This window comes from Physeter macrocephalus, chromosome 8 (assembly GCF_002837175.3).
Source record: "Physeter macrocephalus isolate SW-GA chromosome 8, ASM283717v5, whole genome shotgun sequence".
NCBI lineage: Eukaryota > Metazoa > Chordata > Mammalia > Artiodactyla > Physeteridae > Physeter > Physeter macrocephalus.
In genome coordinates this window covers 78,053,717-78,125,652 of record NC_041221.1, presented here as the reverse complement: position 1 = coordinate 78,125,652, position 71,936 = coordinate 78,053,717, and the positions used below count along the sequence as shown (strand labels likewise).

The following is a 71,936-nucleotide window of genomic DNA, read 5'->3' as shown; positions in this document are numbered from 1 at the left end:
CAAAAAAAAAAAAAAAAAAAAAAAAAAAAGAGTAAAGTACCTGGAAGGGGTAAGAAGGGTGTCTGGTTCTACCTCTTACTTGCTGTGTGACCTTGGGCAAGTTACCTAACTTCTCTGTGCCTTGCTTTCCTCATGTATTAAATGAGCATGATAAAGTACACTGTAGACTTAAATGAGAGAATGCATGTACACGCCTGATCTATAACAGCTCAATAAACATGAGCTATCATTTTTACAGGTCTTCTGGTCCACTCTCCCAGAAATCCCTTTTACCACAGCCTTGGCAGTTGAACATCTGATCACTGCTTGTGTGCTTTCTGAGACAGGAAGCTCAGGGCTTCTTAGGGAATGCCCGTTGTATAACAACCCCCAAATCTCAGTGGCTTAATCCAACGTATGTTCACTTATTGCTCATGTCCCAGTCCAGTGTGAACACATCGGGTGCTCTATCCCACCCCAAGCCCTGTGGATCCATATACCTTCTATCTGGTAGCTCTGCCATCTCCCAGGACCTTCCCAGAATCCTCTACTGAGTTCTCTGTTTTCAGCTAGCTAAGAGGAAAAAAAGAGAGAGAGAGAACATCAGGTGCATCACATCTGCACATTGCCATTTGCCAGAACCCTGGCACACGGCCCCAATCTAATTGTAAAGGAAGCTGGAACATGAAATGTTCTTCTGCATCCAGGAAGAGAAAATAGCCAGTGAACATCTAAACAATCTCCGTCATGCTCTGCATTCGTATAAAGGCAATTCTGCAGACTCAGAATGTCTGCCTGTTGGTCCCAGTCTTCCCCGTCAGTGCAACAGGCACAGGACAGCAGGAAGACACAAGATGGGGCACAAGTAGGTGTGGATTTTAATCTCAGTTCCAATACTTGCTAGTTTTGGACCTTGAGCAAATTGCTTCACCTCTTTGTATCTCAGTTTACTCATTTGAAAGACAAAAATAGTAATTACCTCCCTGGATTGTTGTAAGATGGAATAAGATAATACATGTGTTGGCACACTGCCTAATATCTGATACACAACCTAGAATTAATGCTCGTATCTCCCCTGGTCCTCTTCTACATGAATGCTTTCCAGGAATTTTAAAATGACTATAATTATTTCTGTAAGTTTTCTCTTCTCCCAGTTTCCTCAGCTATTTTCATTGTTTTTATGTTGTGTCATTACCAGCCCCTTCACTCTCTGGATGGCTGTTCCATAGACATACCTCAGTTTGTCAAGGGACCAAATATGCTGCCTGCCTTAATTAGGTTTCCCTGAAAACAGACCCTGAGATACGACTTGGGTGCAGATAATTTGGGGGGGAAGTTATCTTAGGAAACAGAAGTGGGGCAAATGGGGAAGGGAGAAAAGTCAACAAATGAGTGGGTTACAGCTGTGGGCAACTGGGGTTCAATCCCACAGGGGCTCTGAGGAATATGTAGAAGACACCTTAGAACCGTCCACATTCTATGTCCTGCAGGATGGGAAGGCTGGGGCATTTATTTATGAAATCCTGCTCTCATTGGTTTAGAGTTTCCCCCAACCCAGGGGTATTACTTGCCTTAAAGTATGGGTTGTGCCTATATATAGCTGAGCAGACTTTGCAGATTCCTAGACAGCACAAGCGAGAGACACTGTGACATGAGCCTGGATGGACGCTGGCAAAGTGCATGGCCATGTTCACCAAAGCTATGCTGAAATCTGGTGGCTGAAGGATGTGGCTCAGTACATCACAAGCTCTGCTATGATGCCTCTAGCAAAAATGTCTGGAAGAATCCACCCCACGTGTTCATAAAGGTTGTGCCTGAGTGTAGGGATTACAGTGATCATTATTTTATCTTTTTAATTTGTTTTGTTTGTTTCCCCAAGGAACACGTGATGGCCAAGAATAAATACTATGAGCCAAGGCAGGGTCCGACCAGTGTAGAAAAGAAAATATAATAGCTCATTAAAAGTAGACTGAGGGGGCTTCCCTGGTGGCGCAGTGGTTGAAAGTCTGCCTGCCGATGCAGGGGACGTGGGTTCGTGCCCCAGTCCGGGAAGATCCCACATGCCGCGGAGCGGCCAGGCCCGTGAGCCATGGCCGCTGAGCCTGCGCGTCCAGAGCCTGTGCTCCGCAACGGGAGAGGCCACAACCGTGAGAGGCCCACGTACCGCGAAAAAAAAAAAAAAAAAAAAAAGTAGACTGAGGGTAAAGAGAGAAGTAGAACTGCTTACATACATACATGATATCACCTTGTGCACAGAAAATCCCAAGGAATCCACATACAAGATGACTAGAACTAATAATGAGTTTAGCAATATTGTAGGATACAAGATCAATATTTAAAAGTCAATTGTATTTCTATACTAACAATGACAAATCCGAAAATAAAAAATGTTTTAATTCTACTCACAAAGCATAAACAGAATAAACTATTTAGAAATAAATTTAATAAAAGAAGTGTAAGACTTATACACTAAAAATTATAAAACATTACTAAGAGAAAGTAATGAAGATTCATATAAACAAAGAAACAATATTTATGGATAGGAAGGCTCAATATCATCAAGATGGAAATTCTCCCCATATTGATCTGTATATTCAACACAATCCCTATCAAAATCCCAGCAGGCTTTTTTTTGATAGAAATTGACACACTGATCCTAAAAATTATATAATAATTTGTATATAATAATAATTTATTATATATAAAATATATATAATAATTTATTATTATAATCAAAATAATTTTGCAGTAGAAGAACAAAGTTAGAAGACTTATATTACCTGATTTCAAAATTTACTATAAAGCCACGTGCAAGAAATACATATAGATCAATGAATGAAGTTTGAGAGTCCAGATATAAACACTTGCATTATGGTCAACTGATTTTTGATAAAGGTGCCAAAATAATTCAATGGGGGAATGAATTAGTCTTTGTTCAGCAAATGGTGACTATTGCATATCCCCTACATATAAAAACATAAACTTAGGCCCTTATCTCACATCATATATAAGAAATGAACTTGAGTGTATCACAGGCCTAAATATAAGAGCTAAAACCATAAAACTTCTAGGAAAAAAATAGGAGAAAATCTTGGTAACTTTGGGTTGAACAAAGAGTCCTTAGATACGACGACAAAACCATGACACTTAAAAGAAAAAATGATAAATTGGACTTCATCAAAATTAAACTTTGCACTCTAAAAGGTCACTAAGCAAAAATTTTTAAAAATAAGCTACAGACTAGGAGAAAATATACAGAATTATAGATCTTATAAAGGACTTGTATATAGAAGAAATAAAAAAAAAACTCTTACAACTCATTAATAAGACCACCCAATTTAAAAACGGGCAAAAGATTTAAATAGATATTTCACTAAAGATGGTACATAAATGTCTAAAAAGCATGTGGAAAGATGCCCGAATCATTAGTCATTAGGGAAATGCAAATTAAAACTACAATGAGATTCTACTATATACCTACTGGAACAGCTAGAATGTAAAAGAGAGACAACACCAAATGTTTGTGAGGATGTAGAAGAACTGGAATCTTCATACATTGTTGATAAGAATGTAAAATAGTTCAACCACAGTAGAAGACAGTTTGACTGTTTCTTTAAAAGCCAGACACACATTTACCATACAACCTAGTGATTCCACTCCTAGGAATCTACCCAAGAGAAATAAAAACATATGTCTAGATGAATGGATAAAGAAGATGTGGCACATATATACAATGGAATATTACTCAGCCATAAAAAAAACAAAATTGAGCTACTTGTAGTGAGGTGGATGGACCTAGAGTCTGTCATACAGAGTGAAGTAAGTCAGAAAGAGAAAAAAAAATACCGCATGCTAACACATATATAGGGAATCTAAAAAAAAAAAAAAAACAAAAAAAAATGGTTCTGATGAATGTAGGGGCAGGACAGGAATAAAGACGCATAGAGAATGGACTTGAGGACACGGGGAGGGGGAAGGGTAAGCTGGGACGAAGTGAGAGAGTGGCATGGACATATATACACTACCAAATGTAAAACTGATAGCTAGTGGGAAGCAGCTGCATAGCACAGGGAGATCAGCTTAGTGCTCTGTGACCACCTAGAGGGGTGGGATAGGGAGGGTGGGAGGGAGGGAGATGCAAGAGGGAGGAGATATGGGGATATATGTATACATATAGCTGATTCACTTTGTTACACAGCAGAAACGAACACAACATTGTAAAGCAATTATACTCCAATAAAGATGTTAAATAAAAAACAAAAAAACAAAAAGAAACATATGTCTGCACGAAGACTTGTAGGTATATGTTTACAGTAGCATTATTTATAACATTCAAAAACTGAAAACAACCCAAATATCTGTTATCTGATAAATGTATAAACACAATGTTATACAACCATGTAAGAGAATGCTCCACTCAACAGCCATGGTGAACTTTTTTTTTTTTTTTTTTTTTTTTTGTGGTATGCGGGCCTCCCTCTGCTGTGGCCTCTCCCGTTGCGGAGCACAGGCTCCGGACGCGCAGGCTCAGCGGCCATGGCTCACGGGCCCAGCCGCTCCACGGCATGTGGGATCTTCCCAGACCGGGGCGCGAACCCGGTTTCCCTGCATCGGCAGGCGGACGCGCAACCACTGCGCCACCAGGGAAGCCCCATGGTGAACTTTTGAAAGTGCAAATTAGACTTGGGATTTTAAGGTTAAATGTAAAAAAGAGTTGTTCCAACACTGTTAACAGTTTAGAAATATTTAAGACTATAAGTTTATATGATGTTATATTTTGGTACCTGTATAAGTCATTTTGGAGCTGACACACCTTGTTTCTGATCTGCTTACTCACCTCACTGGTGTGAAGCAGCATCCGGGCTTGCAATTGCTCTCCTTCCCTGGATTCCTTTTCCGTTTGTCTGACTCCTGGGCCAGGTGTATGTGTTTAGCCCCATGACGAAAAAATACATTTACTCCCTCCCAATTTCCCCAAGAATCTCATACCTTTATAGCATCTGCTCAAAGTCTAGAATCTCATTATCTAAATCAGGTCCAGGCAGGAATGAGTCTCCTTAAGTATAGTTACTCTCAGTCTACAAAACTAGACAAGCCATCTGACGCCCAACCATCCAACACGCAGTAGAGGAACAGGTATGTAAAATAGTTATAGACATTCTATTTTAAATGGGGCGGGATATATGAAAGGTGAAAAGGAGTTACCAATCCAAAGAAATTTTGAAATTCAGCCTAGCAAACTCTTACCAGAGTTCCTTAATTAGATTCTAGGGCCTGGGAATAAACCACAGTAACTCTTGGTTCTGCCCTCTGAGTCATGTTACCTTTTTCATGAAAGGTAGCACATTTGCAGCTGAGTACTTTTATCATCCTGCTTCCTGCTAGTAGTTTGGAGATCTAACAGCCTCCTTTATTTTGTACTGTTTCTGTCCCTTTCCGTTTAAGTTGGCAGCGCTTTTGCCAAAATAAATTTCTTAAATACTTTGTGGGTCTCCTGTCAATTTCCCTTACATGTGAGTAACATCCACAGTTCTTTTGAGACAGGCAACTCCTTTAGCTAGGGTAAAGATGTTGAGATGGTTAAGGGACAACTCAGACAGGCCTTATTATTTGAGAAGTTGTATGAGGCACACCTTTTATCTCTAGAGAGGGTCCATCATGTGGCTGGATACTATTCTGATCCTTAGAGCTTCCTGAGGTTTTAACAAAACCTAGTACAATTACCACTTGGCATTTTCCTAGGCCAGGGTTTATCTCTATGCCACATGCTTGAAAGTCATTTCTTACTTTTAACACCTTTTGCCATTTGGAGAGACTGAGAATTTTCAAAATCATCAAGTCCCAGTTTCATTTTGTTTAACACTTCTTCCCCTCATTTTTTCTTTCTCCTCTCGCATTTTACTATGTAGCAAGAAAAAACCAGGTGGCACCTTCAACACTTTGCTTGGAAATCTTAGCTAGATAAACAAGTTCATCACTTACCTGTTCTGCTTTACATATAATTTCAGGGGACAATTTTGCTAAGCTTTCTGTTACTACCTAACAAGGAAATCTCTTCCTCCAGTTTCCACATTTCTTACTTCCTTTTGAGCCCTCACTGGCAGCATCCTCCAAGTTTGAATTTTCACTAACAGTCTGTTCAAGGCAACTTAGGCTTTCTCTATCATGCTCCTCAAAATCCTTCTAGCCTCTAAGCAGTTTCAAAGTCAATCCCACTTGTTTTAGGTATTTGTTATAGCAACACTCCACTTTCAGGTACCAAAATGTAACCTTGTGTTTTTAAGTCTAATTGATTGGATCTGCTAGAATTTTAAGTACATGGGAAGATTTTGTATGTTTTTAAGATACTTCAAAACCCAGCACTTCCAACCTGAGCTACTCAGAGAGGATTTTTTTTTTTTTTTTTTGCTTTTGAGTTTGACAAAATTACTATATCACCAGGAAGGTAAAGAAATATGCATTTTTAAACATACTCTATCCTCAGGAGAGTATAAGAATACTCATAAGAGTAAGTATAGTGATAGACGAGAAATAAAGTTAAGTATATAAGTACTTTATAACAGTTTAAGTTTAAATATAATAGTAAGTGTTGTAATCATTGTGATGATTCATATGTATGTTTCTGCTTTTAAAGGCATTTGTAGCATTTAAAAGATTCCTATATAGGATACTCATTATTTTAGAAGAAATTCAATTAGCTTATAAATTAATATTTAAATGTCTGGAAAATGTTATATTTGTTAAATTCGTAAGTTTTCATTTTTTTTAGTTGTGTAAGGAGCGTTCAGATTTTCAGAGGAATACTGTTTAATCTATTTATACAATTAGTAAATCCAGCGTTCAAGTACCAACAGCAGCGATTGTGCCTCTGGACGTACAGAGACCCCTCGGACATTAAAGAATTTAATCAGATGTAAGCGTTCCTGAAAGATTCATGGCGGAGACACAGAAGACAGAATTAGGGAGGCAAGAGCCAGGTTTCAGTTCGTATCAGTTGCTATTTAAAGAGCCGGGATGGCGGCTCTGGAATGCTGCTGTCCTGACGCCCTCTAGTGGTTCAGACTGCGAAACCCACCTTTCCTGAGAACCAGGAGAAAAATGCTTATTGCTGTCAGCTCGCTCTCCAAGAAGTTTCTCTTGATTAGCGAGACTTAAGAAAAAAAGAAAAAAAAAAAAAAAGATCCAGAAATTCTTCTGTCAACGTTCTTGTGAGATACTCAACCAGTCTTTACACAAACACTTCCTGCATCACTAGGCGCCTCAATCCTCTTTGAATACCTCTAATTATTATAAAACGCTTCCTTCTCAGTTGACACTCCACCCCTGCGACCTGTACCACTGGCTCTGCGTTTCCCTCTGGAGCTGCACGGCACAATTCCAGTCTCTCTTGCACTTGACAGCACCTCAAATATTTGAAAATGACTTCTTGTCCTCCCCGGCCCGAGCTTATCTTCTCCAGACCAACACACGTGGTTCCCTCTACTGCTCCTCATTTGACCCAGCTTCCAGTTTCTGTCCCAGTTGCTCTCTTCTGGAGGCATTGCAACAGCCCCTGAAAACACACCGATGGCAAAAATGGCCTCCACCCCGAGAGGTGGCCCATCTGCCCACAGTGCGGAGGGGCTGTCGCCGCCCTCCCAGTGCACACTCTAACTCCAAGGGTTGTCTTGTCCAACCATGTCAAATGATGGATGGATGGAAGGCTACGATCTCCCACGTCTGGACTTTCCCACTAGCCTTGCTTTACTCTCTTTGCAGCCTTGAAGCATTTTCTGTATTTGGACAGAACTTATCAGTTTCCTAAATAATACTGTATGCAAACCACCTGGACAGGTGACCAGGTCTGGGTGAAGCTGGCCCGCCACTGAGCAGAGAGCTCTTGAGAAATCTCAAGAATGACTTCTTCCCTTGTGAGAATGAAGCCTAGTAACTTGAGACTGGATTCTAACCTTCATGTTGGGGACATCTGACCAGACTACATCCCTTCCACTGTAGCTGAAGCTCATTTTCTCTCTTATCTCCCTCTATAGAAACAGAGAGGATTTTTTTTTTTTTTTTTGCTTTTGAGTTTGACAAAATTACTATATCACCAGGAAGGTAAAGAAATATGCATTTTTAAACATACTCTATCCTCAGGAGAGTATAAGAATACTCATAAGAGTAAGTATAGTGATAGACGAGAAATAAAGTTAAGTATATAAGTACTTTATAACAGTTTAAGTTTAAATATAATAGTAAGTGTTGTAATCATTGTGATGATTCATATGTATGTTTCTGCTTTTAAAGGCATTTGTAGCATTTAAAAGATTCCTATATAGGATACTCATTATTTTAGAAGAAATTCAATTAGCTTATAAATTAATATTTAAATGTCTGGAAAATGTTATATTTGTTAAATTCGTAAGTTTTCATTTTTTTTAGTTGTGTAAGGAGCGTTCAGATTTTCAGAGGAATACTGTTTAATCTATTTATACAATTAGTAAATCCAGCGTTCAAGTACCAACAGCAGCGATTGTGCCTCTGGACGTACAGAGACCCCTCGGACATTAAAGAATTTAATCAGATGTAAGCATTCCTGAAAGATTCATGGCGGAGACACAGAAGACAGAATTAGGGAGGCAAGAGCCAGGTTTCAGTTCGTATCAGTTGCTATTTAAAGAGCCGGGATGGCGGCTCTGGAATGCTGCTGTCCTGACGCCCTCTAGTGGTTCAGACTGCGAAACCCACCTTTCCTGAGAACCAGGAGAAAAATGCTTATTGCTGTCAGCTCGCTCTCCAAGAAGTTTCTCTTGATTAGCGAGACTTAAGAAAAAAAGAAAAAAAAAAAAAAAGATCCAGAAATTCTTCTGTCAACGTTCTTGTGAGATACTCAACCAGTCTTTACACAAACACTTCCTGCATCACTAGGCGCCTCAATCCTCTTTGAATACCTCTAATTATTATAAAACGCTTCCTTCTCAGTTGACACTCCACCCCTGCGACCTGTACCACTGGCTCTGCGTTTCCCTCTGGAGCTGCACGGCACAATTCCAGTCTCTCTTGCACTTGACAGCACCTCAAATATTTGAAAATGACTTCTTGTCCTCCCCGGCCCGAGCTTATCTTCTCCAGACCAACACACGTGGTTCCCTCTACTGCTCCTCATTTGACCCAGCTTCCAGTTTCTGTCCCAGTTGCTCTCTTCTGGAGGCATTGCAACAGCCCCTGAAAACACACCGATGGCAAAAATGGCCTCCACCCCGAGAGGTGGCCCATCTGCCCACAGTGCGGAGGGGCTGTCGCCGCCCTCCCAGTGCACACTCTAACTCCAAGGGTTGTCTTGTCCAACCATGTCAAATGATGGATGGATGGAAGGCTACGATCTCCCACGTCTGGACTTTCCCACTAGCCTTGCTTTACTCTCTTTGCAGCCTTGAAGCATTTTCTGTATTTGGACAGAACTTATCAGTTTCCTAAATAATACTGTATGCAAACCACCTGGACAGGTGACCAGGTCTGGGTGAAGCTGGCCCGCCACTGAGCAGAGAGCTCTTGAGAAATCTCAAGAATGACTTCTTCCCTTGTGAGAATGAAGCCTAGTAACTTGAGACTGGATTCTAACCTTCATGTTGGGGACATCTGACCAGACTACATCCCTTCCACTGTAGCTGAAGCTCATTTTCTCTCTTATCTCCCTCTATAGAAACAGAGAAGAAAGACTTGGTGTCAATAATGTAACATCCCTCTATAGTTTGAAGACGAATATTCAGTCTACTCACACCTCTCTTCTCTGAACTAATGTAGACTTTTCCCTGAAGGGCTATTTTTCAAAACGCTTTCATCATTTACTTTGTCTCCCCTGGCTCCTTTCCAACTTCTCCATAACATCCTACCCTTATGGGGCCAAGGACTGAACAGTATGTTTTAATGACTGATATTGGCTATAGATTAAGAATTACATCTGTGAAAATATTTCCATTATAACATAGCTCATTGTACAAAGATTTATATACCTAAGGAGTTCCTGGCTGGCATATAACAAGTTATGTTTCAGTTATTTGAAAGTTGGGCACATTTTCCCACAGAAACAGGGGTTCCCAGCCCAGCCAAAAAAAAAGCCAATTTAGGTCACAGAGCAATAATGATATCAGGGTGAATTTAGGCAATAAGAATTCTCTGATCTTAAGCTTAAGAGATGCAGAAAGATGAAATCAGAATTTCTGTCTCAATTTCTCAGCGGAGGCTGCTCTTCGGGAACATTTTGAAATGGGTGACGCTTAACTTTGGATATCTTCCCACATTCTTTTCTGGCCCTCTCCCAACTCTTCGGGTCCTTATCCCAGTCTCCTAGTTCCCAATATTCTAGTGTTGTCAGAAGTCTCCTTGGGTGCTGCCTCACTCAGATCTCCCTACATTCTGCAATTCTCCATGCTTCAATACACCTGAGCCCCTCTTGCCCATGACCCAGCATCCATCCCCCTAGTAAAGCCAAGTTCAGGTGGGGTTAGAATGACAGGTATCTCAGCAAATCAACTGCCATTAATGAATTCTCAATGATGCCTCTGTTTTTAAATGGATATCTTAGATAGTCAAAAGATTCTTATCTGTGCAATTTCAGGCAGTGTCAGAAAATTTAAAAATACAGGTTATATGAGGGACGATTTTGGTGAATATGGAAGCCTTATAGTAGATACGTTCATTCCGCCTAATGGGAGTGTATCCCAAATGGTACCTCCTTTCCACAGATTCCCTCCCTCCTCTATTTCTGAATCACAGACGTATGCTCCATATTGTTTTTCAAATTGTTTTTCAAGATTTTTCAAATTGTTTTTGAGAAATTGCTGTTCTCCTAAGAAATTGAGTGAAAGCAACGATGCCAAAAAAAAAAAAAAAAGCACATACTGTAGGATTCCATTTATATAAAATTCTAGAAAAAGCAAACTAATCTATAGTGACAGAAAGCAAATCAGTGGTTGCCCAAGTTCAAGGCAGGAAGGAGAAATGAATTACAAAAGGGCCTGAGGAAACTGTTGGAGGTTATGGAAATGTTCACTGTCTTCATGTGGTAAAGGTTTCATGGGTGCATACATCTGTCAAAATTTAACACACTTTATTACACTTTAAATATGTGTAGTTTATTGTACATCATTTATACCTCAATAAAGTTGTAAAAAACGAAAAATGAAAAAAGACTAACATACACACACATACATTTTTTCTTCTCAGAATTGACACTTATGAATAGTTTATCATATTTGCCTCAGTAGTGCTTATATAAATTAAATAAAACAGATAATAGTTAAGTCCCCAACCACTGTTCTATTTCTTCACCCCAAACCCCAGAAGCAACTATCATGAATTTAGTGTATATCCCAACCATCTGTGGTCATTTTACATGCATATATATGTATTCTTAAATAATACATATTATTGATGTGTTTTAAAATTCATGTCAATGACAACATGTACATTTTATTCCACAAAATTTCTTCTTTATTACACTGTCATGAGTTGACATTACATAAAGATTATTTTACACATGGATATATTATGTTACATATAGGTACAACCCATTCCTTCTAATGGCTGTTATAACAATTCATATCATAATAGAATAGAATATTATGATAATGCACATCACAATATACTAGGATATTATGATAAAAGTCATATCACAGGATAATACGAATATATTTTATTTATCCATTTCCCCTTTGATAGGCATTTCCGTTGTTTTCAATTTTCACAATTACAAGCAATATTACAATAAGCTGCAAAGTTTTCAAAACAAACCTTATGGTATTGGCAGTAGGAGTTACTGGGTAGTGGCCGCCAATTAAGTGGACAGGTGGGTTTGTTGAGTCAGATGCTGGTAAGGAGGAGTGTCCTGCTTCAAGGATCCGTGGTCTGTACAGAAATAGCCAAAGTCGGATATGACCCTGTCTCCAAATTGCAGCTGAACAAAGTGGCTCTGTGTTGCATCCTGCAGAGCTGGAGATGATTCAGAGGACTTTAGTGGCCCACAGAGTTTAAATCTGAGCTGGACACAGAGGGGATCCAAAGCAGAGGACCTTCCATGACACAGGTACAGCAAATGCCTTTAGCAACAAGCCATGAGCAATTCAACTCTATCCACTGCTGTTTAAATTCTTGAGGGTTTTAATGTTAAATGAGCATCAGAAAATGTATAGTCACTCTTCGAGATTACTGCGTGATATGTATGTAGTAAACCTGCCTTGTTTGTAGTATTATTCAGATCCTTCTTTATGTTTAATTTTTACTTTCTTGATTTAGTAAAGTCTCAATGTACCATGTTAAAGTCTCCACTATGATTGTATTTCTAACACATTTTGCTTTGTATATTTTGATGCACTGAAATTCAGCATATACAGATTCCCAAATGTTATGTCTTTCTTGTGAATTTTACCTTTCATTAGTATAAAATTATATCTCAAAAGTGTGAAGAGAATCTCCAGCATTTCAGTGGGCTGAGTTGATGCAGAAGAGTTCCCCTTCGGCTACTACTACTGAGAAACACTGGACCAACAGTCGTGTATATATAAGCCACTGGCGGAAAGAAAGGGAAGTCTCCCTATTCTAGAAACAAAGAGGGAACCTAGAGGCTGAGCAGTAAGTAGGGGCTAATGCCACTGTAGCCTGTGCAGGGTTTGGACCAGCTAGGGATTTTAACACCCTTGCAGGCCAGTAAGATGTTGTCTCTGGTGTGAGCAAGGAAGCAATGGGTGGGCACTGAGCAATCTGCAAAATCTGAGTTCCTGAGCGCTAGGCTACTGGCAAAAACAGGATCAGATAAGTTCCTGCGTCCTCAGGCTATAGGTGAAAAAAAAATTCATCCACAAAAACTTGAAACTATACTTGTGTCATACATTGACATGAGTTCTGCATTCTCACTGTGAGACAGAAATACCAGGCTGAGAAGGAACATAAAAGCAAGTTGAGAACTGGTGATGTCTCTAGGAATCTAGCAGAAGCAAACTTGCAGCCACAGTGAAGGGACAATCTAACAACCCCAGGCACACAGTTCTTCCCCAAGGGAAAAAACCCTGCTGAAAATAAGCTCATAATAAAAATTACAAATCATAGGAGGACGTCACCCAGGGCCAGATCATGAAATTAACAGGAGAAATGATGCCCCACGAAGTAGAGAAAACAGATCAACCTATAGATGGCTATAAAATAAGTATGTTTTAGATGACTTACAAGATGAAAGAAGGAATAGAGAGTACAAAGGAAAACAGGAAATCACGGAAAAAGAAAAGGTAGATTTGGAAAAGGACCAAATAGTTCTTTTAGAAATGAAACCTATATCCACTGAAAGTCAAAACTAAATAGATATATTTAATACTTGCATAGAAAATAAGGAAACTGGAACTAAGGACATGTCTCAGAATGTAGCACAGAGATAAAAAGGGGGGAAAAAAAAGTTTAAGAATCACCAAGGACAGAATCATAAATAACAGAAAATATACCCATTAGGAGTTATGGAAGAGGGAAATAGGAAATGGGGAGGAAGCAACCACTGAAGTGATAATGACTGAGAATTTTTACCAAATTGACAAAAGACGGTGTACAGAGAAGTACACTGCATCAGAATATATTGCTATGTAACAAACCAACCCCAAACCTGGTGGATTAAAAACACCACTGTTTATTTAAATCATAGTTCTGTGGATGAACAAGTTGGGCTTGGCTCTGCTGAGAGGTTACCCACGCGTCTGTGGTCAGCAGGAAGTGGCCTCACTCACTTTAGCCGAATGAGAAATAAAGGGGAAGAGAACTGGCTGAGCCCCTGAGGGCTCCCTGCAAAGAGCGCATTCTGTTTCCCTTGGCAACTATTGGGCGGCAGACAAGTCAGCCTCACACTGCCCAAAGGCCTCTGTGTTCTGATTTAATGTTTTGCAGCTGGGTTTTCAAATGGGCTGTTGTGTAGCATGTTCTGCCCTTTTACACAGATTGTGACAGACGTCGACTTACTGGGAACAACTTGGTTTCAGGAGGGAAGTTGGAGTCATTTTCATTAATGACTTGACATTTCTTTGCCTCTGTTGCAAGCTTGGGGTAACTAATTGTTAGTTTTACCTACGACCACTTCACCCTCTGAATTCAGTTCAAAGTATCTAAATAAAAAAAGAATCACTTGGGTCAGTGTTAAAAATTTGCTCTGCTAGGACTGCGGTACTAAGACTTTTTTGGGGGGGCGTGGATTATGGTTAATGTTTAAAAGAATCAACAAGAATTATATTTACACAGTCCTGCAGATTGATGACTGGGCAGAGTAGGAAAGGGGGCTGGATTGTGGGAAATAAAAGCAGGTAGAAAAGTTGAAAATAATTGATTAATTGATAACTGATTAATTCAAAGGAAAAAACAAGAAGGTTTTCCTACTTGGGGTTTCCTAAGCCATGAATCCCTAATTCCTCTCAGCCAAGAAGTAGAAGCTAGAAAGAATGTTTTTCTTAAATAAGTTCCACACCAGAGTCTTTGATAAACAAACTCATAGGAAATAAGGAAATCTTGTTAATCATCACAATAGACTAGAATTGACAGCACTCCGTTTACCTGTTCTGGAAACACCCTGTTCTGGAAAGGGCTCTCAGGCAGATAATCCTCACCCATTTGTCCTACTCAAAAGATACATGCTATTGGGCAAAGAAAAAAAAAACTGAGAGCAAGAGGGAAAAGTGTCACTTGTCCTAGGAAACTCCTAACTTAATCCATTTAGGGCCTGAAAGCAGGGACAGAGGGTGAAGGGTTAGGGAGGGGTGAGGGTAAGAAATCATTGTGGTGCCTCAGGCTGAGAGGGGCTGAGGAGATGGCATCCTTAGGCCCCAACTTTCCAAGGATGGTAACTATTTCAGATATTCAGACTCCACGTCCTCATGAGCGCCCTTGGACTTGTCGTAACAGATGTTTAGATGTACGGTTTTGAGACTTTGGTCACTATCAACATGGGCAGCCTAAGGTGCCAGGGAAGTGGAGGGAGTTTCTCCTGCTCCCTGGGCGTCCATTCTTATTTGTAATGATTCTCGGGTGGGCAACACATCTGTGCCTTTGCTCTGGTTAGTCTGTGGATGTGGTGTCCCCCCTTGGCCATCTCAGACTCTGAAGTCTCCCCTTTGCTTTAACAATGACCAATCTCTAGCCATACCACCCCACATCCACCACTCTATTTTACTCCTGCAGGGGAAAATAATAATGCCCCAATTGAACAAGATATACAAAATGTGAGGGCAAAGTAGATAGACTCATAGCTAGAGCAAGAGTGTGACTTTCTGAGGTTTTGGTAAAGTGGTCTTTTCTATAGAGGGCACTCGCTGACTCTGGAATTTGACCACTGGTGTTCCTTACTTTGTGTTAAGACACTGAGGACCAGGAAGCGGTCTTCTCTAAGGTAGTGGCATCCAGACAGGTCTGACACGGCCACTAGAAGAGCCTGGACAGAAATTCAAATAAGCTGCTTCCATCTTGACTCTGCCTCGGCCAGCCCATGAGCGCTAGAGCTTCTCATATCTGTTCCTTCTTCCGCATCTGATTGAGTCCACCCTCAACCCAGTTACAGTTCCCATCCCATTTTTGAGCAAACCATTTGGAAGAGTGCTCTTTCCCACCTCGATCACGCTTCCTGCTCTTGGCATTCGATCCAGCTGCATCGATGTACACCTGCAGTGCTGGTGCTCCAAGTTCTCCTAGGCCAGGCTCTCCTGGCATAACCTACACAAGCTAGTTAGGAGTTAGGCATTTACTCTTTTAACATGAAAAAAGCCTGGGGAAGAATTTCAGTTTTAAGGCGGTACAGAAAAGAGATTTGTTTCTCCTTTCGCCTCTCAGCAACAAGGAAGATGAGAAACAGAAACAGACATGTAGCACTGATGAAACCAGTAGGCCCTTCTCTTCTCAAATCACAATACGTGAAGACAGAAAGTGACTGGAAGATTCTGGCCTGAGCAGAGTAGAGAAAGGTGGAACTTAAGAACCTGCAGAGCATGAGCTCACCGAGAAGCAAACTGATTTTGCAGTGCACAGCCCCCTGAAAAGCTGAGGCTTTGAGGCACTAATTGGAGTGAGACAACTGATGAAAATAGGGAGATTTGTTCAGAATCCATTTAATGAGCATTTGGTCCTCACCCACAAGCCAAACAAAGTGATTAAAAAAAAAAAAAAAGAAAAAACTTCCCTACATATATTTTTTCGGGAAAAAAATTGAACCAGAAAGCTTTTAGGATGTTAGATTCCAGAGTAAAAATACTGAATGATACAAATGTCCTCATCTCAGACTCAAAAATCCCAGCAGCTAGACTTAGATCCTTTAATAATGAGACTGGAAAATTCTTCTTTCCAGACATTAATAGTCCCAGAGAGACGTCCAACAGACACTGACATTTGAGTTTCCGCCACTGAAATAGCCAGCTTAATGCCATATACACTGCAATGGAGCCAAGGGGTGACAAGCCCCTCCCAAGCTCACAGACTGTCCATTAAGCTGGTTAGTGCCTAATTCTTAAATAAGTAAGAGGAAGTAGAACAATGCCAGGAATAAATGAATAGTTCAAAGACAAAAAAGCTAGAAACAACACCCTTAGATAAGAAGAGAAGGTGCATTCAGAAAATAAAAAAAGGTACTAAAGAAAACAAATAACTAGAAAATAAGAATGAACTCTTGGAAATTAAGAATAAGAAACCTGAAATTTTGAAAACTGATAGAAAAGTCTGATGATAAAGTTGAGGAAGTCTCCCAGAAAACAGAACAAAAAGAAAAAAGATGTGGACAATAGAAAAGATAGGAAATTTAGAAGCTTGATCCTGAAGGTCCAATATCCAACTTAATAGGAGTTCCAGAAAGAGAAATTTGGAGAGAAGATTTGAAAAGAAGAAATAAAATTTCCTCTAACTGAAAGTCTCGAGTTCCTCAATGCAGAGGATCCCCCAAGTGTCCAGCACAGTGAATAAAAACTACACCAAGTCATAGTACGTCAATTGCTATAGCCAAAAGCACTATGGGACAGGTCCTCTGAGCAGCTATAGGAAGGAGATTAGATGTACAAGAGATTTACTGGGGTAAATGTCTGTGAAGGATAAAGGGATAGAGAACAAGAGTAGATGGAAACAACCTTCAGATCACAACGCAGGTCTGATACCTGTGAAAGGAGAGGGGAAAGAGAGACTTGAGTAGGAAAAGCTTCAGACCTCAGAACAGTTCTGAAAAGGTATCAGCCAGGCCAAAGAGGAGTCTCTGAGCCACAAACTGTTCATGAGAGGAACAGGTAGGCATAGCCTAGCTCTAGTACCCTCACCTTATTCAGTTATTAGCCGGAAGCTGTCTAAGGGAAGTATGGCCTCTTTGTTCCCATGGTATTGGATCCAGAGGTGTGGCAGCTGGGCTATCAGTCAACTATGATATACATGGCAGATTATCTTTAAGGGACATCTAAGCAGTTCACGTCTATGACTACTACAGTCCATTTCTTGCCCTATACAGATCAAGTTCTCCATGGTTTCTACAGGCCTCTCTTCTGGAGGAGAAACTTAGAAGAGAGAAGTTATGGGAAGAACTGCAGCCCCTGATGCTGCCATTTGTCTTGAGGTCACAAATAGTACTCATTCTCTCCCACCTGCACTATCCGATTTAAATTCCTCTCCCCATCAGCTATCAGTTCTGCAGCTTTTGGTGGCTTACTTGGGGGGGGGTGACCCAAACTTTCATTCTACAGGCATCTTAGTAATCACATTCTTTTCAAGCAGAATGTGCTGCCCATATATGTTCGGAGATTGAGCAAGGGTGGAGAAGAGATGCCCATGAGGATCACTGGGGATCCAAACACGTTTCCTCCTTTCCCCCCAGTGTGTAAAAGCAGCTCCACCTGCCCCTGCGGATCAAAGTCAATTATCTCTGCCTAGACGATGACTCCCTTTTTCACCTGCTGGTCATTGGTTATAAGGCATCCAAAATGCCCTGGTGGCAGCCATAGCATATAGTTCAATGGGACTCTTGCTGTGTCTCCTGTCAAGAGTGCACTACATTTGGGTAGCAGGACCTCAGAGCCCAGAATGGCAGAGACAAGAAACACAAATTTCCCCAGTGGGTCATTGGGATTGATGATACAGGGTACCACTCCTGCTTCCACCACTTGGTTCCCAGACCCACACAGTCTTCCTGTTGAGGATGCATACCACACGGAGGACCTGATTTAATGTATACAGTGCTTCCTGAAGGATAGCACCCTATCCTTTCAAGGTATAATTATCTCCAAGCTGGAGATACAGCTGTGCCTTAGTAACCATTCCAGTACTTTATGAAGCTTGCTCCTTCTAGATGATGCCATATGTGACATGGCCAGTGGATCCCGTGGTCATGAGCTTACTCTCACACCTCCTTTGGTATGAACTGGATCCAGTGGTTGACATTATGTTGTATGTGATTTCATGACTAAGATCTAGCATTCTGTAAGTCCTCAGATAGTGGTGCTTGCTGAAGCTCTGTGAGCAACAATGGCAAACCAATAGCCAGAACAGGTATCTAACCCGATGGGATGAACTGCTGAGCCTTCCAGGACAGAGGGGGGCCAAATGTAGTTGACTTGCTACAACGTAGCCAGTTGGAGATGAAAAAGTTATTTTCCAACTCAACAATTCCTGGACTCCCTCTATTCCATCTACATTTTCCTTGAAAACTGGCTGGTTCACTTATGAACTCATCTTTTTCTTGTAGTCCTATTATCGGCAAATAAATACAACTAGCTCACACTTTCAGCATTTTCTCTGGAGATCTCTCAGCATAAATCCAAATATTTTTAGGTGAATATTCCAATTTTCAAGTTACCAATGATTTATAAAACATTTCATCCCTACATAACACAGGTCTACATTTTCTTTCCAGCCTATTAGGCTTCTTTTGCCCACCATCCAGTCCCCAAACCAATGCCACTTATTTTTTGTTCTCCTTGTGTCTATATCCTACTACTGATACCAATTCCTAATACCAATTAGATACCAATTTCTGACACCAAAAGCTACTGCCACAAAATGTTATATGACAAACATTAAAAAACTCAGTGGCTTAGAATAACAGCAATTTATTATCATTGATCTGTGAGTCAGCTGAGGGTTGGCAGATCTCAGCTAGGCTCAGCTGGGCAGCTCTGATGACTTAGGTTGAACTTGGCCAGGACTGATTGGCTTTGTTCCAGGTATTACTCATTCTTCTCCTAGAACCAGTGGGCTAGTCATCAGCACGTTCTGCTGCTTCCGATGACAAAGCATGGGAGAGCAAGCTCAACCACTTAAGTGCTTTTCAAGCTTCTGCTTGCAACATGTCTGCTAATATCCCATTAGCCAAAGTAAGCCACATGGCCAAGCCTAGAATCAAACAGGAGGGAAACACACTCCACTCACCTAAATGGGAGGGGAAGGGAGAACAGTGAATATTTTTGAGCAATAATCTAATCTAATCACTTATGCTATTGTGGATTTTTAGACCACCTCCAAAGAGGAAAATCTTCAGGTACAAAGGATTGGGAATTCGAATGCCAGAACTTCTCAGAGTAATACCAGAAGCTAGAAGATAATGGAATGCCTTCCAAATTCTGAGTAAAATGATTTTCAACCTACAAGTCTGGATCCATCCAAACTATCAGTCAATTATAAGGCTAGAATAAAGACATTTTGAGACATTCAGAGTCTCAGTTAATCTACCTCGCATACAGCTTTCCTCAGGAAGCTACTGGAGAATAAAATCCACCAAAAAGAGGGACTAAACCAAGAAAGAGGAAGATGAGGAATATAGGAAATAGGAAACCCAACATAGGAGAGAGGTGAAGGAAATGTCCAGCATGATGGCACATGGAAGCTCCATCCTGTTGCACACAGAGCTACAAGAGCAATCTGGGGCGGACGGACAGAGGCCTCCATGTGCAGTGTGTGGAATTTCATTGTGTGAAAAATATATAAAATGCTATTGTGGAGAATGGGAACACTCAAGTATACATAAAACAAAAAACTAAGAAATGAAAAAAATGACATATTATCAACTTTAGGAAAGTAAAACAGATGCATATGGAAAGAAATATAATCATAGTTCACTACGGTTCAGCTGTAAACAATATTTCATATTAATTTAGTCATAAAAATTATACTATAACTATATTGGGAGTATGGGAAGAAGAAAGTAAAATCCTCACCTGCCGTAATAGAAAGTTACCAGATATTATCCAACATTGATAAATCTGGAGAAAGCAATATAATACATATTACTTAGCAGTAGTGAAGAAATATGCTGACTCTGGAAAGTGGAATTAGAAAGTATGAAGCACGAGACATGGAATTGCTATTTTTTTGTTGCAAGTCTTCTATCAGTATTTGACTCTTTTGTAAAAATGTATGCATATATTTTTCTGATAAATTTTTTAAAGGCCTAGGGAAAAGTAATACAATAAGCCCATATAACACTTTGGTGAGAGCAAATTTCATCCAATTTGTCATTTACTGAGTAATCATTTATGCTTGGTTTCAGGCATCAGAATAAAGATTAACACTGCACAGTGTTTAGTGATTACAAAACAGGTTTGCATATATTTAGTCTTGTGACTTAATTCTCACAACTCTATGAGGTTGACACAGAAGTAAATTTACCATGATGCTAATGAATCTTAAGCTTCAAGACCCGTTGATGAATGAACCCCTTCCTAACTCCGGGAAGGGGCCCTAGCAATATATTCACACACACACAAAAGGCCTTTTGTTAAGGCGATGGTTTCTTTATACTCCAACTTCCAAAGCATCATACTTCCCCTTATATGGCCATGGGCATTATTCCTAACTAAATATACATTTTGTACCCACCCAATTTGTATTCATAATTTTGTGTTCTTTTGTTTAAAAAGGGTTCCCCCCAAGAGTATAAACTTCAAGGCCCATAAAACCTGAATTCATCCCTGGATAAGTACTATGTATCCCATTTTACAAATTGATGAATGAGGTTAAGTGGCTTTGCCCAAGTTTGCACATCTAAATTCAGATATTTGAATGTCCAAATCCATTTTCTTTCTACTAGTCCACAATGCGTATCTAGATGGTGAAAGAAAGGTTAAGAGGCATCAGCTCCTTTACTGGGAAAATCAGTCCTGGAACATGGATGGAAACGGGGCAAACCTGAGCCATCGGGATTTATGTGGTGGTGTTCTGGGTAACAGGTGGTAGTGAAAGATACAAAAGGGAAGTTCACTGAAGACAAATCATGATGACACAACATTTTCTCTTCAGCCAGCTCAGCCTAGTGCTTGGAGAGCAATTACACCAAAATGCCACCTGTGAGACACAATCTGCTTGGCGTAGGAAGAGGTGATCTCCTTCTTCCAAATATCTCTTATTTCAACGTGGCCTCTGGGAACAGATCTTGGTATCTCCATAATGTATCTCTACCTGGTGGGAGGAGCCTGAGGCAGGTTGAAATCAGAGGTTAGGAAATCAAAGACGCGCAGAATTGGAAGAGACACTTGGGGGAATTTAGCTCAACTCAATAAGAAGAGGCAGATGGGGCTTCCCTGGTGGCGCAGTGGTTAAGAATCTATCTGCCAATGCAGGGGACATGGGTTCGAGCCCTGGTCCGGGAAGATCCCACATGCCACGGAGCAACTAAGCCCACGTGCCACAACTACTGAAGCCAGCGCGCCTAGAGCCCATGCTCTGCAACAAGAGAAGCCACCGCAATGAGAAGCCTGCGCACCGCAACGAAGAGTAGCCCCCACTCGCCGCAACTAGAGAAAGCCCCTGAGCAGCAATGAAGACCCAACGCAGCCAAAAATAAATAAATAAATTTTTTTTTAAAAAAGAAGAGGCGGAGCATAATGAGAGGCAGCCCATGGGGTGGTTAAGAGTATGACTTTGAGCAAGGTATTTAATCTCTATGCCTCAGTGTCTTCATTTGCAAACTAGTCCAAAATTAGTCCATACTCCCTCATCTACAATTCAGAATCCATAAATCTAAAATTACTTCAAAACCTATTTCATGGGAAGAGCTAACCTGACTCATTTGGCAGCAAAATCTAACCCAATTCATGTAAAGGTATGTATTCCATTTAACGTAAAACTCATATGCCTCACCACAGAAATATTAACGTATTTGACAGTGCCATGGGAGTGTTTTCTAACACGAGGTAGATGTGCCATGCATCTTTCTAAAATCCAAAGAATTTTAAAACACATCTGGTCTTAAGTCTTTAGGATAAAAGCCTGTGGATCTTAAGTGTGTATCTCAGAAGGCTGTTGTGAGGATTAAATTAGTAATACAGGAAAGGTGCTCAGAATAGTACGTGGCACAAAATAAGTGCTCTAGACAGGTTTTCTGTTACTACTGGGAACCCCCTCTATAAGTATATTCCTAAGACATGTTATCTGGCATTTATCTGACTCCTAGGGAGGAGAATACAATTCCTTATGAGACAATCTTGTTTAAGTGCTGGATATTTCTAATCTAATCTAATCTTATAATTTCTAAGATTATAAAGATCTTATAAAGCTGAAATTTGCCTTCTTCTAACTTCCCCCCACTGGTCACAGTTAGCTTTCAATACAGCTTTTGCAGATAGCTATTGCATCTCCCCTGGGTCTTCTTTTCTCCATGGTTAATTATTCTTCATATATTGCTCCCAAACCAGCCTTTTAGCTCTCCCCTTGATACTCTCCAGTTTGCCAATATATCCTTTCAAATGCAGTGCCCCAAATAAAACCCAGAGGTCCATATGGGCTCGGAACAGCATACAATACAGTCCATATTTTTTCTGTGCTCCAGGTTGTGAAAAACAACTGCATCTCAATGTGAAAACAGAAGTGAGATGGGAGGAGATTTGGAAAAACACAATCAAAGTAATCACAGGGTTTCGTTAGAAAAACATACTAAAAAAAAAAAAATTCAATTTCAAAACAATGTTTTCTGATTTCCCTGAACTAAGACAGAAAACAGTGAGCAGCCTAGGCCAATCGAAATGCAAGAGTCAAACACTGTAGAAGATTGGTGATTTACGCCAATTCATTTACTGTGAAATCCTACAGACAGTAATGCTGGAGCCCACGTGAAGGTCACCGACCGTATCCCACAGTCCAAGAAAAACCAATGACATTTCAACAGAAGGAAAAGGAGAACAGAGCTAAATAAAACTCTGACAAGTATCAGCACCAATGCACAGAGAATTACTGAGAAACAGGAGGACACTGCTCCCTCTGGTTGGCACAGCTAGACCCTTCCTCATCTCTGGCCTTGACCACTCTGGTTACAGAGAACCTAAGCAAATAAACCCACTGGAAGGGAAGAGATCCGTTTCCAGGGTAGGCAAGCTGTGATGCGAATAGTGAGAAAAACATTCTTCTCTGGCAGTGGCCATCTTGGCTACCTGCAAAGTAAGCCTAGAATTCTAGATTCCTTTGGAGTCTTGGTAAAGATCCCCTGAGAGCTGGCTGCCAGGTACATGGGGATTCATTATTCTATTCTTTCTATTTTGTGTATGTTAAAAATTTTCCATAATAAAATGCTTTGAAACATCCTCAAACATTTGTAACTTTTTAAAAGAATGGTGACAGTGTAATAATTGAATCTGTTCTCCTTTTCCCTATACTGAAGATATTTTTTAAATCAGAAGGTACCTTCATTAATAAACTGGTCAGGAAAATGTTAGTAATTTTTATGTGAATATATTAGCTCATATAGCAGGTTACATGTCTAATAATTGAACAGGGAAATAATCTATTCAGACAGTTTTTTTTTTGTTTGTTTGTTTAATTTATTTTTGGCTGTGTTGGGTCTTCATTGCTGCGCACAGGCTTTCTCTAGTTGCGGCGAGCGGGGGCTCCTCTTGGTTGCGGTGTGCAGGTTCTCACTTCGGTGGCTTCTCTTGTTGTGCAGCACGGGCTCTAGGCGCGTGGGCTTCAGAAGTTGTGGCTCGTGGGCTCCAGTAGTTGTGGCTCGTGGGCTCAGTAGTTGTGGCTCACAGGCTCTGGAGCACAGGCTCAGTAGTTGTGGCACACGGGCTTAGCTGCTCCGTGGCATGTGGGATCTTCCTGGACCAGGGCTCGAACCCGTGTCCCCTGCATTGGCAGGCAGATTCTTAACCACTGCGCCACCAGGGAAGTCCCTCAGACAGAGTTTTGATACTGAAAACTATCTTCAAAGTTATGTTGGTAAATGAAATAGCCATCAGGTTCATATCTGACTGAAGGCAAGGATGTCAGTAACTTTGGGAATCTCCAGCCTGCTTTCGCCTTTAATCCACTGAGAAATGGATTCGTGATCATGGTCCTCAGACTCAGACCAAACCCACTATCAGAACCACACAGATTAAAGAGTAGTCAGGAAATTGGTAAGGTGAATAGACTTTGACCTAGGTCTGGTCAAATGCATGTAGGAACTGACCTCCAATTTACTTGGGCTCAAGTAAATGCTTGGAATGGGCTGACAATGTTTTGTATACTAATACTTGGCTAGAGGCAGAGCCTCCAGTGTACCAGAGTCCTGAGCACCATTCTCATCCTGGCCCTGCCATTTACCCCAGTCACTGCTATGGGCAACCAGTTCCACACAGGTGTCATCTGACAGCACCTCAGCCCACACCCACACTACGGATCTCTAGATTTTGCTCCAGGGTTTCTCTGACACCAAGATCTGTGATGCCTGTTGAAAGCTTCCTGGCAGTCACACATGCACAATTCAGAGGTGTTCAGCAATTACTACTTTTGAAGCTCCCCTTGGATAGGATGTTGTAGGTAGATAGAAATAAGGACCCCATTGTGGTGGAAGTGCAGATCCAGTAGTAACACAGTTAAGGCTCTCACCTGTGGTGGACTGGGATAAGCTACAGGTAGAAGGAGAAGCTTTGGGTTATGCAGCTGCTGTGCACCTGAACGATATGGAAGCAATGATAATGATAAGAAATGGGGAATTCAATGGCTTTTGCAAACTGCTTTGCAAATCTTGAAAAGAGGAAATTGATGGAGTCAGGTTAACCAAGAATCAACTCAAGCACACTATGAACTCTAGAAGGTCTCCATGGCTATGTTAACACTTTATCTCCTAGAGGTGCAGGGAATATTGTCTTGAATATTAAACCGATAACTGAGTCAGAAGGTGACAAAGTCAAAAGGCGACAGAACACAAAGCCTCAACAGGTCTCCTATTTCAGTTAGGGTCCTTAAAGGAAAAGTTTAAGATCTTAAGAACTGGGATAGGGTAGACAAGTCTGAAAATATTGTCACTAGATATATTTTAATCCTCTAGGAAAGCAGAACCAGCCTTCCCCCCCGGCCCCGCTAGAAGAGAACAGCCTCACCTGGCCAGGACACCCTGCAAAGACCCTACCTGAACCTTGCCTTGCACGATGATGCTTGTCCTCCTCAAGATCCTCTCCCACCTTCACTCTCTGCCTCCAGGATAACTAGAGCCAGGGCTTGGCTCAAGCAGGAGGGGAAATATATCCCAGCTCCAGTCGGAAATAGTTTTACTGAATGAATGGAAGGCCATGGTTAATGCATTCAGCCAGGAACCCGGTTATGCTAGTGGGATTGGGCCTCGAGGATGTCGGACCAGGTAGGGTGAATGGAAAGCAGAGAATTAATTGACATGACAGCGCTCTCCTTTGATTTAAACTGTCCTGGCAAGGAAACTATCCACGGCAAAGATAGCTTCTTGAGGCTTGGACAAAATAAGGGCCTACAATAAATAAAGTTCAGTTGCTGGAACTTTCCTGACATAGCTCTGAGAAAGGAGTGAGAAAGCTCAAGATAAGGAGAAATATTAGAGTAGACTTATTTTTTCTTGATTATTCATTTATGACAGATCGCAGAAAGTGTTCATTAGGAATTAACAGAGGCAAAATGTAATTTAAATTTCTACAAGCATCTAAGTTTTTTTTTAAAGTTTGTAGGGGGCTTCCCTGGTGGCGCAATTGTTGAGAGTCCGCCTGCCGATGCAGGGGACACGGGTTCGTGCCCCGGTCCGGGAAGATCCCACATGCCACGGAGCAGCTGCGCCCGTGAGCCATGGCCGCTGAGCCTGTGCATCCGGAGCCTGTGTCCCGGCAACGGGAGAGGCCACAGCAGTGAGAGGCCCACGTACCGCAAAAAAAAAAAAAAAAAAAAGTTTGTAGGAAATACACATAGATTCCATTTTACATAACTGAATTCCATCAAGCTCTCTGATTTTTGTCATCATCACTGGATGACCTATACTGGCCAATAAGGTATGGTTTATACTTGAACAGTGGTGACAATTTTAAAAAATTTTATCGTGGTAAAATATACATACATACAATTTACCATTTTAACAACTTTTAAGCCTACTACTCAGTGGCATTAAGTACATTCACATTGTTGTGCAACCATCACCACTATCCATCTCCAGAACACTTTCTGTGTTCCTGATTAGACTGGCATTGAGACAAAGATTCAAGAGGATTCCTACAAAGACTTCTTGAGTTCTTTTAGTATAACTCTCTCCTCTCAGGTACTCTGCCTCTAAAATTATAGTTACCTTGGCCTTCTTGAACTACAATCTCTATCTACCCAATTCAGTGAGACTGTCACATTCCATATAGTTTCCTCTGCCTAAAGCACAGCCTTGGAGCTACCTACAAGCCAAAAGCCTATGCAATGGTAGGTCCTGTCCCATTCGTTTCCCTCTTCCCAGGGATCACAATCTTGTTTGACTCTTGTCCAGTGTTTGAAAACAATTATTTCCTATATTTTGCTTCGTTTTCTACTTGCTTAGGTTCAAAAGGTAATTCCAGACTGGATTACTCCCTCATGGCTGGAAGCAGTTATTAGAAAGTGCTTCAAATAACTCAGCTTAAGTGTCAGCTCAGGGAAAACATCCTGCTGTTAGGACACTGTCTTCCAGGATATTGTATATATGTGCTAAAACAAGAGCTGGTATATAGTGCCACGTCCCCTGTGTCTAGCAACACTGGTCCAGGAAACACGAGGCAGAAGTAGCATTGGCCCCCCACTCACCAACACTCTTTATAATCTAGTTAAAATTTGTGTTTCCCATTCCCACAATTACAATTCTGTTGTAGTAATCAATTTCTGTCGAATTAATCATCCTACATTTAGGTAGGAGAATATTTCCCTAGGGGAAATGGTAGGCCTTCTACTGAACTTGAGGCTATGACCTGTTAACTTTGGCCTCCTCAGGGCAGTAGACTAGCAAGCAAAGAAAGGTGTTCTTATACTGGCAAGAATAATTGACTCTGATTACCATGAAGAGCTAAGGCTGCTCTTAAAATAATGTGTGCAGGGAGGAGTATTCTGGAACACAGGAGATTCACTGGGATATCAACTGATGATTGATCAGTGATGATGAAACAGGCAGTTGCAGCAGTCATGGCCTTACAAAGACAACTAAAGGGCCAGAGCCCTCCGAGATGAGGGTCTGAGTCATCCATTCAGGAAAGCAACCAAGATCAGCCAAAGAACCAGCTGAGGGTAAGGGAAATCTAGAGCAGATAGTAGGAAAGGGAGATGACAAATGTTAATTATGGACTAGGGACATATTGTAGCAGCAGGGAATGTAACTTCTTCTACTAACCGTCTTGTATTAAATCTTTGTAGGGTTTGCAGCTGGCCAAAGTTTGAAGATGACTCTGGACAGACTGGATTTAATGCAGAACAGAAAAGTATATAAGGACAAAGGTTGAACCCTGTTGGAAATACGTTGTGGTTTCAAAATAAGTCCACAAATTCTTTGATGCTCCTTCATTCAAAAGGTGACACCTAATTCCCTTCCCCTTAAGTGTGGACTGTACTTAGTGACTCACTTCTAAGAAACAGAATGTGGTGCAAGTGACAGTGTATGACTTCTGAGATGAGGTCCTAAAAGGCCTTGTGACCCCTCTCTCTCTCATCACTCATTAGAGGAAGCCAGTTGCCATATCATAAGGACACTCAAACAGCCCTACGTTGTGGGTGAACTAATGTAGTGATCTTTCAGCCCTAATCAAGCTTTCAGATAAATGTAGCCCTGGCTTGAAATATTGGCTGTAACGTCATGTGAGACCCTGAGCCAGAACCACCAGTTAAGTGGCTCCTGAATTACTGACCCATAGAAACTGTGGGTAATAATTGCTTGTTTGCTGTAAGACACTAAATTTGGGGCTCATTCCTTATGCAGTGACATGTAACTAACTTAATGATTCCTCTACAGCACTTACATGCTCTTGTTTGACTCTTAACTGCAGCATTGCTGGAGGTGACCATTTCTGCATAGGCTTTGACCTGCTGCCCCCAGGTGTAATCTGAAGCACACGACCTCAGCCCATGCTGGGGACCTTTAGCTTCCTACACTGGGAATTCTCTTAGGTGTGGGACACTTGCAAGATGCCTCCTAGCACTCACATAATGAGGAAGAAACCAAAGGATAAATGCTTTCCCTTTCACCACTCAGGTGTTAAGTTCTGAGGTGGCTTTCACAAAGCTTCTGAGAAGGCATTGGTAGGCTTGAGCACCAGCTGCTCAAATGTCTCTAACTTGACAAGGTAGTTTTCTTTTTATCCTACTTTTTATTATGAAAATTTTCAAACATAGAGCAGTTCAAACATAAAGAAGTTCAAAGAATTTTACAGTTAATATCCATATATCCACCACCTAGATTATACAACTAACATTTAACTCTTTCCTTTACTGTATGTCTATTATCTATCTCTCTATCCATCTACTAATATATCTCATTTTTAAATGCATTTCAAAGTAATTTGCAGACAACAGTACAATTCACCTCTAAGCACTTCAGCATGCATATCATTAACGAGAAGTCAATATCTATGATTTTTTTCTTTTAAGGCAAAACTTATATTCAGTGAAATGCAGAAATCTCAAGTGTACCATTCAAAAATAAATGTACCTGTGTGACCCAAATCCTCTGAAGATATGAGCACTCCCTCATGTCCACATTCTATCAATTTCCATTTCCATACACATACAACCACACAGACCACTGTTTTGATTTTTCCTCACCATAGATTAGTTTTGCCTATTCTAGAACCTCATGTAAATGGAACCAGAGAGTACTCTTTTGTGTAAGGCTTCTGTCACCCAGCACGTTTTAATATTTATCCATATTGTTGTATCCACAGCTCTCCTTTTCATTGCCGACCAGGACTCCACTGCATGAACACGCCAGTTTGCTTATCCATCCTTCTGTGAATATGCTGTTCCTAGTATTTGACTATTGTGAATAATGTCGCTGTGAACATTCTTACCCAAATCTGGCTGTGTATAGATATTTTCACTGAGTAAGTATTTAGGAATGGAATTGCTGGGTCATAGCAATGTATGTTTAGTTTTATGAGAAACTGCCAGATTTTTCATAAGTGGCTGTCCCGTTTTATGCTTCTACCAATAATTTATGAGAACTCCAATTATTCCACATTCTCAACAACATTTGCTGCTGCCAGTCTTTGTAATTTAGCCATTTTAGTAGGCATCCAGGAGGTGTCTCATTGTGACTTGAATTTGAATTCCCCTGATAACTAGTGATACTGAGCACTTCTTCATGTGCTTCTTGGTCATTTGTGTATTAATAGGACATTCTTGTATTGGCTTTTCTGCCTTCCTTGTTTCACTCTCCCATTCCTCACTCTTGGTATCTAGTACCATTTCTCAAACTACCTGTCTGTGACCCTTTGTCTTGGCTTTACTTTAGGGATATGCAGGCTAAGACAGCAAAGAAAGCTGGAGAGCTGAGAAGGTACAACTCCATTCCCTCCCCCACTCCTATGAAAAGAGCAAGGGCGATGCTTCTCTCTTCTGGTGACGCCTCACCTCTCCTAGGTTAACAGGTGTGCTTCCATGTGATGTCTGAGGGAGAGGGGGTGGAAAACGCACCTCTGACTGGGAGTATTCTATAAGACCACATGCAGTTAAATTTCTATATCCTTCACAATTAAAGAAATCTTTTGTCTTTTGACTCTCTGTTATCACTGTTAGAATCACTAAGATGGTCATTCACACTAAGTTCAAACACAAAGGACACTGGTCTAAGAAACAGGCAGAGAAATGGCTTAGAAAATACAATTCTTCTTTCATTCATCACCTGAACTTCACGTAAGACCCAGATCAGCTTCCACATGATGGACACCATCCTTCCTCAACACCCAGAGCACTCTGAAGCGCCTCCTGACTCTCCAGCATCCAGGCCCAAGAGAACAAAGCTGAGAGAGAAGTCTCCACGACTCTCCCCTTCCCCCAGCACTACGCTCATATTCTGCGCCAGGATCTGGGTCTTCCTGCCATCACAACAGCAACAAAAAAAACCTTCAAGCTTAACTGAGGATTCTAGACTTAGATACAAAACTACCACCTAGAATAGTGCCTGTACATATGCATCCAATAGTTTTGGTTGAATAAAACAATAAAGGTACAAATGAATGGATGCAGATTTAAATAACAGTTCAGATAGAATGTGGCAAATACACACACACACACACACACACACACACACACACAGGCACAATGAATGATACGAAGTGCAAGTTCCATGGGGAAGTCCAAGGATGGAAGAGGAAAGTACACATCCCTACAGCCCCCCAGCTAGTCTGGGAGTAACCAAACCCGCAGCCTCACTACTTCTGACCTGTCCAGGAGAACTGCACCAGCGCCAGAGGCTCTGAGGAAGCCAAGGAGACACAGGTGACGGTGGACAGAGGTGGTGGCAGCTTGGGGACCAACAGGTGCTCACTGCCCCAGCCTCCAGAGGAGGTGGCTGCACCCTGGGACCCTTCGAGCTGTGACCACACTGCCCAGGTCCAAGTCCATAAGGGTCACAGTCATAAAGCCACCAAAACAGAGCAGGAAGAGGCTTCCCCCTCACAGAGGGCCTGGAAGTAGCCTCTGCCTGGGTGGCAACTGACAGCATCTTGGAAAATGGCTCTCAGGGTGCAAAGCCACGAGGCCCTGCTGTGCAGAAGGCTCTGGAGACCTGTGGTGCACATGGGTCAGGTGGCAGGTAGTGGCAGCAGTGCAGGCTGAGGAAGTGACAACTGGAAAATGTACCATTTTCCCAGTAGCAGTGGAAGGGGAGGTTATGGAAGTGGAGCAGGTGGAGGAGGGAGGAGGAGATGGAGTCAAGAAGCCAGCAGGTGAAGACATGGACATGTCCAAGTAGAGATGAGCTGCACACTGGACTTCAAAGACTTAGTACAGAAAAAAGGAATGTAAAACACCTCAATTTTTATATTGATTGCCTGTTGAAATACTACTTTTGATATATTGTATGAAATAAAATATAATTAAATTTTTTAATATGGAAGAAATCAGTGGGCAGGAATGGGCATGAAAGATTTATGGGAGCTGAACAATCTGAACTGAGCCTTGAAGGGTAAGTAGGATTGAGCTGGTGGAAGAAAAGGGAAACAGCCAATAAGAGAGGCCCCAGACTGTACAGACCTGAATTCTTTCTGATGGCTCTCTTCAGAGCTGAAATTAACCTCATCACAGCATTGAAAAGATCAGGGACACTGGAATCTGAAGATTTAGATTAAAAAACCCCTTTCACTATTGATTAGTGTTGGACAAATCACTTAATAAATCTGAGACTCTAATATGTCATCCGAAAACAGGTATCAGGAAAATTCTATCTCACTCTAGTGATACCTAAATTAGATAGTATGCTAAAGAGCTTTGTTATAAAGCACCTGGAAATATATCATTCTCACTTCTTCTCCAGTATTTCGGTATTAGCACATCTTCTCAACAGTTTATTTCATAAGACTTGTGTTTCTCCTTCAACGCCTATGTGTAGTCAGGGAGGCCTGTGTATTTTAATATATTTTCAAATGCTTCCCTTCTGCATACATATTTCTTCTACAGAAATCAGACCCTTCTAATTGGCTTTGGGGTGTAGAGGGTGGGGGGGGTCTCTGCAGAAGAAAATGGACATTTCCCATCTTCCTGATTTGCCTGCTCAATGAGTAGCTAGCAGCACCATCCACCCAGCTGAGTTACCCTTAGAACAACACTCCCTTACTGGACAAATCTGCGAATAAGCCCTATTTTACCTCTCAAACACCTTTCATTTCTCTTGCTGCCACCCAAGTCTAACTTTTATCTTTGCCCGAACTACTGCAATAACCTCTTAGATGCCATTAAATCCCTGACTTCTGTCCATCTCTCTACAATCCATCCTTTACTCTGCAGCAAAAGTGATTTTCTCAATATTAAGGGAAAAGCATTCAGTCTTGCACCATTCAGTGCAATGTCAGCTGAGTTTGTTCTTGTTGTTGTTGATCCCCTTTTTTAGGTTAAGGGAGCTCTCTTCTGTTCCAAGATGGCTGAGAACTTCTATGATGAATGGGTGTTGAATCCTGTCAAATGCTCTTGATGTGGTAAATTACAGGAACCCTGCCTGAATGGGAGATAGAATTGGAAGAGCCGGGGGAGACGGTATTGTCTGAAATAATTGGATGCGTTATGGCTAGAAGGAGGCCAACTAGAGGCCATCTTGCAGTCCCTGTTGCCTCCACGATTCAAAGGCAACCAGGTACACAGCACGGCCTTTGAAACTACTGATTCTCTCTTAGTCTGTGGGTAACAACTGGGATACATTCTCTAAGAGCACCATCTCAGGATGCCCCTAGAAAGTTTCAGTTGGTATCCATTCCCTCAGCTTGCTGTCCTTCAACAAACGGCAATTGTGACATCTCCAATATGAAATTGGGCGTGCAGATTACCTACTATTCATTGGCAGTCCTTGTAATTAGCTATTGAGCTCAGGTGGCAAATCCCAATGCAAATCTATTCATCAGAGTACAATTAATTAAACTTGACTTTCTCATTAGGCACCTATAGTTTTCCTAACCTTTCATTCAGGCTAAGGATTCCATGTAATGAATGTCACCTTACCATTTGTCGTTATCAGTCATATCATTTTATCTTACAATACTTGATACTACTTAAAATGACATCTCTTGGGCTTCCCTGGTGGCACAGTGGTTGAGAATCCGCCTGCCGATGCAGGGGACACGGGTTCGTGCCCCGGTCCGGGAAGATCCCACATGCCGCGGAGCGGCTGGGCCCGTGAGCCATGGCCGCTGAGCCTGTGCGTCCGGAGCCTGTACTCCGCAACGGGAGAGGCCACAACGGTGAGAGGGCCGCGTACCACAAAAAAAAAAAAAAAAAGACATCTCTTGATTTTGCAGAATGATGAGCTTGAAGGACAAAACACTGGTTATTTAATAATTAAAAGATATTGTGAAACAACAAAGGCAGTAAAATATGTTTAGTAATTCATTTCTATTGTATCAACTTTGAAAACCATTTTCAAATCTTCACTCTCTTGGCCACCCTCCTATATGAACGACGCTCAGTCCTCAGAATGCCTTATATATACTGGCAAACAGTTGATGAGCAGATTCCTGGACCCTGATCTTAGATTCTGATTCTGCAAGACTGGAAGCACTCCCAGTGATCTGGATGTCGGTGATCCATGAGCACCTTTGGAGAGGCTCTGACCTCTGGTATTGGATCTGCCTCTGTCAGGGACGGGACAGTCTCTGCCTCTGCTGTCTGAGTCCACAGAAAATTTCCAGGCAGAGGTGGGTTTCAGCTAAGCATCCAAGAGAAGCCCCAAGGGCAGACATATCATGAGTTAGCCACTACCTGTCTACCCTCTGCAATCTAACTTAATAAAGGCCCCCCAGCCCTGGGAATGAGGTGCAAGGTCACCATCATGATAGGAGTGAGCATCACTGAAATGGCTGAGGACAAGACTCTTCAGTTTGCTTTCAGAAAATGTTTAAATACTTAACTGCCTTGTTGTCCTTCCCTCCCCACTGGTCAAAGTCTCCAGGGCCTCTTCTTTGTCCACTGATACAAAACAACAACAGTAATAATAACGCCTTATATTTTATAACGAGACAAGAGAGTCACTGAATTTCAGAACCAGAAGAAATCACTGAGATTGCTTCATTCAACCCCAGAGAGGTGAAAAGCAGATGACGCGGTGACAGGGCAGAGAGGCCTGACTCTTAGGCCAGGGTTTTCCACTAGAACTTTACAAAATTACCTCATGTCTTCTAATCATTAATCTATCTTGTCTTATCTGTGCCCCTGCCTCAGAGCAAAACTCAAAATGCTCCCCAGAGGACAAATCACAAGCAACCGAAGCACACTGTCTGCTTGGCGGGGCAGCATGTGAGGTGACAACTGCCTGGGGCTGGCCCTGCCCGGGCTCCACCCAGCCGGGGCTGGAGCGGGCACACCCCTCTATAGCACTACACTTCCTGTGCTGAAGAATCACGAACCGAAATGAACAACAGTGACGACCAGAAAAAAAATTGCTGACAATAAAAGTTCTCTTTTATTGAACTTGGTGCATGTAATGTTGCCAGCAAAACAAAAAGTAAAAAATAAAAAGTAAGATAACACAGTACAAACATGCAAACATGATGACTGACTTTTTTCCCCCCACTCCGTTCATGTATTTTTAAAAGGAAAAAAACTTAGACCTACATAGTGGTCCGTCACAAAAACAAATATTACAGTTAAACAACAAGAGCAATTAAGATGAATAAACTTCAATTTTTAAGGATATTACTCAAATCAGAAAAAGTTCATGTATGAATTAAAATTTGCCCCTACCAAACAAAAATATCAATATTACACCTCATGGTTTCAACTGTTTTAAATTTTAAGCATAAGTAAAAACTCTAGTAGTCACATAGACCCCAGAATTGAGGTACGTAAAGTTCTGTTTCTTCATCTTTGCATTCATTGTGCTGTAACTGTTTATTTGGACTCTACTGTGTAAACACAGGAATATGTTCATTCCAGGGGCTGGAGGCACAAACTGTACCTGAGGCAAGCTGGAATGATTTCAATCTGTTACAAATGTATTCTCCAAAGAGTGTATGCAGCCAAGTTACAGTGTGTGCAGAGAGAACAGGAGGGCAACTTATGACTAGGGATTCTCTTCACTTCCACATAAAATGCAACTACTAATGGATAATCAATATAAATGTGTGAATTCTAAGATACATATATATTAATAAAACCCAACAGGAACTCAGCAACTGTTTGGAACTTTAACAAATAATATTTGGGGGACACTGTTTTTTCATTGACATGTTTAGAATTGCCAGAACATGGTAATAATTAAAAGCAGACTAAATTTTAGGGCAACTAAAAAGAACCTACAGCTAACATCATGGCTTCCTGGTGACAGACTGAATACTTCTCCCTAAGATAGCGAACACGCAAGAATGCCCTCTTTCATCACTTCTATGCAGCACTGAACTGGAAGTTCTAACTGCCAAAAAAAAAGGTTCAGAAGAGAAAGAAAAGGCATAAATATTGGACAGGAAAAAAATAAAACTATCTTTTTTTTCACAGATAACATTACTGTGTTAGAAAATCCTAAGGAATCTCCACATACACAGACACACACACAAACACACACACACACACACACACACAGCTACTAAAACTAGTAAATTGAACTTATCAAGGTCATAGGATACAAGGTCAATATACAAACTTGATTATATTTCTATATACCAGCAATGAACATTCGGAAAATGAAATTTAAAATACACTTACATTTATAACACCATCAAAAAACATGATATACTTCAGAGTAAATTTAACAAAGTATGTGCAAAACCTATACACCAAAATTATAAAACATTGCTAAAAAAATTAAGTAAGACCTAAATTAACAGACACATATATCATGTTCATGGATCTGCAGATTCAGTACTATTAAGATGGAAATTCCTGGGGGCTTCCCTGGTGGTGCAGTGGTTAAGAATCCACCTGCCAATGCAGGCGACTCAGGTTCGAGCCCTGGTCCGGGAAGATCCCACAGGCCGTGAAGCAACCAAGCCCGTGTGCCACAACTACTGAGCCCGTGAGCCTAGCATCCATGCTCCACAACAAGAGAAGCCACCACAATGAGAAGCCCGCGCACCGCAATGAAAAGTAGCCCCCACTCACCACAACTAGAGAAAGCCCATGCGCAGCAACAAAGACCCAACGCAACCAAAAATAAATAAATAAAATAAATAAATTTTTAAACAGAAAAAAGATGAAAATTCTCAGGCTTCCCTGGTGGCACAGTGGTTAAGAATCCACCTGCCAATGCAGGGAACAAGGGTTCGAGCCCTGGTCCAGGAAGATCCCACAGGCCGTGAAGCAACTAAGCCCACGTGCCACAACTACTGAGTCTGTGCCCTAGAGCCCACGAGCCACTACTACTGAGCCCATGCACCACAACTACAGAATCCTGCGTGCCCAGAGCCCGTGCTGCACAACAAGAGAAGCCACTGCAGTGAGAAGCCCACGCACCGCAGCTAAAGAAAGCCCGCGATCAGCAACAAAGACCCAAAGCAGGGGCTTCCCTGGTGGCGCAGTGGTTGCGCGTCCGCCTGCCGATGCAGGGGAACCGGGTTCGCGCCCCGGTGTGGGAGGATCCCACGTGCCGCGGAGCGGCTGGGCCCGTGAGCCATGGCCGCTGAGCCTGCGCGTCCGGAGCCTGTGCTCCGCAACGGGAGAGGTCGTGGCAGAGGAAGGCCCGCATACCACAAAAAAAAAAAAAAAAAAAAAAAAAAATTAATTCATAGAATATTGAAAAGAGAAGAAGCATCTCCATTTCTGAAGCTGTTAGTTCTGCCCACCACCAATTTTTTTTTTCTGAGTTTTAATCTTGTGGAAGTGTTAAAAGTGTTAGTAAGAAGTGCAATTATGATGGAAACAAAAGTGAAGCAATTTTACACCATCTCTTTGAACTAACAAACAAATGCATTTTACAAAGACACTTTAAGAAGTAACCTGGGTGGCGGTGGGGGGGGCTTCCCCGGTGGTCCAGCGGCTAAAGACTCCACGCTCCCAATGCAGGGGGCCCGGGTTTGATCCCTGGTCAGGGAGCTAGATCCTGCATGCCACAACTAAAGGAGCTTGCATGCCGCAGCGATCCAAAGCAGACAAAAATAAATAAATAAGTTTATTTAAAAAAAAAAAAAGATGGCAATTCTCTCCCAAATTGATTCATGGATTGAACACAATCTCAATCAAAATTACAGAAGATTTTTTTTTAGAACTTGATGAGCTGATTCTAAACTTTTTGTGGAAATGAAAATGACCTAGAATAACCAAAGCAATTTCAAGACTTTCTATAAAATATAGTAATCAAGACAGTATGATAGTGAAACATGTAGACCAATGGAACAGAGAGTCCAGAAAGAGACCCACAAATGTATAGTTAAGTGATTTTCAGCAAAGGTGCCAAGGCATTTCAATGGGGAAAGGGATGCTGCAAAAATTACAAGTATTGACCCTTACCTCACAGCATACTCAATAATTAACTCAAAATGTGTAACAGACAACATACGAAATTGAAAACTATAAACTCCTAGAAGAAAACCTAAGAGAAAATCTTCGTAACTTTGGTATAGACCAATATTTCTTAGGGCATAAAAACCACAAACAATTAGAGACATAACTGGAAAATGGGGCTTTCTCAAAATTAATACTTTTGTCCATCGAAAAACACTATTAGGAAAATGAAAATAAAGCCACAGAATAGGAGGAAATATTTGCAATATATATACCTCACAAAGGAATTATATGCAGAATATATAAAGAATGAATATAATTCAACTGTGTAGACAGAAACCAACTAAATATAGGCAAAATATTTGAAAAGACACCACAAAAGAAGATATATGAATGACTAATAAGCACATGGAAAGACCTCAACATCATTAACCATTAGGAAAATGCAGATTAAAACCAAAATAAGATATCACTTCACAGCCACTAGAATGACCAAAGTAAAAGAGACAGACAATACCAAGTGTCAGTGACATTGCTGATAGGAGTGTAAAACACCACTGCTACGTTGAAAAACATTTCAGCAGTTTCTCATAAATTTAAACATATGCTTACCATATTGCCCAGTAATTCCACTCCTGGTATTTATCCAAAAGAAATTAAGACATATATCCACACGAAGACGTGTAAACAAATGTTCAGAGCAGCTTTCAAAAATATATACAATACCCCTACACCAGAAACAACCAAATGTCCATCACCAGGGGAATGGATAAACAAACTGTGGTATATCTACATAATGGAATAAAACTCATCAATAAAAAGGAAGAATCCAAGGATACACTGCAACAACATGGATCAATCTCCAAAGCACTATGATGAATGAAAGATGCCTAACACATTTATATGAAATTCTAGAAAATACAAATTTTCTACAGTGACAGAAAGCAGATGAGCAGTTGCCTGGGGGTGAGAAGAAGGGGAGACTAATTGAACAGGATATAAGGGAACATGGGGGCAGGTATGGAAATATGCTGTATGTGGATTAAGGTGGTGCTTACATGGCTGTGTACATTTTTCAAAACCCACCAAACTTTACACTTAAAATGGAAGCATTTTGTTGTATATAAATTCTACTGTAAAACTCATTTTGGGGCTTCCCTGGTGGCACAGTGGTTAAGAATCCGCCTGCCAACGCAGGGGACATGGGTTCGAGCCCTGGTCCAGGAAGATCCCACATGCCGTGAAGCAAGTAAGCCCTTGCGCCACAACTACTGAGCCTGTGCTCTAGAGCCTGCAAGCCACAACTACTGAGCCTGCGTGCCACAACTACTGAAGCCCGTGCGCCTAGAGCTCATGCTGTACAACAAGAGAAGCCACAGCAATGAGAAGCCCGCGCACCGCAACGAAGAGTAGTCCCTGCTCGCAGCAACTAGAGAAAGCCCTCGCACAGCAACGAAGACCCAACGCAGCCAAAAATAAATAAAAATAAATAAATTTCAAAATAAATAAAACTCATTTTAAAAAACAACAGCTGGGACTTCCCTGGCAGTCCAGTAGTTAACACTCGGCGCTTCCACTGCAGGGGGCACAGCTGAAGCCAAGCCCATGAAGTCTAGCCTGTGTTCACATCCACAGCCTCTGCTCGTGAACTCGCTCTGTTCCTGACCACTCTGCCAGCCTCCCCCCAGCACCCTGCCCGAAGCGCACACAGTCAGGGGCAGGCTCAAGGATGGTGTTCAGAACAAATAGGACCTCGGCCCAGAACACACAGTCCTGTTCGCCTCTCTGCTCCAGCTCCATCGAGTGCCCAAAGTTCAGAATCCTATTAAGTCATTTTCTCTGTAATTCAAGTACAGAAGTACTTTTAAGAGACGCATAGCATTCTGGCTATTCCCATGTGCTATAAATATGCGATTTATGGGGAAAATGGGAACTCTGTGTCACATTCAAACTGAGAACTATTTGAAGAAAGGGGGAAATTATCCCATCCTATTGAGTCATGGGGAAAAATAACCACAGTATATCATACTAGTAAATAGGAATGTAAAAATAGCTTCTGTTTGGAAGTGCAGACTGTTAATGTGGCCTTGAGTTTATTTCAAGTATTTTCATTAAGCATTTTTTATTTTTTCAATTTCATCTTTGCAACCTGAAGCTCCCCCCGTATTAAACCAAGGTCAAATAAGTTCAGATGCCAACTTGAAAAACCTTAAGATCAATGTGCTCAACTCCCTAGGAAGAAACCGAAGGCAACTGTTCTTTGAAAACAGGCCACCATGACATATAGGTCATTAGTTACTATAGAAGAGGACCCCTGAGGGTGGGGCCCACGGCTGATTTTCTTCAGCTAGTCCAGAGCAGGAAATACTGTGTGCAGTGGGCTCCTCGTTTCTCTTTGCCCAACACTCCTTTTTTCCAGGAGGCAGGAATTCTCTTCACTGAAAACTGCCCCCCTACTCCAACCTCTGGTCAAGTGAGAGTAGCCAAACCTGGTCTCACCTGACCAAGCAGGTGAGACGGCCAGCCAAGGCTGGGTCTCGTTGAGTCCTTTCCCAAGATCTTTTTAATTAATTTATTTTTTTAAATTTACTTATTTTATTTATTTATTTATTTTTGGTTGTGCTGGGTCTTCGTTGCTGTGCATGGGCTTTCTCTAGTTGCGGTGAGCGGGAGCTACTCTTCGTTGCGGTGCATGGGCTTCTCATTGTGGTGGCTTCTTGTTGCAGAGCACGGGCTCTAGGCGCACGGGCTTCAGTAGTTGTGGCTCACGGGCTCATGGTTGTGACTCGCGGGCTCTAGAGCACAGGCTCAGTAGTTGTGGCACATGGGCTTAGTTGTTCCGCGGCATGTGGGATTTTCCTGGACCAGGGATCGAACCCGTGTCCCTGGCATTGGCAGGCGGATTCTTAGCCACTGTGCCACCAGGGAAGCCCCAGATCTTTTTAATTTAAATGAAAGAAAGAGAGCACGACTGGGAACACGTGAGCCCAGGAGCTGCTAGCACAGTGTCTGGCTGAGCGGGGAAGTCAGTCTGCAAGAAAGAGCCTTTAGGCCTCTAACTCTTTGGTCCGGTTGCTCCTCCAGGCAGCAAGCCGGTACCTTCCAGGGATTTGTTACAAGAGGGATCGCACGTCCTAGACGAGGCACTGTTGGTCTACGGGGGACCTGTAGTCCACTTGGATTCTGCTCAAAGCCACGCTGAAGTCACAAAATCAAAGAATTCCCTGATGCCATTTATAGACAGGTCCTGGGTATCTCATGTAACTCATCTCATTTAATCCTCATAAAAACCCAGTGGAAGAAAATATGACTATTATCCCCATTTTACAGGGTCAAGTTTTTTAGATCTTAGGTAACATGCCCACAGTCAAACCGTCACTTGCCTTTTCCCATTATTCTGAGGACAAAACTAACACTGGTAACATTGGTCGGCATCTGGACCCCTTCCTAACCATTCTCGTGAAGGCACGAACTACAAAAGACAAATCTAGACTAAAAGCCTGCTGCAAACATTCCTGTTTTTTAAAAACAATGGGGCTAGCAAGTGGGAAGCTGAGCCCAGTATCTGAAGCCTGCCCAGGATGCCCATCAAACTGGAGATTTCATTCACACCCAGATATTGATTCTGCACACCCACCCGCACTAGGTGGGGCAGCTGAAGGTAGAATGAGGGGAGAACCTCCGATTTCTACAGTACGTGCCTTTTAAAAAAATATACTTTCTATTGTGGTAAAATATACATAAAATTTACTATTTTAACCCTTTTAAAGTGGACAGGTCACTGGCGGTAAGTACACGCACTGCTGTGCAGCCACCACCATCCAGCTCCAGAATGTTTCATCTTCCCAAACTGGAACTCTGTACCCATGAAACACTAACTCCCCATTCTCCTCCTTCCCCACCACCCCGGCACCCACCCTTCTACTTTCTGTCTTTATGAATCTGACTGCTCTAAATACCTCATATAAGTGGCATAGTACATGTTCTGCATTTTCAATCCCTCCGCGTATACACTGAGACCTACTATTTGCCCAGCACTGTGCTAAGCTGTATGGGGGGAATGTATAAAATATGAGATCTGATTTCTGCCGCTGAGATCATTACAGGTGACCTGTGAAGGCAAGGCTAGCTTCTAGGATCTCTCTCATCTAAATTTTCCCTGTCCTCCAAGTTTGTATCATGCACTTCCACATCGTATAGTCTAAGAAGTCTTCATAAGAGTGGTGGCTTGAGAAATGAGAATGACGTGTGGTTGGGAAGAGAGGGAGGTTCTGAATTAATTAAATCACTCACAAATCCAGGCAGTCTGGATCATCCCAAGCCAACCCAGGAAAAGCCGAAGGGCCACAGCATAATGACCTGGCTTCTCTGAGGACAAGATGCTGAACTCTAGATCTGTGAGTCAGACTTCTGTTTGTATCCACAAACCACACATACAATGGTTTCCTTTTCTCCTATTGCAGAATAAGACACAAAAGAAAATCAAAACCGTTTTGTTGTTGTTGTTATTCTTTTTAATTATCTCAGAGAATAGCCAAACCAGCTCTTTTGTGCAAGTTTGTCTTTTTGCCTTTGGCAGAAGAAGCTAGTAAGAACTTCTGAAACTTGTGTGGAATGTCTGACCACCAGGGTTAGGTCACATCAACCTTGACCACGGCAGGGGACACGGACCCCTGGAGAGATAAGCCTCCAGATGCTCACCCTAACAGTCACACCAGGCCTTCAAACAAGCAGTATAGACACCACCCCTGACGCTCCAGCCCCGCCAGCACTTTGAGCAAGTGTCCAAAGCAGCCGCACTCAGACAAAGCTGTCTGTGCAGGGGCGCCGCCCACCTACCATGGCTCCTCCTGCCGGGTCTGCTTTCCAAGCACAAGCCCCCGCTGGGGACCCTGGTGGGTAAGAACAAGAAGGCCTTCACTGCTGTCACTCATACTGCTTTGCCTTTTCTGTCCCCCTGCCTTCTTCCCTTTAAGATGTGGCAGTTAAAAAAAAATAGTATTCCCTACTTTAACATTCCTTAGCGTGTCCCACAGCATGTAGGTTTGATTCCGACTGTCCATTCAACTGTATGTTAACAGAAATTGCAAATGTGGGGCTAAGTGAAGCAGCCAGAAAGTGCACGGTGGTTCTTTACAAGGCATTTTACAGCCCTGGGAGAAGGAAAATGTGAAATGGCAGCCAGTGGGTCCTACCTGGATACTGCAAGCCACCCACAGTCGGAGGCATGCAGTAGTTTATGGTGAATGGATGTACACAAACCACAACAAAATACAGGATGGTGGATTAATGGATTCTGAAAAGGGGTGGAAATTCTGAGATAAGTCCTTCTATTATTTCTTCCTAATAGTTCTGAGAAATAGAAATCAATTTCTAAGGCCCATCTGAGAATTCCCATAGGAAGAGAGCCATTTTTTTCTGCTACCAGTGTCTCCCTCTCATCCCAGTGACCTGGAAGAGGTCACCGGGGGACCACTACTCTCTAGAGGTGGGTACCACAGGGATGCTGCCCTCTGAGCAGCAACCCAGGCACCTCAAGCACACCAAGGCCAGGAAAAGACAGCAGGGAGACATGGAACCACAAACCACACTGCAGTTACATGTACCAATTCCGTCATCCACCCATTCTCTTGCTTATTATTTTCTGCTACATATTGAATTGGTTGAATCTTAAAAATATCTTGGTTTTGGCCCACAATATTGCAATATTGGTCTACCTGTCTCTAGTCTGTTTTTTTCCTGCACACCCCATAGCCTTCCCTGAAGTGGTATACTTAAAATAGAAATCTTACTGTGTAACTCTCTTGCTTAAAACTAGCTCCAGGATAAACCCCAAGCTTAGCTCACTATGTTTCAAACAAAAAGAGACTTGCACTTATATATAATTGTAGTGAAAATGTCAAGTTTCAAAGGTAAGTTTAAAAAACTTCCTAAGTCTCCAAGCCAAAAGCCAACCAACGAAATAAACAAAGTCTATAGTAACACATTAAATGACAGAACATGATAAAGTTACAAAAATGAAGAAGTTGGGTCTGAAAAAGCCTAAAGGTGAGGATTGAAAACAGTTCATCACGTGGGGATAACTTTTGTTACAATCATGACTATAAATATAAAATGAAGACATTATTTGAAAGGCACACAATTATTTAGAGTTAAAAAAAAAATAAAGCTTCTTTATTTTGGTGTGCATTACTCTCCCTGCTCCCCCATCCTACCTCCTGTGATTACCTCTCAAGCTACTTGCGTCATAGTTTTTGTCTTAGTTATTGCATTTAAGGGAACACAAGCTAAAAACCAGAGTGGTGCTAGAAAGCAGAAGCTTAAAACCTGTGAACCTCCAAACCTCAGGATGCGACTCTGGAACTGGATTATTTACCCATCAGATGATAACAAGGCTCTCATTTCTAGTGGTAGGTGGAGCAATGAGAACGCTTGGTGTGCTGTGGCATTAGGATTAGGATTCTCACCTGTGATAGATTAAGATGAGGAACAGATGAAAGGGAAAATGGTTTATTCAGTAGCTTTGGCTGACCCTGTAAAATATACACACCCAGAAGCAGCTAGCCTGACAGACCATTAGAATAGCCTATTAAAGTTTCAGCTAAGGTGCCATTTGTATCTTATAGGGATGATGCTGTCGTCCAGGGTAAATTGTATACATTAAATAAATGATTTAATGGGTCTATGTCCCCAGTAGCTAGAATACATGGGTCCTCAACACCATATAAGCTTTCTGGGGACTTCCCTGGTGGTGCAGTGGTTAAGATTCCGTACTCCCAATGCAGGGGGCCCCGGTTCAATCCCTGGTCAGGGAACTAGATCCCACATGCTGCAACTAAGAGTTCGTATGCCACAACTAAGGAGCCAGCAAGCCACAACAAGGACCCGGCACAACCAAAAAATATAAGAAACAAACAACAACAACAACAACAACAAAACACTATATAAGCTTTCAAGCACCACAAAACCTGGATCCATACTGTGTCTACCAATATCAGCATTAAAAGTAGCTACCTCATGCCCTTCTTTTCCTAATCCTCAGCTCCTCAAACTACCTTCTAATTTTTCTCTAAGTCAGCTAAGCTGCAGGCAGCTGCTAATCACGGCTCTCATCCTCACCAAAAGAGTAATTCTGAGGCTCTGACAAAGCCCATACAGCAAAAACACTTTTCCAGCCAGTCTTCCCCACCCTCACTCCCCATTCCTGCAACTCTGCCTGATTTTGGGGGGCAAACTTTTCTTCCTCCTTCCCTTTCTCTCTTTTCCCTTTTCTTACCTCCTTCCCCACTTCCTTTCTGCCTTCTTTCCTTCAGACACTGCCAAAGATGCATGTAATTAAGGAAAAACTAAGTAACTCAGGGAATTGGGACAAAAGGAAAATAAAGGTAGGAAAATAAAAGGTTAGCACATAGAAAAGTTTACCATATGGAACTGGTAGGTGAGTGTTATGAGTTGAATTGTGTCCCACCTGCAAAAAAAAATATGTTAAAGTCCTAACCCAGGGTGCATCTGAATGTGACCTTATTTGGAAATAGGGTTTTTGCAGATATAATCAAGTTAAGTTGAGGTCATTAGGATAGAGCTTAATCCAACCTCCATCCTGCTGTCCTTGTAAGGGGAAGATTGGACACACACACACACAAGGAGAATGCCACAACAAAGGCAGAGATTGCAGTGATGAAACTGTAAACTAAGGATTACTGGCCACCACTAGAAGGTAGGGAAAGGCAAGGAAGGAATCTCCCCTACAGGTTTCAGAGGGAGATGGCCCAGCTAGCACCATGATTTCAGACTTCTAACCTCTGGAACTGTAAGAGAATAAATTTCTCTTGTTTTAAGCCACTTAGTTTGTGGTACCCTGTTACAGCAGCCCTAGGAAACTAATAGCACAGGCATCCCATATTTGACTCAGGCTCCTAGCAGCTGAAATAAGCAAACAGTCCAATAAATGAACCACAGTGCCCACAGGATTCAAAGGTTCCATTTGTTCATGGGATGCAAAGCTTTCCATGACATGAGAGATCAGAGAATGGTCTCCTCTCTGGGTCCTACAGAAGAAACACTGTGGGATACAGTAGACAACTGTAGTCGATGACATTATGATACTGATCGTGATAATGAATTTTATGTAGCTATGTCCTACAAACTACCTCACTGAAGGCAGATGGCATGACCCCAATGGAAAGTTCATTAAAAGCACATATAGGGGGCTTCCCTGGTGGCGCGGTGGTTGAGAGTCCGCCTGCCGATGCAGGGGACACGGGTTCATGCCCCGGTCCGGGAAGATCCCACATGCCGCGAAGCGGCTGGGCCCGTGAGCCATGGCCACTGAGCCTGTGCGTCCGGAGCCTGTGCTCCACAAAAAAGGGGAAAGGCCACGACAAAAAAAAAAAAAAAAAAAAAAAAAAAAAAAAAAAGCACATATAGGAACCAGAAGTGAAAGAGGAGACATTACTACCAACCTTACAGAAATTAAAAGGAATACTATGCACAACTGTACACCAACATATTAGATAACTTGGATGAAATGGACAAATTCCTAGAAAGATACAAACTACCAAAAGTGCCTCAAGTAGGAACTGAAATCTAAAAGACCTAGAACCAATGAAGAAATCGAATTAATAATCTAAAACACTACCCATAAAGAAAAACTCAGGTCAGATGGCTTCTCTGTTGAATCCCAACAAACATTTAAAGAAGAATTAATACAAATTAGTCACAAAATCTTCCAAAAAATAAAAGAAGAAGGAATATTTCTCAACTCATTTTATAATGCTGTATTACTCTGACACCAAAACCAGACAAAACCATCTAAGAAAAAACTACAGACCAAAAGCACATATAGGAAGGATGTATTGTACCAAAAGAGTGTGGTCCACATACACAGTTCTACAGTTTCATGTCTTTGAGGCAACCTCCCTAAGTAATTTTCTCAAACTGGGTTTTTGATAAGGATTAGAGAGCAGATTTCAAGGTTACAATCTCTGGCAAGAATCTGGAGAGTAAATATTCTGCATTATCAATGAAATGTAAGTCCTTATGCTTTGCCAACTTCCAGGGCAGAAGACAGAAATGAGATCCTCTTATTTATTTATTGTTAACAGCATGATGAAAGTTAAGGGAACTGTTACCACCAAAATAAGAATTAAAGAGTGTTTTTCTTGCTGAAATTTGAACAAAGAGTGTGGGGCAAAGGAGAAGAGTTATTAGATATTTTAGATATATTTTATAATTTGATTCAAAATTTAATTTAAAACTACAAGAAAGATTTCAGATTATAGAAATGTTTAAGCATTGACTTAAACACAGAAAAGACAGGCTCCTTTTCTCTGGACTTTAAAAATAAATCCAAAACACATCTTGTGAGCATAATAAACATAATTCCAGGAGTCCAAATTCTACCCTTTTTTAGGTCTTAGTTAAATGCTGCCACTTTCAAGAAGATGTAGCTGTTCTCCGTTTACTGCGGCACAGGAAGGTTTCCTCTTACATTTTTCACTTTCTTCCTGGAGTTGCATTTGTCTTACTGTCTCACTGGAGTGTAATCTTCTTGAGGGCAGGAAGGGTGTCTTGAATTAAGACTCTTACTCAGGTATAGGATAGTGCTTTGGGTACAAATAGCACTAACTAGAACTAACAAAAATACCATGTGTCTCATTACACGGTCAGTTTAAGGCTAAATGGATTTTTAAGGTACTCAAAGTGTTAAAGCCTCTTGTTAAGAGGATTGTCAAGTACAATAAACTTTAAAATTTTGTTTTTGAATTAAACCATGAATAAGAGATGGCTTTAATATGATCCATTTATACTACGTACTTTTAATCAGATGTCCTCAGCTATAAGTATGGACATCTTCTGGGAGAAAAGTAGTAACCTAACAGTTAATCTTCACATTACAAAACTATCCCTTTGAAGACACCCAACCAGTTTCTTCTTCTGAAACCATTCTTGGAATGGTAAGGAGAAACCCCATTAATAGACTGTGAAACCCTGGTTTATAGAAAGAATGAGGTTTTCAATAAGAAATTACTTAAACCAAAGTATATAAGGCGGATTGTATTATTCTAACCAGTTATTTACTCAACTTCTTTTAAAAGGATTATACAATCTCTGCCCATTAGCATGTGACTGGCAAGGCTTCCTTATAAGAGGAATATACTTTCTGGCCCCACTGATAGGCCCTGTAATGTTACTTGCTTTGGTCAATAGAATGTGAGCAAAACTGAGGTGAGCAGAACTGAAGCATGCAGAATGTGAGCTGTTTGCAGTTTTAAGAGCAGCATGTGCCAGTGGTTTATAAGAGCTGATTATTACATTTCCAGAAACTCGGCAACCCCCTTGTTAAACTGTTTGTAGCCTGAAATCCGCCATGGTGGGAGTATTCACATCATGGAAATAGCAAGCACTACAAATCAGTACTCCTCCTCCCTCAAGGTTGGGTCCAGCACACAGTGAGCATGTCCCCAAAAAGTTGGTCTTTCAACCTGGAGCCTGCAAGCCAGGACACCAGTGGAGTAGAGCCAAAGCTGCCTGCAGCAGATGTAATTTGCTTGAGAAATGAATCTTTGTTTTTGTAAATTACTGAGTTGTAGGGGTTGTTTGTTACCTAAGCATAATCCACCAAAAGCTGACTGATACACCATGCTAGTGTTACTAAGTTTTAGTGAACACCAATGAGCCTTACCTTTATCTGTCCAGACCTTGGTTCAGGGGATTTCTTCTAACGACTTGCGCCATCACACACCTTGAACCTGAAAGGATGAAAATTACACTCAGAGACTCAAGCCCAGGAATCCAGGTCTTGGAAGGTTACTATAAATATATAAAACAGTAATTCCATTTTTAAAAATCACTAAACTACTGCATCATTTTTTTTTAAACCTGGGCAAACACAAATCTGTCGCTCATGGACCTGGACGGTTCGGGAGTGACTCCCCAGCCCTTTCAACACCAGGTCACACGTTTCCATCCCCCCTTTCCACTCCAGGCGCATGAATGGAGCGCTGTGTCTTTAAGGGGGACGCGGCGCTGAGGTTTCCGCACAGGACAAAATGTCTGCGAGGATCCTGGAGGGGATCGGCGATCCCAGACACCCAGCCCACCTCCCGCTTCGGGGGTGATGGGGTGAGTGTGGGCTGCGAGACTCGCAGCGGCGCGTGCCCACGGGAGACCGGGGAGTCCGGGGGGACAGGTGAGGGATCGCGGGAAGCTGCCTGGGGGCGGCGGAGTGAGCTGGGACCAGCCGGGGGCCTGGCGGGGGATCGCAGAGCAGCCAGAGCCCCGCAGACGCAGACGCGCAGGCTTGCTAGTGCACGGGGTACCGGGCGTGCCCTCCGCGGTGGTGGGATTACCGTTATTGTAAAAGATGCATTTGGACACGGGATTCTGCGTAACGCCCGGTTCAGTTTCTTTATGCACCTCATTTTTGCTCCTGCTCTACAGTCTCCCTTCAAAAAAGTTATTCAGGAATATCGAAAGTCATGTGCTCTCCCTTTATTAAAGTTGCCTTATTGCAGTCAGTCCTTTAACTGGGCAAGTGGTTGGTGGCCCCTTCTCTAATTGAGACTTTCTGAATGTTTCCCACTTCGGGGAGAAACCGAATGCAAGCCAGATGCTCAAACAAAGACCCCGATCCCCACCGTGCTCAAACAAAGGAATTTTCTGATCCTTCAGGAACATCCAGGAGCAGTTTGCTATAATCACTTACACTAACCTAATGCCCAAAGTTTACCAAGCAAAGTTAATTTTCCCTCCTTGAAAGAAAAAAAAAAAGGACCTGCTACCATCCGAACTTCTAATTAGCCAAGACTACGAAGATGCGGTGTTTAAGAGAAACTGTTGTAGAAATAGCTTAATAAATTGACATAATTAGGGTAATCATTTTCTGTACTTTTCATTAATGTAATTATTTATATACATTTTTTAGCCAAAAATAGCTTGAGGCAGCTGACAATGTAAAGTATACAACAATGTATGCAAAGACCAAGAGCCAAAACCAGATAATTCTTAATTAAAAAATCTTTGTTACAGAGCTCTTCAAAGTAGGGCAGCTTTAAATCCCACTAATTCATACTAAATAATGCATCTTACAAGATGAAAATGGATCAACACCCTTCTTTTTAGGAGCACATGTATTAAATAAAATAATGTAGGCCTGAAATAAAGGTCCACTTAGGGAAGAAGCTTCACCATTTTCATTAAAAAAAATACATTAATAGAGAGCGTTTCTCAGCCGTTTAGCTAATGGAAGAAGTATCTAAACTTTTGGCTTATGACATTTAGAGAACATCTCTGATTTACCAGTTAATTAGCTGTGGGTCCAGTACATTTTTTACAGTCCATGTGTAACATTTTTCCAAATTTTTTCACACTTAACCCTTTATTCCCTAACTGAGGTATCCATCCTTTACAGTTTGGAAGCATTTTTACTTCATCTAAGCCTTCAGCCTGGTGACTATAGACTAATTTTTTCTGTCTAGATTTGTTTATAAATAGATTAATATATGGCAGTAAATTAATATTTCAACAGAGATGGACAGGTAACAGATGAACTGTGGTTTCCTTGATACCTCAGTTGTCAAGGCTAATTATTTGTTTTAATTATTATATTCTGCTTTGATTAAAGTTACTGGTGGATAAAAATGTTTTTAGTGTTTTCACATAAGTCTGTGTGGATTTGACATTAGGGTGAATTTCTCACCTAAGATCCAGCCAGGCTCAACCTACACATATTTGTTTATAACTCTGCTAGATTAATCCAACTAAAGGGATTAGACTTGACCATGAAAGGACAAATAGAGCTTTCTGTGATTTTTTGAGAACACTGCCTGGTTCTTTGACCTTTAGCCTGCCTGATATTTTGTATGTGTATAAGCACAAGTGTAAAATAAAAAAATTAACTTTTGTGGGTGGTTTATAGGATGATTCTCAATGTTATAATCATACATTGTATGTATACACCCATATTTACACAAAGTATTCATCCAGGTTCTGATCTCTTCCTTTATTCTCTATATTGGTATTCAGGGAGATCGTATTGAGGAATATGGGTTTTAATCTGATAAGATATTAGAAGAATAAAACTTCTTCAGAGAACATCAAGTGCAGAGGTAATGAATATGAATGTCTTATCTTCCACCAGCTTAGACTTCGTATCATCCCTTCCAGATAATGGATACTGGAATGAAACTCATCATAGAATTCAGAGGCATCATACCATCAATACTACTCTCTCCCCTTCCAAGAAATAACTAAAATCTACTTTTTTTTTCAGCTTTTTCCCCCCTGAAATTGGGGACTCAAAAATTTCCACTGTTAAATTAATTTCATGCTAGCAGTACATTTATTTAGCTTCCAGAAATTTTGTTTAAAATACGAGCTTGGAAGCCTAATTATACAACTAAAGAACTGGAACTTTATTAGAGTCAGCACTAATAGTGATGTGTTTTAGTGAATGTTGTACCCTGAGCAAGGTGGGGAAGGGAAAGAATGCTTAAGCACGGGTATCTGCATGAACCTTTGTGTTAGGGTCCCCAAGCCCACCCTTCCCCACTCTTCATGAGTGAACATTGCTCTGACCTTTACCATGGGTGTCAGCATCTTGAAGCATCTCTCCCCACCAGATGGTAGGCTTCCAGAGGGCAGGGACTATGTGGTGCTCCTCTTGGCATCCTGGACAGCAAGCACGTGCCTGGCCCTGATCAGGTACATAAGGAAAGTTTGAATGAAACAGTGGATGAAGTGAACGGACGTAAATGAAATAATCATTCATTGGCAACTTTCTGGTAGTTTTTAAATTGTTTAAGGAAAATTAAGAGAGCTTTTACTTTTCGTTTTCTTCTTGTTAGCTAACCATACAAGTTAATAGGTGTTCGGTTTGGGGGCAGTACTTGGTAAGGAAGAAATGCATATCACAGGACTCTAGCTAACGAGGCCTCCCTATCATCTTCTACCTGAGTGATGAGCCACCTATTTTGCAGGAAGATCAATTGAGGAAGTGAAAATAAATTTGGTTGGGGGTGGGGAAGTGGATCTAGGATTCTTTTTAATTTGCTTTTTGTATTTAAAAATCCCCAAGATGGGCTTCCCTGGTGGCGCAGTGGTTGAGAGTCCGCCTGCCGATGCAGGGGACACGGGTTCGTGCCCCGCTCCGGGAAGATCCCACATTCCCCAAGATGGGCTTCCCTGGTGGCGCAGTGGTTGAGAGTCCGCCTGCCGATGCAGGGGACACGGGTTCGTGCCCCGATCCGGGAAGATCCCACATGCCGCGGAGTGGCTGGGCCCGTGAGCCATGGCCGCTGAGCCTGCGCGTCTGGAGGCTGTGCTCCACAACGGGAGAGTCCACAACAGTGAGAGGCCTGCGTAACGCAAAAAACAAAAACAAAAATCCCCAAGAGAATTCTTCCAACTTAAACTACTTTCTCTATTGAATAACAGAATATGTTAAAGAGAAAAACAGCACTGCCTTTTAGCCACTAAGATCTTCATGTAGGCATGTTTGAATAGTAAATACTGGGAGCTTCCTCTTGTTCATGCTTTGAATTGATAGAGCACTGGCGAGTCCCAACAGTGACATCTCGTGCGTTATCTGATTTCAGCAACCTATTTATTAGGGGCAGCTAATCTTATCATTTCTCCTGACAGATGGGGAGATAGAGACTACGGTGAGCTGGGGCTAAGAAAGGTAAAGTCGGGCTCATTTCATTTAATGCGGTGTCCCCTGAGTGCCTGCCCTATGCAGGCCCTATGCTGGGGAGATGAGTGAGGTGTGCTGCCCTCCCGTGGCATCCTCCATCTTACGTCGATATAGAATCTCTTTCTGCTCAGGCAGGGCACAGCGAACCACCCACACTGAGCAAGCTCACACATTGGGATCCCTCCAGGGCCAGATGGCAGCACACTATGCCCCATGGGACTGTTCCCTCCAGTCTCCAGAGTTAAGGCTGCCTAGGCCTGCCTGAGCTCACATGCTTAGGATTGTTTTCTAAAATTACTCTTTATTTATGCATAGACCCTGCCATATACATACTCTACCTAAATGTATACACATGATCACGTGCATGCTTTCTCAGCACCCTTTTTCTTTTCCTTTTGTCTTTACCTCTTCCCCTTCTCCTTTCACATCAGCTGCCACCCCCTCAACCCACAGTGTATCTCCTTATTTTTCTTCATATATATAAAAAATCATTAATCTGTATATCCTATAGAGATCTACTTATAATTTAATGAGTAAGATCATATTATACACACTTTTTTGCATCTTGCTTTTCTCCCTAAACAGTTCCTCCAGAAATCCCCGACAGAGCTCCAATCCATCCTTTTTAATGGCAGCATAATATTCCCTTGGGTGACTACACATTATTTACCCAGCCGTTTTCCTGCTGATAGGCATTCTCTTGATTCCAGTTTTTTGCCATTCTAAATAATACTATGATAAACATCCTAATACATGTTACTTTACATATTGGTACTTTTACTTCTACAGAACAGAGTCCCAGGAGTTGGATCCCCAATTATATCTATTTTTAATTAATAGAAATTGCAGACTGCTTTTCCTAAAAGCCTTCACATCTCCACTAGGAATGCATGAGCATACCCTTTTCTCTGCCCCCCTTCCAACTCTGGCTGACAGACCTCTTCATTTTTGTTAGTGTGATGGATCTAACATGAGACCTTATTGTTACTTTAATAGCACTTCCCTGAATATAAGTGGTGTGCATCTCTTCACAAATTTCCTGGCCATCTGATTTTGCTCTTGGGTCATTTGCCTACTCATATTTCTTGCCCATTTTTCAATTGGCTTGTTTGTCTTTTTCTTCTCAGTTTGTAAGAGCTCTTTGTATATTAGGGTCGTGGCTGAAGATTCTAAGACTTCTCTCCCAAGCCAAGCTGACTTCCAAGCCAAGCTTCTCTCCCTCTGCACTGTAGGGATGGTTGAAATGAGCTCAGGGATTGCTCAGCAGACCTAGGAAGGCTCTGCTAGGAATGACTTGTGGCCACAGTTACTGCTGGTCACTCTTTAGAGATGGAGTCTGAACAGAAGACTCTTTTGAGCCAGAATGTAGCTGTGGTCGGAGGGCTGAGAAGGTGAGGCAGTTCTGAACCATGCTGCCTTCCACCGGTTAAGACCTCCGAGAGTGAAGGCTTGCCAGGGCAGAGGAGGTCACTCTGCCGCCCTCAGAGGGGCAGCACTCTGCTGGCCAACACTTGTGGTGCTGCTTGTCCCTGGCTCAGATGAGGGCTCCACTAAGTCTAAAGGATTAAGACATCAAAATCAGTGATCAGTGCTTCTCATCCCTGTTTTCCACCTTAAGTCTTAGAACAGATGCCACTCCTGTATGTGGCACTCCTCTGGGCATCCCAGATTTTGAAGAAACCCAGAGACATCTTGTAGGGAGGTAAAGCATGACAGTAATTGGTCACCTCTGGCACTTGTAGGGGCACATCAGTAATAATTGCTCTCAGACTCTGGCAGAGGTAGGAGAGTCTGCAGCAATACAATTTTCAACCCCCAGCTCAAGAAAGCATATCAGAATGCAAAGCAATAGTCTTAATGTTATACAAAAACTTTAAATCTCTTTTTTTTAAACATCTTTATTGGAGTATAATTGCTTTACAATGGTGTTAAATCTCTTTTAAATTATAAAGTAAATATAGGCACTCATAATACTACTATTCTCTCCACTTTTGTGTATGTCTAGTAATTTTTAAAAAGGGCACACTCTGGAAAGGTAAGATTCTAATTCAGAAAGAATGGAATACTAAAAAAAGAAAAAAGCAATGTAGAAAAAAATGTTAAGTAAAGCTGGATAACAAAAAACATCTCTAAGACTAAAATCTGGTTCTGTTTACTAACTGCAAAAAAGTTATCCTTGAAGGGGGTCTGTAACTCCCCTCCTCATCCCACCACTCTGGCTTTGGGGACTTTAGTGATTTAGTAAATCTCTTGGGGGAAATCTAGCCTTTAATTTCTAAAGACCTTTTATACTAATTATCATGGGTAACCATATTCAACAATGCCTCATATCAGAAGATATGTAAATAGCTATTTCTTTTGTTAGAAGAGGCCTGGTACTTATTATTTCTTTGGATGATTCTGGTAAATTCATTCTTTTTTTTTTTTTTTTAAATTCAAGAGATATGTTAAATGTCCTGCCTGATCTCAGTGGACTTGCTTGGTGGGAAAAAAACAAATGAGGTTTAGAAAAGTGTAATGCATCTGTAACAAGACTATTAGCAACTAAATTAAAAGCTTCACTAAATACTATTATTCAAGCAACATATTTTTCCTGTTTTCATCTTTGTCTTCAGTCATCCCTAGTTGCCTTTAATAAAAGAGATTCTGGAACTTTATCATCTCCACTGCTGCTGGTTCAAAACCTGACAGTAGGAGTGGGCACTGGCTATCTCATTGTCCATTATTCCACCTTGGCCTGAATTTTCCTGATGAAATAAGTTCTCAGGAGAGCTCCAAGTCTGTCATATATTCTCTTATTATTATTTTTAAACTTTCAAAGCAAATTTGTCTAGAATCACGCATTTGACCCTTTGTGAAGTTATTTTTTAAAGAAGAAAATTCACCCTTTCTATCTCCCCCCTCATTTGATAGGTATAACAGTGGGAAATGTTTTCTTAATAGAAAAGACCTGGCAGTGATAGGCACTGTGTTGTATTTGGATCCCTTTAACTACAGGTATTTGTTGGACAAAGCAAACAGCTATTACTTCTATTTTTCTTCTTTAATTAAGAGAATCCACCAAGCTTTTTGTCTTGCAAATATACAGTGCGGGCCATTTAGTTGGGATAAGCAATATAGAAAACTAATTTTATATTTTTTTATGACTGGAGCACCTATGAGAGGGTCGGTGGAATGAACACCAGAGAGACATGGCACCACCCAGGATTTCTAGTATCTACTTTCAGGGCTGTTTAATTGAATTTCTTTTACTCCACTGCCTGTCCTCTGAATTTACTCCTAGCACTACTGATGGTTCTTGAGAACTCAGAAGCCACACTGCAGTGTTTCCACCTGAGAACCTGGGCTGGCTAGAAACCCTGAGGCAATGATAGAGACAGCCCACCGCCTGATTTGAAGGTAAAAGTTTAGAAAACTGCTTTGTATATTTCTGTTTTCTAAATGTGCGTATTTTTAAAACATTTTAATGATTCTTAGCAGTCCATGTTTCTCATAAGCACATCGTTTTAAAATCACAAAAACAAAGATATTTTTACCTTGAAAAAAGTTGTCTCCTTGAAAGCTTTTTGAAAAGCTGCTCAGTCCTAGCACTGTCACCCTTAAAGTCTAAGAAACAAAATTTTCATTCCCGAAACTTTTCTTCCCCACTCCTTTCTTGTGCAACACTGCGAGAAGAATTCAAAAGGGAGCCTTGCTCCTTTTTTTTTTAAAGAGCGTAAAGGAGATTAGTTAAAACTAACATACATACAGCACTTATTTAGCTTATTCTTATGAGAAGCTTGGCTTCCCAATTTTAGTCTTAGTACTTGTTAGCCAGGGAATCCAATGAATTTCGAAGAAAATTCCTGGTTAAGGAAAAAAGGCTAGGCTTTTCTACCTTTCCCCCCCCCACCCCCCACGAGGAATCAACTGTTAATACCTACTGGAAAAGAAACGCAAGCATCTACCCAAACTAACCGCAGGATTTTTATCAGTAGTGAGAGGGAGGCATGGTTTCTTGACAGGCTAACTCTCGTCCTAGAAGTTGTGTGTTGGAGCGTGTGTCCGTGTGCACATATAATTTTGTGGTCGTCTTACCCTGTGTCCCTCGGTGCAGGCGCTGCCTAGAAATGAGGAGCGACGAGCCGGCCGTGACCATGGAAGAGACGGGCGGGCCGGACGCGGCTGCGGGCCGCCTGGGGGCGCCGTACTCCGAGGCCTGGGGGTACTTCCACCTGGCGCCGGCGCGCCCCGGCCACGCGTCGGGCCCCTGGGCCACCTGCCGGCTGTGCGGGGAGCAGGTGGGCCGCGGCCCGGGCTGGCACGCGGGCACCCCGGCGCTGTGGAAGCACTTGAGGAGCGCGCACCGGCGGGAGCTGGCGGAGAGCACCGCCCGCCGCTCGCCGCCCGCCGCCCCCGGTCCCACCGCGGCCGCCGAGGGCGACTGGGCGCGCCTGCTGGAGCAGATGGGCGCGCTGGCCGTGCGCGGCAGCCTGCGGGAGCGCGAGCTGGCGCGGCGCGAGGCGGCCGTGGAGCAGGGCGAGCGCGCCCTGGAGCGCAGGCGGCGGGCGCTGCAGGAGGAGGAGCGCGCGGCTGCCCAGGCGCGCCGGGAGCTGCAGGCCGAGAGGGAGGCGCTGCAGGCGCGGCTGCGGGAAGTGAGCCGCCGGGAAGGCGCCTTGGCCTTGGGCTCGGCCGTGCTGCACGCTCCGCTCAAAGAGGAGCCCGAGGGGGACCCCAGGGACGGCTACGTCATCACTAAGGTCTTCCTGTAGGTTTTAGCCGCTCCCACTCCCCCACCCCCGGCCAGCGCTACTCAAAGAGTGTGGCCCGCGGACCGGCGTCTTCAGCCTCGCCTGGGAGCGAGATCTCAGGCCCGTTGCCGCTCTGCCGAATCGAAATCGCCAAATGTGGGGTCTTGAGAAGCACTTCGGAGGCCAGGCAGAACCAAAAATCACTCCGTGGTCCTCCGGGGTGCCTGGGAGCGCAAGCTCCAGCGGCCTCCAATGCTGGTGGCGTTTAGTGGCATCCGTGCAGGGGGTGGTTTTCCTCTGACTGCCTTTGGAATGAGCTCCAACAGCCCTGTGAACCTAGATCACCTGGGGCCATGGCCATTTTGTGCCTGGTGACTTTGAAAGGACAGGAGCTTCCTTACACACCAAAGACTATCACACCAGGTGCCTGTACACCAGCCAGGGCAACCCAGGGTAGAGGGTGCATGGAAATGATAAAGCATTTTTACCCAAAAAAGAGTTTTCCTCATTTCCTAATGAGTAAATCTTTGATGAGTAGTCTTTGCCCAGCACCAATTTCTGAACGGGAGAGTTTCCAAGACTGCTCATTACCCTGTCATTTCTAGTGCCTTAGGAAGGCAGTCCTGGAGAAGCCCTCTTTTTGCTCCCTTCCCCAGCTTGCCAGGCAGGACCAAGCACCCTATCTTACCTCCGCCCTCTTTTTTCCCGTTTCAGAGCCAGTGGCAGCTGTGCTGTTTCCCCACTTAACTGCCTCACACCTGCCGCCTTACTAGCAAGACATGACCCCATCCCTCCTTGTTGTTAGGAAGGGAGCTTCTGCCCCCGCATCTCCATAGTCCTCACTCCTGGGCCAAGGGGAAGGCACCCTCCCATCTGAGGCCACCTCCACCTCTCATGTTTTCATCCATTCCTCTTCCACCTTTCCTGGGCCCTTCCTCCACTACGTTACCTCTTTTCCTCTGTCTCATTCCCTCCCTTTCTTCAGAGTCTTCCTCTTTAGCAATGCCCCAGTCTTTCTTGGACTGAAAAGACTCCCCCAGCCTGGATGCTCCCAACAGAGCACCCCCTAAGCAAGGACTGTCAAGCAGTCCTTGCTGCTTATATTTCCTCCCCATTCCTTACTCCTTCACTCGTGGTCAGCTTTTCATGCTACACTGGACTCTTAAGAAGCCGCTACAGTCTCACAATGGCTGAATATGATGATTTATTTTCAGCCTTCATTTTGCTTAATCTCTCCCTTCTTGAAATTTTTCCTTTGGTAGATGGAACTTTCTTTTCCTCCAGAGAATTCCTTTTCCTGATGTAGACTGATTTCCAAACAGTTTTTCTTCAGGTCTCTTTTTTCCTCATTTTTCTGAGAATTTGAAAATGTTCAAGCATCCAGAAAAAGTTGAAAAGCTAGTACAATGAATACCCACATATACCCTCCACCTAAACAGTTTTTGGCATTTTTGCCATATTTATTTTTCTTCCCTCCACCCCAAACATGCATGGCATTTCATCCCTAAAGTATTTCAGCATGTTTATCCCAATAGCCTCTAAGATAGAGTCCTTAATTGAAATTCCCTAATTGTCCCAAGAGTGTCTTTTTCTCTTTTCTAGAAAACAGGGCCCAGTTAAGATTCATACATTACTTTTGATTATAACTCTAGTCTCTTTTAGTCTAGAACAGCCCCCTTACTATTTTTTTTCCATGACATTTACTTTTTGAAAGGTCCCGGCCATCTTAATGTATGTCTTATAGACGTCCTGTATTTGGATTTATCTGATTGTTTCCTTAGGCCAATTTATGTACCCAATCTTGGTTCATCTACCCGTAGAGGTACAATAATCACCTCTGTGCCAGCGACTCCTGACTACCTCCAGGCTTGAGTGTTCTTCCGGGTCTGTCCTTCATGGCCAGTCCCCTGCAGCATGTCTCCACCTCTACTTGCATATCTTGCCACAGGAGATGGTAGGGGTAATTCTATTCAACTCTGCTTCTCCACCCCTGACCCAATAACTAATAACTACTGGGCTCTTAAAATGTATCAGGTACATTTACATGTATTATCTCACTTTATTTCCACAGCAGCTCCTTGGGGGGTGGGTATTGATACTATGCCCATTTTACAGCTAAGGAAACTGAGAGAGGGGTTAAGTGGCCTGTACGAGATTACAGCTGGTAAGTAGTTGAGTCGGGTTCCAAATCCAGTCTCTACCTGCAGGTGCCATGCTCCCAGCTGCCGTACTGTCGGCCTTGTTACTCAGTCACCAGAGCTGACACCTGTTTCCTTCCTAACTCCAACTCCAGGTAGTACCATCAGTGACAGTAACATGTACTGAGCACTCACCATGCCAGAGCTGTGCTAAGATGCTTCACAAGAATAACTGCCTCTGCCTACTATGCAGCAACCCCATGATATAATTACTCTTACACCCATTTTGTAGAGGAGAACGGACAGGCTCAGGGGAACTAAGTAATGTAGTGGCAGAGTGGGATTTGAGCACCAGTCTCACTGAATCCTAGGCCCCCGACCTATTGAGTCTATTTCTACAAAGTATCGCAGCTGTCTTCCTTCTGATGCCACCTGCCCAGCTCAGACCCCATTTTTCATTCATCTGGGATTCATCTTCCCATCCTTGTCTTCCCACACTGTCCCCTACTTGGCCAAAGGAACTGTCCTAAGCTGACATTGATTGTATCACATTTCCTGCTCAAAGGACCCCCAAGATCACCCATCATCTACAAGCTCTAGCTTTGTGGCTTGACATTCAAGTCCCCTCTACCCCTGTGCCAGTCTTATATGTCCCTTCCCCTACACATGCTGTATGCTTTGGCCAAATTGGACTCCTTGTTCTTCTGACATGCCCTGGTCTTGGCACCTCTGTGCCTCAGTTTGCCTTTCCTCCACTTAAAAAAGCCCCTTCAATTTCTAAGTATGAAAAATCCCGCCCATTTTCTAAGACCTAGCTCAAATTCAACTGCCTACATGAAGCTTTCCTGGATTCCTCATCATTCAGAGATGATTCTTTACTTCTCTGGACTCTCAGCATTTTGTATCTCAAAACCCTTAGAAAGGCCATCTAGCATGTGGCTCTGTGGGTTCCTGTCTTACCTCCCTTGCCTGAGCCCTTGGGAGTAAGGATGGAGTTCACTCATCCTTCTACTCCCACAGTGACTTGCCTGTAACAGCTGCTCAATAAATATTTGAGGTATTGAACTCAATGTCTTTAAGATTTTCACAAGTCTTCTCAAATTATTAATATAATTATTCATTTATCTTTAATCCTCTAAGTAGAATTCCTAACAGAAAAAAATAGCCTAAAAGGAAGTAGCAGTAAATTTTTAAAAGCTGTTTAGTCAATAAAGATTTAATAAGGGTCAGTTATTGGGCTGTTTGGTTTGAATCCAATCACCTAGTATGTCATTATCAGGAACACTTTTCTTAAAATTATTTTCTTCACTACACAATTAATAAAAATGCAATGCCCCACTCTACGAAGAAAAGTTGAAAAAAAATCCCCCGAAGTCCTGTCACCTTAGACTGCTATTAACATTTTAATGTATTTTATTCTTTTGTCTCTTGCAATTTTTGTATTACTCTAATAATAGTATCTTTCTTTTAAGTATTGAAATTTAACTTCTTCATGTGGATTTATAAGTTGGGCTGTAAGATCTGAATCTGGACTTTTTGGAAGGAAAAAAAAAAACTTCTACAAATGTCACTCTTCAGTTTCACCAATTGTTAGAACCACTAAAATAAGCAAAGACTGACTTTCAGAATCTTAACCGCTCTTTCAGAATAGATGGCTAATGGGAGCCTGTTCAGGGGATGGGGAAAGCAATTAGCCTGACTGATGACTTACCACTGGTTGTGGGAGTTATACACTTTTTACACGTCTGCATTGCTATAACGTTTTTATATCAAGCATAAATTACCTTTATCATTAAAAATAAAGTTACTTACCGCTTGCAAATGGAAAATCCTTACTACCAGCATTCAGCTTCCTTATTTAAGATAAACAAAACTTCCAACACAAGAACTGAGATAATCTGCAATTCCAGAGAAGCCTAGAAGGAAATGCAGCCCTTGTCCAGTCCAACTCCATCATTTGACAGAGGAGAAAAATGAGCCTGAGTGGCTCATCCACTCTTAGTGGCTATGATGGCTCACCTGACTTCAGCCTCCTCATCAGATATTCTGCCTCTGGCCTTGAGGGCTTCTGCTGGCTCTCCTGGCAAAGCACAAGGGCTATCAGGACCAACTAGCTAAGCCAGCATCCTGTCAGCTAAGATCTGGGATCTGAAAGTGCAGAGGTGGGTTCCGGGGATTGCATCAGCCTCTCTGGCTGTGGCACAGTCTGCTCACAATTAGAGTTGTCACTGCTAGTGGGTGATGGTGACATGCCTTGCGTATATTGGCAGAGCTTCCCTGATTTATGTGACTAGGCTTGCTAATAGCACCAGCCAGCACTGCCTTTGAGGACAATGCATGCAGTGGTGAGGTGGATGGCTGGAATTGGGATGCAGAATGCCCTGAACCTGACTCCTGAACTCCTGCCATGATGTAAAGTGATCAATCACTTCTTTAGGTTGAAATTTGTCAGGGAGGAGGGGGTGTGGGCAAAGCAGGGTAATGACAACCAAGGTTGAAAGAGCTAGGGCCCTTTATGCACCTAAGTTTTCATCCTTGGAGGCTGGAGAAGGGAAGGGCTTGGCTTGGTTTGGGCTGAATTTCTACTTTAAACGGCTGTCCATGTCTTAATGTCTTAGAAGGGATTCATAAAAACTGACCTGTTGTTTTGTTTTGCTGCCATGGACTCATTAGGGAATTCTATTTCTAAAGGTTTGATCTTCTTACCTTTCTACAACTTGAATCTGCTCCTTTGTCTGGAAAATGGATGAGGTGATCCTTAAGGTCCCCTTTAGCTCTAACATGCTATGATTACATAAAATACAGTGAAACATCAATCAATCTTTGAGTGAATCAGTTCTGTTTAGATTTTCTTGTTAATTGCAGATTTAGAAGAAAATGTTGAAAGTCACATATGTGCATTTATTATTAAAAATAATAATAGTATATCACTTCTACAGAACTGAGGTACTAACTCTATGGGATTCACTACAACTGAAAATGTGTGCAGTGGTAATGAGCGTGCTCTCCCATACCATACTCTTTTTGTCTTCACAACAACCTGCTGGCAGGACAGGTATAATCATCCATGTTTTACTGTGAGGCTCCATACTTCAACAAGGTGAAATGGCCTGCTAAAGGCCACACAGCTTAATAAGTAGCAGACTGGAGGCTGGACCTCAATCTGTGGTTCCCAGTCAGACTTGGGACCAAAGAGTTGCACCTCCTTCCACAACTCTCTTCTGACTCACCTCTTTACCAGTGCCAGGACCTCTGTATCATGGCCTGAGTGTTTGCTGACACTTGTGTCAACGTTGGCTACTTCCCACCCGCGAGCTCTGGTGCTGAGGGTAAACAAGGCAGCTTTCCCAGAGGAAGCAATGTTGGCTTTTATTAGTTTCCCATTGCTGCTGTAACAAATTACCACAAACTTAGTGGCTAAAGACAACACAGATTTTATTATCTTACAGTTCTGCAGGTCAGAAGCCTTGAAATGCATCTCAAAGTGTTGGCAGGGCTGTGTTCTTTTCTAGAGGCTCTAGGAGAGAATCTGTTTTTTTGCCTTTTCCAGCTTCTAGAGGCTGCCCACATTCCTTGGCTTGTGGCCCTTTCCTCTTCAAGGCCAGCAAGGACCGGTCTTTCTCATGAGGTATCACTCTGCCTCCCTGTCCACATTTAAAGGACCCTCTCCTTAAGTTCAGTTGGTCAGCAGCCTAATCCCATCTGCAACCTTAATTCTCCCCTGCCAGGTAACACTGCGTTTCCAGGGATTAGGGTATAGACATTTGGGGAAGGCGGGGAGGTGGCAGGCATTATCTACCCACCACAGCATTATACTGCCTGACCCAGGTCTGGGGGGTTGGGGGGGTTTAGAAAGGCACGTGCCTGATGGGGACCCCCTATTCCTCAGGAATCAAAACTTTCCTGGGGGTCCTAATCTTTCCCTCTTGTATTAATATTTTACTCAGCCTCTCTGCCCAGTGCAGGGAATCCTCATAGACTTTTCTGAGAAAGATACCTAGAAGGTGACTGAAGAATGCCTCTGGGGGGAAATCAGAGGCCTCCAGAGTTCTGAGAACATTTACAAATTTGTGGCACTGAGTAGGATCTGGCTGACTAGGAAGGCTGGAGGTGTGTGCACAAGGAGCTGATCGAGCCTTTGGAGTCAGATGTGAATTAAACTCTAAGCTTTCAAAAAAAAAAAAAAAGCACTCAAATGTTATGATTAGTGAAAATGTTGAAACATTTAAAAAAAAGTAAAATAACATCTAAGCTCCCAACCACCTATGTTAGCTGTCACCTTGGCAACCAGCTCAATCTCTCTGAAATCCAGTTTCTTCATCAGTAAAATAGAGAGAAGACATACCTTATACAGAGTTGTTATAGTGATTACTATTTAGGCAAATTCTGACATAGTTTAAACTCAATAACCATGACTTCTTTTTTTTACTTATCTGAATGGGAGCTCAAAACCAATCCAAAGGACTTCAGAAAGAGCAAGTTCCCTGGGATGATTCCCGAGAGGAGAGGCACATAAGCCACAAAGGTTTGCCAAGTCATTTTCCTTCATGATGGAACTATTTTTCTATGAAAACATAAATTTCATACCTGATTTGCCAAATAAGCTAATCCAGTCAAACTCAATATGACTTGTGACTACAAAGGAATCTGACCAATCTTACAAGTAAAGATATCAAAACCTACCCATTTAAGCACTTCTGCCTTCAAAGTTGTCACCTTTGAAGACTATACAGTTATTCCAAAAATGCTTCCATGCTTAAAACACTTCCGGAACTCCCCTTTTAGAGTAGCTCTTGGAATTTCTGGCACATTCTTTAAAACACCCTAAAGTTGGTAAATATTCATCTTACCAGGAAAAGTTGATTTTTGAAAAGAGCTGCCAGTTACTCAGAGCCCAGTCTGGTGAATATAACCAGATGAACATTTCTTGTTAATAAGGTGTGATTATAATAAAGCAGTGATAATTCTATGTGTGTGTGATTCATAAATTGGCCTTGAAGGTGTTGTACATTAAGTAAAGGGAGCACAGTCGTAGTAGAGATTAAAGCCCATTTGAGTGGGTTTATGATGTGAATGAATTCAGATAGCCCTGGGAGTCATTACATATTTAAATAGTACTAGATGTTTCTCTTTATGAAAATCTTATGACATTCTCTAAAATCTGATTTCACAGTATTAAAACGAAGGCTTTAAGGAAAAGCAATAAATGCTAATGAAAGCTTTATTATTTCAGTATATATTTTCCTGGGCCTTTGGTCAAGGTAAGTAATGATCAGATGAATGAGCTGGCAGAAGTCTGTTAGTAATTGGAAGCTAAGTAACACACTGTCACATGTTTAAATATATTTAATAATATTCCACCAACTTTTCCCTGTCTTGCTTTCTGGGCAATGAAACGTAGATGAGGAAATTTCTGGGCATTTTAACAGAGATGAGGAAAGCTAGCTTTCTGTTGGAAAAATTTCTGAAAGTCATTCTTACTCAGCAGACACAAAACATTGTTTGCCTCCATCACATTGGCTTCCCCAAGTGTGTCTGTTCCTCATCCTCCAGGCACTTTTTGATTTAAATGTTTTCCATCAACTCCAATTTCTAACAACCTGATAAATGTTGCTTTTTCTTGGTACTTCAGTGCTCTACTGTTCAGACTTAGCACCACAAAACCCCAGTGTCTGAGCAGGCAGACTGACTATTATTTCAGGTAATTAGAGGAGATACATAATCAAATGAGGGGCTGCAGCCTCAGTAAGGTTCTACTGCTGTCTACATATCCAACACCCTTAAAAACATGACTAAAATATTTTGAAGGCAGAGTTTATAAGATTCCCCTAAAAAGGTCTGATTTAGAGACAGATCTGAAAGCATTAAAAACAACAAGAAATTGCTCCTTCCCCTCCACCCCAAGAACTTTGGCTTTTGAAAAAACTTTGAAGTGAACAGAAACCATTTTGGAGTAATACTTTTTTTGAAACTATCAAGACCTTCATGTGACTACTTGGCCTTTGCATTCTACCAAATAGTATCTAAAAATAAATGTAAGCCCCAAGGCTGCAGCAAGTCTTGCCCAATTTGTTTACGGCTGTATCCCAAGTGCCGAGAATAGTGCCTGGCCTATATTAAGGCCACCTGCTGAAGGAATGCATTGCTGCTGAACTTTTACTCTTATATAAAAGTATCTGAAATCTAGTTGTTCGAGTTCACCCTGTAGCTCCCCTGCTCCCACAGGGTACTGAGAGCCAGGGTGACCTGCGAGACCTCCCTATCATTTTCTCCAATGGCTTCATTTCCAAAGTCATGCAAAATCCACCCCTTCTTTGAGGATGACCTCAAAGGGTCACCCATGATACCTTCTACCCTTTCTCACCGTCTATCATCTACTGGTCTCCCGTTCATTCTCCAATATTCATTAAGAAACCCAGCTCCTGATGCAGCCTTGTCCACATATCATCACCTCAGGGAATGAAGACGACCCATCCACTTACTCGCCTCATCCGTCATCCTCCCTGACTTCTACTAATAACCACCATCTCTGCTCCAGGAGTCTACTCCCAACGGCGCCCTTGGGATTTTTTTTTTTAATAAATGTACTTATTTTTGGCTGCGTTGGGTCTTCGTTGCTGTGCACAGGCTTTTCTCTAGTTGCAGCGAGCAAGGGCTACTCTTCATTGTGGTGGCTTCTCTTGTTGCGGAGCACAGGCTCTAGGCACACAGGCTTCAGTAGCTGTGGCGCGTGGGCTCAGTAGTTGTGGCCAACGGGCTTAGTTGCTCTGTGGCATGTGGAATCTTCCTGGACCAGGGCTCGAACCCGTGTCCTCTGCATTGGCAGGCGGATTTTTAACCACTATGCCACCAGGGAAGTCCCGCGCCCTTGGTATTGATAGCACAGCATATAATAACACTAACAGTCACTAGTATTTGAGGGCTTATTATGCACTGGACACTGTGCTCAGTGCCACACAGGCCTTCTCTCATTTAAACTTCCCAACAACCCCATGAAGACATTAAGCTAGAGGTTTAAATAAATTTTTAAACATCACTCAGCTGAGGAGTGGTGAAGCTGTGATTTGAACCCAGGTCAGTCAGACTCTTCAGCCAGTGCTCTTAACCATCCCACTGGGATGAAAAGAATCAAAACTTAAAACCCCAGCTATGCCACTCTGTCACACAGACTTTTTGGCCTTGAGCAAAATAAACACCTAAATCTCAGCTTTCTAATTCATAAAATACTGGCAGAAACAAAGAAGATAATATATGTTAAGTGCTTACTTAGAACAGTACCTAACATACCACAAATGTGTGTTCCATCCATCCTATTAAATGCTTAATGAACACCTCCTAAGCATCCAATCCTGTGGCAGGTACTTAAGACACAGCAGTGACTAAGACCAACAAGTTCTCTGCCTTCACAGGTCTACCCAGACCCTGCTGCATGCTCAATAATAAATATTTGATAGAACAAGTCCTCAAGGAGGTCTGCTAGCCTCCACTCTGCCTCTCTTCAAGCAGCCACAGTTATTTTGCTATTAAGCAATCTAATGAGGGCCCTTCCGGGCTTAAAATCCTTCAGAAATTCCTCATTTGCAAAGAGATAAGAACCAAATTTCTTAACACATTGAAAGCAACTGTACGTAAGTGGCTCAGTTCTCCTCCCTACCCCAACCTCCTCTTCTTTAATCAGTGAAACTCTTTCTTCATTTGAAATCTATTTGGACACACACACACACACACACCCCTGTAGCTCCTAAGGCAATGCCACAGGTTTTGTCAAACAGTTTGAAAACCAAGTTTAGATCAGTCTTTTTCTAACTGTAGGGCACAGCCCATTAGTGAATTATGAAATCACTTTAGTGGCTGGAATCTGATTTGGAAAACAAAAATAAAAGTGCATTACATGAATTAATGGCTAAGTATTGGTATATAAAACCTGTTATATACACACACACACACCCTCACATTCTGAGCTGTGATATAAATTGTATTTCTTAATGTGGATCATGGTCAAAATGCCATTGCTTTACATCCTCTTGTAGCTTCAGTTCCTTCCATTTCCTCAGTCACATAAAACTCCATCCATATCAAGCCACTTGTGGTTCCCCAAACCCATCTTGCTCTTCCTCTTCTATGCGTGTAAGTGTATGGTGCTAGACACCAGGAACGCATTTGCAAGAAAAAACAAAATCTTGCTTACACGGACAAATATACAAATCACACTATTTAGCTGTGAACCCAAATAAGTAGTCTAAATGAAACAAATCTGGATTTTCAAGAACATGTACCAAAGACAATTAGGGAGACAAGGGAGCCATCCCTGAAGAAGAATCAATTAGCAGAGATCTAAAGAATATGTTAGAGTTAACTAGGTAAAAGGGTAGAGGAAGAGCATTCCAGACGTAACAAAATATAGGCAGCCCTGGGATGAGAGAGGATATGGCATGTCTGAGGAACTGAAAAAAAGGCCAGAGTGCTGGAGCCCAGAGAACGAGTGGGAGGGCAATACGAGACAGGACGGGAAAGGTTGGCAGTGGTTAGACCAGGAGGGGACTTATGGGCTAGGATTTTGTTTTCTGTCCTCAGAGTAATGGAAAGCCATGAGGACGATTTAAACAGGAGATGATGAAATAGGAGTTTTGAAGACACTATGTCTGCAGTGTGGAGGATGGACTAGAGGGAAGGAGTGACTGCAGGGAGACCAGTTAGGAAGCCAGTAGAATAATCCAGGTGAGTAGTGACAGTGAATTGATTCACTATACTGGAAGTCAGGGGAAGAGGAGAGAGGGTGTGGTAGTGAAATAGAGACCAACTCCTAGGTTTTGGCTTGCATAACTGGGCAGATGGTGCTGCTAGCTGAGAGTAAACTGGAAGAGACAGGGTTTGGAGAAGACTCTGGGTTCAGTCTTAGATAAGCTACATTTAAGGTGACTTTGAGTTGGATATGTGTCCTGCTAAGACAACCTGGAAGCCATGGGAGTATACCTGGTAAATGAAATTGGGCATATGAGTGTGAGGAAAATACCTGGGCTTGAGCCCTGAATGCCTCTCCACTCTTCCTGGTGTTGTATTTCTACTTATTAAAAATGTCTATGAATACACATAGTTAACTACACAGTTTTACTGCTTTAAAGTTCAAATATAGAAATAATAAAAAGCAAAAATCTGCTCACTTCTTGGGTAATGTTAACACTTTGATACGTACCCTCATACAGTTTTTAAATGGGATGATGCTTTCATACTTTTCTATAGTATGCTGCTTTTTTAAAAATAAATATTTTATTTATTTATTTTTGGCTGCGTTGGGTCTTCGTTGCACACGGGCTTTCTCTAGTTGCGGCGAGCGGGGGCTACTCTTCATTGCGGTGCGCGGACTTCTCATTCAGTGGCTTCTCTTGTTGCGCAGCACGGGCTCTAGGCACGCGGGCTTCAGTAGATGTGGCACGCAGGCTCAGTAATTGTGGCACACGGACTTAGTTGCTCTGCAGCATGTGGGATCTTCCCAGACCAGGGCTTGAACCCGTGACCCCTGCATTGGCAGGCAGATTCTTAACTACTGCACCACCAGGGAAGCCCCAATATGCTTTTTAAAATCAGCAATGTATAGTTGCGGCGAGCGGGGGCTACTCTTCGTTGCGGTGCGCGGACTTCTCATTCAGTGGCTTCTCTTGTTGTGCAGCACGGGCTCTAGGCACGCAGGCTTCAGTAGATGTGGCACGCAGGCTCAGTAATTGTGGCACACGGACTTAGTTGCTCTGCAGCATGTGGGATCTTCCCAGACCAGGGCTTGAACCCGTGACCCCTGCATTGGCAGGCAGATTCTTAACTACTGCACCACCAGGGAAGCCCCAATATGCTTTTTAAAATCAGCAATGTAATAAGAACATTCTTCTCTATCATGGTATAGACAGTTCTATCTTACTCATCTGAATGGCTACAAAGTATTACATAGTAGGCCTGCATCACAATTTAACCAACACCCCAAGTCACCACTAATGGATAGCTGGGTTATCTGGCAGACAGTTACCTGCCCATTCAGTAGCCATTGTCCCCCTCTGCCTTGCTCATTGAACCTGATTTTGTTCCAACAAGCAACATGTTCTGCCCTAGGTGATAGTTCATGATTCGCTTAAGGCAAGTGAGACCATCCTGTTGGCCTACCTTTTCAACTTCCCTTGCAGCTATGGGCAGTAATGTTATCAGGCTCTGGCTAATAACCCTAAGCAGAAGTCTGTTGTGAGAGTTTCTGAGTAAGCTTTTGATTTCCTGATAAAAGAGAACTAACAGGAATACTGACTGCTCCTTCCCCTTTCTTCTGTTTTGGACATGACTATGATGACTGGAGTTCCAAAAGTCATTTTGCAACTACAATGCCATAAGCCAGCACCAAGAAGAGTAAAGCAGAAAGGCAAAGAGAAAGCCTGGGCCCTGATACACAGACACACAGGTAAACACTGACTCATTTTAAAGAATCCAAATGTATTTCCACTTTAAAGCCTGAAAAAGTAAAATGAATGTTTCAGATCAAAGATTCAAGGCAGAGATATAAGTGATGCCCTATAAAAATAAGAAGCACACTTAGAACAACACAATGGGGAAATGCTTTCAGCTGTTCCTGAGAACACCTTTAGATGCTAGGTCTAGAAACGCCTTTCTGGCTCCCTGCCAAGCACATCCCCCTGTCCTGCAACTCATTAGGAAGGCCTTTGTATACAATCTCTCCTTGTTGGAAATTTCTATTTCTTTTGCCTGCCCTTTGAAAATGTGCCAAATTAAGAAATAATCTTTTACATGAAAAGTTGGAAGGTGTTTGAATTCGATGAACCGTAACTTTTCATAAGTTCACAACTAGAGTAAGTGAAACATCAGAAGTAAAAACTTTTTAAAACAGAAAGGAAAAAGTGCTTCCTGGCTATTTAATTCTAGAAAACAATTTCTGTTATTTTACTGTAATGGTGATGGTTTCTTCTGTTCTCAATTTTGCCAGCTTCTAATGTTCTGGCAAAATATGTTAGATTTCTCAAAATTCAGCAACTTGTAGCTCCACTTAAAATAAATACTTAGGGCTTCTCTGGTGGTGCAGTGGTTGAGAGTCCGCCTGCCGACGCAGGGGACACGGGTTCGTGCCCCGGTCCGGGAGGATCCCACATGCTGCAGAGCGGCTGGGCCGCTGAGCCTGCGCGTCCAGAGCCTGTGCTCCACAACGGGAGAGGCCACAACAATGACAGGCCCGCGTAACGCAAAAAAAAAAAAAAAACCACTTAAAGGCTATAAGTTAATAAATTTATACTGTATGAATAAACTATAGTTTTAAATATTAGACGCAAAACAACTTTATGCGTAACTCAAATTGTACATAATCCATATTTATGCTTCTAAACAAACAGAAGCTCACATTTGTACTACTTTTACAGTTTACAAAGTGCTTTTACATACATTTTCCCATTTTCTATTCAAGACAAACATGTGAGTTAAATATTCTCATTTCACAGGTAGAAATAGAACCAGACATTATTCAGTGCTTTAACCAGTATATAGTATAGCCCTGAGACTTTAGATCTGCAAAGGGTTTTAATAAAGCAAATATCACATATATTTCCATTTTTATCACCATTTTCAAGTTTCCATTTTCTTAACAAAAGAAAACAATGAAAAAGTTTTCCACAATCTAATAATAAAAATGGGAAATATTACATAGACAGTTGTATACCAACCCAATGAGTGAGATCTACCAGAAGCAAGTTTACTCTGAGGGTCCTATATTGTTACCTGTATGTAGGGCACGGGCACCAGAACCACATTTAGATGAGTAATTTTTCTACTTTAGAGAAAATAATGCAGGACACTCCTAGTGCCTCCAAGTCTAATGTACATATATGTGTGTTAGGGTATGTAGGTGGCCAAAAAGGATACAGAAAAATACTTAATCTAGATTTTTAGAGTTATAGGACCTCTGTTTTTCCCATCTTAGGCCTTTAATAACTTGACAATTGTTTGGTCATATGTCTCATATCTTTAGTAATAAATTTATTTTTATTTCCACACCCCCCTTTCTTCCTAAGTACCCTGTACATTAAGACTAGAAATTCCAACAGGTAGCCTTTCTTTCTGAATTATCTTCCCTACTGCATACTTTTTTCCAGAATTTTCCTTTCCTATTTCTATATCTTGAAGACATTTCTTTATAGTAGATGAAGGAGCTATACAGTTTATATTCATTATAGAAAAGATCAGTTCCAGCATTGATTTCCCGGCAAAAAGCTGAGAGAAAAGTTGAACAGAAAGGAAAAGAACAGTGTTAACTGGCAGAGCGGTGACACCTGCACTCAGAAAGCTGCACTGCAGTCTCCGAAAATCTGAGGTTATCCTTTCATTATTGTGCTGCCAATTTACAGAGGAAAATTCTGGCTGGTCATGAGTTCAAAGCAGACCAGTATGTTTAAATTATTGGTTCAATGAATCATTCTTTTTGATGTTATAATGTTTTTTATTGCATTTGAAGACATTTTCAATAAGTATCTTGAGTTTGAGGCCTTGACTAGGTAACCCTTTTGCAGTAGAAATCAGATTTTTCTGGCACAACTCCATTGCCAGCAATGGGATTTATCAAAACTACAAACGCCAGCACACTGAATATTTCAATACTGTACTCAATTGTTCATATCTAAATATTTCAGCTATGAAACAAACCAAAGGTAAATGCTTAATATATAGTACAAATCAACAGATTCTTCACAGAAGAAAACAATGAGACTGATTTTCTACAACATGTCAGCTGTTCATTAGTTCTTCAATAATATTACTTGGGTTATTTCAAATATAGTAACATTTATACACCACTACCCACGTTTTCTCAACATTTTCTACCTAGGTCCTAAAGGGCATAAACAAGGATGTATATAGTCAGAATTGTTTTTATAAACTTTCGATGGCATCATACAATAATGAATATAAGGAGACAAGGACAAATATACATTTAAGTTAGTGGTTACATGAATTTTGCTTATATGGCTAGTTGCTTATATGGGTCTTGCAAATGACAAAATAAAGTAACAAAGCTTGATAAGCTCATCTGTGCCCTGTGAACTTTAGTCCACTAACAGC

General features: G+C 42.0%; 2 protein-coding genes, 1 long non-coding RNA gene and 1 other non-coding gene across 7 annotated transcripts in view; 2 read left to right on the top strand and 2 right to left on the bottom strand.

The window, feature by feature from the left end:
• Positions 1-11,686: 11,686 nt before the first annotated feature.
• LOC114486730 (uncharacterized) lies at positions 11,687-48,308 on the bottom strand. The gene is made up of 3 exons (XR_003680940.1): positions 48,194-48,308; positions 47,966-48,032; positions 11,687-11,949 (listed from the first exon to the last, which is right to left on the bottom strand). It is a non-coding gene; the product is annotated as an uncharacterized lncRNA (long non-coding RNA).
• Positions 48,309-48,315: 7 nt separating this feature from the next.
• ZBED3 (zinc finger BED-type containing 3) lies at positions 48,316-60,807 on the top strand. Of its 4 annotated transcripts, none has more exons than XM_028492992.2 (4): positions 48,316-48,405; positions 51,925-51,964; positions 55,260-55,375; positions 56,073-60,807. In XM_028492992.2, the coding sequence occupies exon 4, from the start codon at positions 56,086-56,088 to the stop codon at positions 56,725-56,727; it is 642 nt and encodes a 213-aa protein (XP_028348793.1). In that variant the 5' UTR covers positions 48,316-48,405; positions 51,925-51,964; positions 55,260-55,375; positions 56,073-56,085; the 3' UTR covers positions 56,728-60,807. The 4 variants fall into 4 exon arrangements, with proteins under 4 accessions (XP_028348793.1, XP_023981022.1, XP_054942598.1 ...); XM_028492993.2 differs by having other exon boundaries at positions 48,402-48,472; XM_024125254.3 differs by lacking the exon at positions 51,925-51,964.
• On the top strand, positions 53,353-53,490 carry LOC112065658 (small nucleolar RNA SNORA47). The gene has a single exon (XR_002892155.1). It is a non-coding gene; the product is annotated as a small nucleolar RNA SNORA47 (small nucleolar RNA).
• Positions 60,808-70,391: 9,584 nt separating the features above from the next.
• Positions 70,392-71,936, bottom strand: part of AGGF1 (angiogenic factor with G-patch and FHA domains 1) — a 53,230-nt gene continuing 51,685 nt past the window's right edge. The window contains exon 14 of the mRNA XM_007116789.4: positions 70,392-71,936. This exon is cut by the window's right edge and continues 408 nt beyond it. The gene's annotated coding sequence lies outside the window, so the exon portion shown is untranslated.

Bases quoted from the DNA above. Each gene is read 5' to 3' on its own strand.
- ZBED3 (XM_024125254.3), top strand. From the start codon at position 56,086: ATGAGGAGCGACGAGCCGGCCGTGACCATGGAAGAGACGGGCGGGCCG.